A 72,089-nucleotide genomic window follows, 5' to 3' on the forward strand; every position below is an offset into this window, starting at 1 on the left:
GGCAGGAATGTCTTTAAGAGAAAAAAGGGAAAAGCAAGTCATGTGTTTTTATAACAAAAAAGGTAGAAACCAGTGTCGTGGTTTAAACCCAGCTAACAGAACCTGTCTGCTGTATCCATGTAGCTCAAGGGAATCAAAGAAGAGATGGGACTGAACTTGTCCCACACTAGTGAGGAAATCAAATACTGGTGCATTTTCATCAACTGTCAGAAACAGACAGATATTTCTCTGGGGCCAGGCAAGAAATTAGGCTATTAAGTTACAGCTTTTTCACAGAGCCTCTGTCATTCTCTTCTATTCTACAGATGTTCTATCAAAACAAGTCATTGTAACCATTTATCTTTCAAAAGTTAAAATACTTTTTCCAGAACTAATTTTTTTTCCCGCAGTACTTAAGGTCTTTGTACTGTGTGCCTTGCTTCCCTGATCTTGTATGGATCTAAGATTAATTTGCACTAGCAAAGAGTTCAACAACAAAATCAATTTCAATTGGGTCAGGTGAGGTCACTGCCAGCTCAGTAGTGTGAGGAGAGAAATAGATTATTATCATTCTGGAAAAACTACTACTTCAGTATGGAAGAAAAAAAACTAAAATTGTCCATTAAAGACCTTTACAATAATTACCATAACACTGGAAAAGTTTTTTTTTTTTGTGTTATTTTCTTGAAGACTATATACGAATAATTTATGCTACAAAAAACTTTTGTATTTCTTATGAAGAATGGAACTGACTGGTAGCATTTCATTAAAAATGTGACACTGTCAAACTGATACAGCAATACCTCTGATAGATCTTTTTATATCCTTGGCACATAGCAGGTGTAAATTAAACAACATTCCCTCTGTTAGATATTCTATGCACCATAACACAAAAGAGCTGTTATAATGAGAATTTAAGTTAGACCTGTAAAGAGAAAAAAATGTTTAAGTGTTTAAAATTACATTTACAAGGAAAGAAAACCCATCCTATATACAGATTCTATTATTTAGTGTCTAATCTCATAGCTTTGAAGGAAAAATAAAATAAAAAAATAAAGGAAGCAGCAGCAGCTGAAAATGGTTAATAATATTAATAAACCATTAATGTTTAATGTGAAAAGCTTATTTCTTTCTTCCATCAGATACAGAACACTAATGAAGAAAATGCTTGGGGTCTATCAGCAGCATGTGCGTGCCAGTTTGATCATACAAAACTGGATTTTCAGGTGAGTTAACGCTGCATGGTTCCTTTTGCTTCAGAACAGCTGTGCAAACCTGCGCTAGCTGAAGATACTGGCCTATTAGGTGAAGAGGAAGGTGAAGCTTCTTGACTTAAATTGCTGGGCCATGTCTATGTTTCTGCTTGTGCATCTTAAATTTTTGTGTAATCTGAGCTAAAGTGTGACATGTATGAACTTAGTTATATTAAGTTAAAATCTGTATTCTGCTGTCCATGAAATAACATTATTTAAATTAAAGGTTCCATATATTTGTGTTAAATAGAAAATAGGACATGGATATAATTTCAGAAGAACCATTCATGGAAATTCAATTTAAAAAAAAAAAAAAAGAAAGAAAGAAAAGAAAGGAAAACAATTGGAATCATTTCTTTGCTGGTGTAGCAGCCCTGCCTTCAGGTATTGACCTTAATCAGTCTCATTATATGCAAAAAGATTCAGATTTTCTGGGTCAAATTCTCCCCAAGTGTATTTTTCTGAAATCTGTGGAATAACACCAGCAATGAATCTGGCCTAATGATCTCAAATTTCCTCCATTTCTTCTTTCTGTGATCAAAACATGCAAAATGAAATAATGCTGCTAACAATTCATTAGAGAAAAAGATACTAGATATATGCGTCTTTATACACACAGGTTTGAATTGAATCCACCATCAATGTAGACATAATTTTACTCTTTTTTGCAAGTGTGGGTTTAGATGATTAAGTACCTGAACATTGTTTGGAAAAAACAACCTGAAAAAGGCGTATAGCCAAATTTCATTTTACTGCAAAAAAAAAAAAAAAAAAAAAAAATCCTTTCTTCCCTTGGTAAGGGCCAGAGTTCTTAATGAGAGTTAAATTAAGTTTTTGCTGTGTACTGGTAATAGATAAGGTTTCTTGCAACTAAATTTGTCTTCATTGCCATGTATTCAATACAGATACTTCCCTTTCAAAATATCACCCATCGCCGTGCACTGAACAGAACATTGAAAATGTATCCCTAAATGATTTGGTGTTTGGCAGTAATACATTTTGGCCTTTACACTTACATAAGGCTTTTAAAGTTTTAAAGGGCTGAGTGAAGACTCTCTGTTTATTTTCTCACAGCTCTGTGAACTAACAGCGGTTCAGTATTATTCTTTCAATATTATAGATGAAAAAATAGACGCAAATTGTATGAAGGCTGGATTTGTACACATAGCTGCCAGATTGCCCTTGTAGGTCAAAACAGTTACTTCAATGGTTCATAATAGAAGGTATTCCTAATTTTCCACCATAAAATTATATAGGTCCTTAAAGTAAAAAACTTGAGCTTAACCACTGTGGTGTATGCCTGTAAGCATATAAAATTGAGACTAGCGTATAGCACTGCTTCCAGAGAACAGTTGTACATTCTATAGGCAGCTGTGCAGCTGTTACCTAAGGGCTTCCTGGGTTTTAATAAGTCTTATAAGGACTCTTATGAAGTGTAATTTAAATTTTTGTAAATTTTCAATAGCTTTATAATTTATGATTTAAAATAACTTTGATTTATATAATTTTATATAATCTACATAAAATTTAATTGCTATTTTAGGTAGCTAGTATAAAGCTCATTCACTGGACATTGCGTAATATTATCTGTATTAAATCTAGATTATGTGATACCTTGAATTGTGCCATTTTTCCTTCAGGGGTTAATCCAAAGGCCATTTGGTGTTAGCTTTGTCTCAGATGCAGAAGAGGTCATTTCAACTCCCATTATAGTTAACAAAAAGGATTCTCAGATTTTAGTAGCTATTAGTTCATATCTACAAAGAATAAAGTTATAAAACTTAAGGGGTACAGACACTGGCAGCAGAAGAGGTACTAAGGAGTTTTGATGAGAAATTCTTTTAGAGGACTGCTTAGAGCTGAAAATTAATGTTCTGTCTAGGTTCATATCAAACATTTGAAAGTGATCAGACTGGAGTCTGACGAGCATGAAGACAGGAATGCAAAATGAAATTTCTGAACATGTCAGGAAGTGTTTACAATAATCATGACCATTCAAGTGACTGGTACATCAGTGTACCTACCTTTTGAATGCAGATATGTGTGTTAGAGACACTCAAACTTAGTGAGATCTTTGGGACTCACTTAGCTTTACACTGCTGGAATGCAACTGGGTTAAATGAAGTTGTTCTTTCTTTAAATTAGTGATCAGAGTTCAGATCAACCTTGTATTTTCCATTGAGGCACAGAACTGCAGACTTGATTATTTGAGAGCAAAACACACTTCCTAATGGCCTGAACAAAATGGCCTGAACAAATTGGCTAAATAAAAAGAGATAAATTCTACCCTGCTCCCTTAATTCTTGCTGTTTCCTCTGTCTCATCCCATTCTATTACTTTTCTTATTTGTATCACACTACATCACTGAGCAGCTTACACAGCTATCAGTTTCTCCACTTGAAATAAGAACACTGAGGAAGGTGGCTTCTTGGTAATATTAAGTTCATAACCTACATAAAGATCTTTTGCATTAAATGTACTGTAGAGCTACTAATATCTAAATGTTTCAAGATATAGGGTCTACTACAACTCTTGAATGAACCAATCTCTATTATCTCTAGATAATATTAATGAATTAACATGTTTCCACATAGTGAAGAAATTTATGTTTCCATTGGAATACACTGGGAAAATAACACCTATGTCTTTGGGACTAAATTGCTTAACACAATCCACCAATTACTATTTGCAGAAGAAATAACCCATTTATATTCTATTAAAAGATTTCTGCTTCCCAGCAGACATTTGTGTTGCCAGAATATTACTTTACCTTCATAGTATGGCTTTATAAACTACTGACAAAAACTCACAAAAGGGTATGGGGAAGACACATTCAAGGGAATGATATTGTAAAGGGGAACACCTCCTGGGGACAAACGCTTTAGGGATAGTTTTACAAAAATTTGATTTAAAGCACAGCAATAACGCAGACAGATTTATCTGTCTACATTAATATAAGTATACATATATATTATATCATATCATATATACGTTACACAATTACATTAACTACATAAGTAGTCCAATCCATCAGCAATACTGTATATTTCAGAAGTATTAAAAATCTATGGATGTTTTTGGTAATGGGAACTGATATCTATCCAGCTATTAGATTTGAATTCACAGTTTGTTTTTCCAGGATTAACATTTAATGGCTATTTAACAGGTACCATTTATAGTATTTCTTGCTTTATGTTCTTCCTTAGTCTGCATTTTAATTTTCAACATAACTGACAAATTATTACAATTTTTTATCGATGCTTTGCAATATCTTTTTCCCCTCTTAAAAGGCTTTTACTTAGTCTGTAACTGCTGAATTCTGTAATCACAGAGTAAAACAACTAACATAATAGATCTTTTGCTGTTCCTGCTATTGCTCTAGGCCCTGGATTCAGCTCACAGTTTCAGAAGTCTTTAGTAATCCTATAAAGACACCAAAGTTAGAATTTCCATTAGCTATTCTAGAATCCATAGGAAAAGATAAATGCATTCTAGTGAATGTTAAATTCATCGATCTAGGTCACTGAAGTGGAATTTATGTATTTATACAGACAGAATAAGAATGATGGTAAAATGGACATATGCTGGCTATGAATGATATGAGGTAAAAAACTGGGGGGGAAGTAGTTATATAGATTATATGCACAAAAACAATAAACTGTAATTTCAAAGGTAAATAAACTGTAATTTCATAGGTAAAATATTTTTCATTAAATGTATTAATAGTGTAAGTCAATGTGTTTTTAAGACCTTGCATGCTTGTGTTTTCCACATGAAGAGACCAGCATGGGAGTAAGAAGCTGACATAAATTTAATATTTGGATTACTGCTACCTTCAAATGTCTGAAAGGTCAGCTGCAATTTAGATATAGTTGGTAAATGAATACTTTTCCATATACATGACAAATTTTGCATTGAAATTATTTCTAAATTTTTCAAATTAAAAAAAATTGCCTGAAATTAGAGAAATGAGTAGCAATGAGCTTTTAATGCACTTCCTCATTGTTTTATCTTATTGCATCTATATATGATTAAAAAATAGTGATGAGATCAGTAATGTGAAATATGGGCACAAAATATTAGTTTAATATTAGACATAGAAATCATTTGGAAATAATCAAATTATCACTATATATAATTTCCATATAATTTAAATAACTATTGTTGAAGGCAAATTTGGGGCTGTACCCACAAGGGTGATTCACTTCAAAAATGCTTGCTCAACGAGCTCAGACAGATAGCTTCTGTTGATGAGAATGTCAGTTCTTCTAGTTGATATTTATTAGCATTTCCTTTACTGAGCTCTGACTCCAACCTCCTCACTATCTTACGAATTCACCTCCAACTCATCAATTTCATGTCACACCAATGGACTTAGAATGACCTTCTTAGGATTCTTATCCTTCCTAAGCACTTGACGGCCATCTCCTATGTTAATTTCCATCACCTTCCATTTCTACTTTTTTCTGTTATCAGCTTCCATAAGTATTCTTCTCAGCTGATCCATGAAATCAGTGTCAGCCAGACATTTGGTATACTATAAAATATCAGAAACCACCTGAGAGATCAGATCATCATGATAGGCTATGTAAAACATCTTGAAAATAACAATTGTCTAGATGGAACCTTGTTGATATGGTCAAGAGCTTGAAGATGTTGAATTGTGAGTGTTACTTATAGTTTAATTTAAATTTATTACTGTTTTGTTCAAGTTAGCAATGCTGTGAAATCATTATTGTGCACTACTACCTTATTTTGACATTGAAGACATTAGATCCCTTCATCTTTGCATGTTGCTAATGGGAAATAATTTTCTTTTAGATATAAAATTAATGCAAAAGAACAAAATCATGTTGGTTTGGGGTTTTATTTTTTTTTCTTGTGTTGTTTTCTTCTTTGTTTTTTTTTTTCTTAATGTGCCATATAAAGATGGAGCATATAAGCTTATTCACATCTGTTTACCATTTTAAGACTACTCCCATGAGCAGCTTAAAATATAATATTTATTGTTTAGGTTTTGTAATTTTTTTTCTTTTTCACAGTTTCCTCTAATTTGGCAAAGAAAGCTATTACCTGTTTCATTTTAGTGTATTTTGAACATTTGTGGTTTCTGTTTTCCATTTCTAAATATATTTTTTATAACTTTAATCTAATCTCAGAATTGAACTTTCATTGACTCTTGAACCTTAAATGATGAATTATAAGTCTGATATTCATACAGTTTTTTTTACTTTCCCATCTAGCTTGTCCACTCCTGCCAAAAATACATCTCTTTACTCTTGCTGTTGCTGGATGCCATGTGGGTGTACTCAGTTTCCTCCTCCCCTCATTTCATGAAAAACTTCAGGGTCAGGGCCAGTTCCCATCAAAGAATCAGTTAATTCCAAGTTGGATGAGGCCTTGGGTGATATAGTTTAGTGTGAGGTGTCCCTGCCCACGGCAGGGGGATTGAAACTTGATGATCTTAAGGTCCTTTCCAACCCTAACTATTCTATGATTCTATAATTGTGAAATATATGAAAGCAAAGTAAGAATTTACACAAACTACCACTCCTTCCCAACTCTATCTCACATAAAGGAGGTAGGATACAAATACAGTGCTCTTAAATGTTTGAGAAATGTCTGGTGCAAATCTTTCTAAAATTTTGAAGGACTGAGGTTGGAATCAAAGATAGGCCAGAATCTTGCTTCCACCAGAAATTAAAGCAGTACAGCTGTCTTCCACTTAAGAAACTAAGGACTTCCCCTTCAGAAATTTAGGGCAGAATCTTCCTTGCAAACTTTTGTGCTACCTTCAAAAAAGCACAGAAGCACTTGTGCTCTCCTTCAAAAAACTTGGTTTTGTTTAGTGAGGAGCACTGAAACTGAAGGAAAAGGGGCAAAACTATGTTTCTTTGTGGCCATCCTAGGCAGACAGGGTGTTTCTAAAGCTTTATTTCTCCACTACACATTAACTTTAACATATTTACACTACTTGATCTTCAGCTGTCTGTCCCTGAATGTTACTGGGAACTAATGATAAACAATTAGTGCTGTCAGACCCAAAACTTGGGTCAAATATTCTCAAATGTTGAGCAGCCAACTTAAACTTGTCTGCTGGGCAGATCTAGTTCACTTGAAACACACTCAGGGACCTCTACTTAGTATGGTTACATTTACATGCTATTTCATTAAACAGTTCACTCTGGTTTTCCTAACAAAGGCCTAAATTGAGACAGGTCTTTACCACGGCCACGTGAATGACTAAAACAATTAAGAAGAACTTGGACTGTTAGTCTACCAAGGAGGAGAAGAAAAGGCTGCTTATGTGACAGACTTAAATAGATGTTGGAGTACCTGGCTAAATATGCCTCCTAAATATCCACCTTTGCTTCCCAAGGACTTTTACCTCATATGCTTTTGACTGAGGCTTCATTTCTTTTGCTGTGGGAATATTTACTTGTCAAAATCTATCTTTGTCCAGAGTTTATTGACAATATAACAGTATTTTTTCTTTTGCATTCAACCCCTTATGCAGACAAGTTCATCTGCGTATATGAATTCACCATTTTTATAGACAGGAAGCATTTCTGTTAAAATGTTAATCTGTTCAGTGTTATAGAGTTCAACTGAAGGCAAATAATCCAATATATGTATTTTGGGGGAGGAAAGGGGGAGGATAAGGAGGAAGAAACCTATCTTTCCCTGGAAAGGAAATAAAACTAGCAGCAAATGTTATCATTTTCAGAATGTTACTAGCAACAGGGAGAGGTGATCAAAATAACAGGTGAATAACTGCATAGACTGGTGCACGATAAAGACCCCAGACAGGAATTTGATTAAGTATTATTATCAGTCATTGTACGGAGAATGGCAGCCAGCCAGAAGAGCATTCACTTTTCTGTCCCTCTCTGCCTCTGCCTGACTACTTATGCAGGTTGTCATAAAGGTAACATGGAGATAGAACTGCACATTAGATAGCAGTCACAATTTTCTCCATACAGGGTCTTCTTAAATATTACTTTCATTGTTGCAGAGACAAAATTAGACTGGCAGCTTAAACTGTTCTGCTTTTCTGTTGTTTCATATTCTTAAGAGTTTTGATTATCACCATTCCTCTTTCTAAAAATTGAGATTTACAACCCATGTAAAGTTCTTCATATCTACCATGTGACCTTTATGCCATATAAAAGGAAGAACATTGATGTTGGAGTGACAAAATAGAGACACCTCTTCTCCAGTTTCCTTTGACTTTTTTTTGTGATTTGACTTCTTATCTAATTTTGGATTGTGGACAGCAATTTGAATTAGAGATAGATTTTTGCATTCTGATGCACTCTTGGCTCCATGTTTTCTCCACTTTCCAATGCATATATCTGTATATACAGTAAAGGGAAATAAAACAGATAAGAAGGACAGAAGCAAATTGAATTCATCCTGAGTAAAGTGGAAAGAGTAGCCTAGACTTTGTTTAAATAACAATGCTACTATGGTAGATCATTTGGATTGATCCTTCCATCAGAATATTTAGAGGATATTTACAGCAATACCTGTTATCAAAGGTAGCATAAATTCCTATTAATTTGAGATAAGAAAACTAGAAACAGTGAGAATAAACATTATGCAAGCATTTGCTAAGAATATGGCCAGCTCTGGGAATTTTTGTCCACTCTCCATCTTGTTATAAAACATCCTATGGACAACTGTTGGGCAGTGATGCAATGAATGTTATAAACTGAAGTAATGCTATCAACAACCTAGCAATGATAACACATCTTTGACAGAGATGCTTCCACTTGTCTGCTTAATAGGAATCAGTTGTGATGTAGGCAGCTGTAAAAGGAATCAAATTACATAATAAAAATGTAATAATAAAGCGATGTGTCTGAGGTATATATTTCCCAAAGCTTCTAGTTTTACAGCGAAATTTGTGTTGTGCTACCCATGGCTCTTGCTTAAGAAATTCAAATTTAAAAGCTTTTCTTAATTGAGCCATGAACAATTGAAAACAAAAAATGGCAAAAGCAGTTTCAATCATTTCCTATCACAGTCCCAGGTTATTCAGTTGCACTTCTGTTTATAATAGTTGGAAATGTGAAAAGCAAGATGGCATAGATTAATTGATTATTTTAATTTGATGTGTGTTCATGTGAGAGAGGTTAGTTTTGTCTGTGTTTGGCTACTGATTGTTCATTGTACCTCATGATGTTCCCTGCTCTTCTGTGATCTTTCATTCTGCCTTTCCTGTTCAGTATTTCCCAATAGCTGATGATAAGAATATTTCCAAATGAAATGTGTTTATGTTAAGTACATATATATAGTTAGATTATGCCTACCAAAAATGCTTCAAAGCTTCTAACTCCAAAACTGAATTAAGTTTTCATGGTGCTTTGCACACATGCTCTGAGGAGCAAATGCTTAACTTTATTATGCCTGAAAACTGCAATCTTCTAATACATAAAGGGTGACATCTCTAGAAAGTGTCTCAGAAGGAGATGAGATTCTTCAAATACTCTCTCACCCAAGCAAATGCTTCATGACTCTGCAAGAAGTTGGCATAAAGATAATGACTAAAAATATAAGAAACTGATCTCAGATAAACAAACCAAGCAAGGTTTAATACTCTCTGTTACACACAATAGCAAACAACTTAATTTTAGTTTGATTCAAAATATCTCACATTTAAGCTGTGATTGCCTACCTTACATTTGGAGGCATTTCACAAAGCAGCCACTAACATACATGTTTCTACCTCCACAAGGAAAAAGCCAGGTACAGCAGTAAATTGCAAATTTACTCATTACATAATTGATATTTATCCACTCTTTGGGACACAATTAATGAACTATTATCTTATTTTTTTTCTGAACATACTGATTTAAATACGACCAATAAAACGGATGAGAAATTGTAAAATAATATTTCCCCACAAAATGTACCACATTGAACACGCGTATGGATTGAAAATGTTTTTATAGCTTTCATAACACCTTAGGATTGACCTGGTGAAGCACTGAACATTTCAATCTTTCGATCGGTCTCTGGCAAACATCATAAGAATAAAAATGCCTTTATCACCATCTTCGTCCTAAAAACGCACTTTCATGCTTAGTTTCTGGTACTCAAAGTTGTATGATTTGTCTTGAATAGTACATGTGAGATAGACAGCCATAGGAAAATCTAGGAGGAAAGTGGATCTTCTTAGGAAGAGAAAGGAGTAACCAGGATGACGTACAAGGCCAGCTAGTCAGCTCACAGAAAATAAAACAAAGGAACTATGAGAACTATGATGGCTCTGTAGTGTCTTCTAGAATGTCAGAAGAATCAGAACTACAACTACTGTTTTCAATTCATGCTATGTAGAAACTGGAATTTCATTTGGACCATGAACTATGGCCCACCTCCAGATGCCCCTGCTTATGCCAACTAACGCCTTCTGTAGAAATACCCTGTTTCAGGCACTAGGGGAAGTTTCTGAGTAAGATGCTGCTTCTTTTCAGAAATAATCCCACGTCATCTACACACTATGTGCTATTGCTGCATTTTCTTCAATTTTGATACATTAAGAGATGTCAACATGGATTTCATCTGGAAAAGCACAGAGGAAAGCAATTCAGAAATCAGTGATGCATCTCAATAGTTTTTGTTTTCCTTTGGTTTCAGCATAATGGCCACAAGTTTTATTTAAGTGTCTTTATCACTTCTGTCACAACATTTGTAAAAGTTGTAGTATTCTTTGGAGAAATTGTTTTTGTGTAGTTGCTGAAAGCTGTTCTTTTCCCTCACATGAGACCATAACCACCAGCTTCGGGCACACAGGTTCTTCTGCTACTGGTAATGTCTCAGAAGGTTATCCAGTGCTTCTTAAAGAGTCCCCAGCAGTTGGGTTAATTAATGTTGTTCACCAAGTCCAAAAGGTCTCCAGAATGTGTACATTTAGCTGTTTTATCTTGCTATAGGTGCATGCCATTCTGTACTGTGCAACCAGATTCACAAGCTGGGTGGCAGGTATGACACTTGGGAGGTTGATGCACAATGGCCATACATTATTATGTTTTGTGATGTTCTTTTCTTTTTCTTAAAATGTTACCAACCTTGACCCCATGTCAAGTTATTTGACTCCTGTAGAAATAAAAAAAAAAAAGATAATATTATCTACAATGTTTTTACTAAATGTCAAACTAGCTAGATATATTGCACTTTCCTAGAATCCTACTCTATAATTTGTCAGCATTTCCTTCATTGTTCCACAGATTCGTATTGTACTGCTGGAACTTAATAATCCTTATATTTCTCCCCAGGTGACTAAATTCCAGTACTGAAAGGAAAAATCTTCAAAACTGTCTCTCTGTCTCCCTTGGTTTGTGTGTTTCTGTGTATAAATAGATCATAGATTCTGTGTATAAATAGATCATAGATTACCTCTAATCTTGTGTTCAGTTTTGATCCCTCACTACAAGAAAGGCATTCTATAATTTTTAATAGGTATACAATTATTAAGTTCTCATTCTTTTGATTGAGGAAAGGAATTGATAGAACCCTGAAGATCAACAGGACGAAAAGGCAGAAGCTTACTGAAACAGCAAGATCATTTGTGGTGAGTTCTGATAGCAAAGACCACAAAGGAGCTTCATAACACACGGCAATTGTGTTAGGCAAATTGACCTAATTCTCTGTCATATTCTATTTAGGCTAATGAGGTTTCCACCTATCTTCAGGCATAAAATGTAGTCATTCCTTTCAAGCTGATAATCAGCATGTTTATTACTCATTCTAGTTGCTTAAAGACAGTATTTTCAGAAATAGTCCTGCACTGCTAATGTCATCTGTGATACTAGAATAGCAAGGGAATAACCTCAGTGTTTGCTACGGGAGCTGTTAACAAATCTAAAAATGTTAATCATGTTCAGGGCATTGTCACTTTCAGGGAACAGAGATTTCTTTCGGTAATGTGCCCAGAAGCAATCTATTTAGTTTTCCTTTCATATAAAGTTGGGAAATAATGAAGGTTTTATTAAATGAAACTTCATTCACTACAATAGGGACTTCAGATCTACCTGTTCCCACTACCAGGGGATGCAGTATAATTTAATAACAGTCTCTTTAGATTAGCTCTCTCTATCTGCATGTGACATTATTAACTGACTCCATGCTAAAGTGTGTAAAAGATTTCAGACTGCTGTCTCAGCCTTCTTTACAAAAAAAAATTAAAAAAAAAATCCCGTATTGATGTTCTGTAAACTATATTATTACAGTAACAAAACCATAATAAAACCAACTGAAAGTAGTCATGTAAGCTTTCTGGCTGTGGTCCAAAGCACTAAGACTTAATAGATTGCTAATGCTGTCTAGTGATGGTGTCACAGTATGTCACAGCCACAGTGACGGTTGCTGAGAGATTTTCTATTATTATCTTACCATTTTTTTAACCATTAAAGTGTAATGATTTACTAGCCTATAATGTGGTAGCAATGTGTGAATTACTGTAGCTGCATTTATGTGCTCAGCAACATCTGGTTTACAGGTGTGAATATGTGGATTTTGCTAATGAATATTTCGTGGCACTGTTTCTGAGTGAAGGTATAGGGGTGAAAATAAAGAAATGTTCTTATCTACACAATGTTATTTCCGCTCCCTGGGAAATGAAAACCAGATAATTCATACTTGGATGATTTTTTTATTGTTGTTTTTACTGGCTACTTTTTTGGTTTGGTTTATTTTACCACCTTCATAATATCTCCCTGGTACCTAGCCAGGAGACATTTTGCTGAGGAGAATCGTAAAGAGGTAGTTTTAAAAAGTGTTTTAGTCATACGTCTCAGCAAAGCTTTGTGATTTTTAATAAAATTTTCAGGTTACAATCTTAAGCATGTACTTAACTGACAGAACTATGAATGACCGCTTCTCAGCTGAGTCCCTGTCTTGGTCCGTATGCATGTTCTCACTCCGTGTAGCACACAGGGCTTGGTAAGACCAGTTACCCTTGCTGCAGGCCGAGACTGGAGATGGGAACCGTTACCATGGCCCAGCTCCTGCACTGTAACCCAGTCCTACTGCATAATTTTCTGAGTCTGGTTCCTTCATGAAGAGATAATCTCCCCAAGTCTTTTCTTGTTTTAATATTCTATTCCTTTGGTAAACAGTGTTTGACAACTTTTTACAAGAGGATTCACTTTGGAGTTATATGGAAGGATGAGGAAATTGATCACAGAAAATAGACCAAGAAGGAAACATTGTCTTATACCCTTCCCTTGTTCCCTTGTAATTAAACTCCTATATTTTCTCAGAGAAAATAAATTAAAATTTGATTTTTTTGTTTGGTTGTATTTCTTTCTCTTTCTTTTTTTCTTTTTATTTTCATTTTCTTTTTCCTCTGTGTCTGTCCTGTAGAACATAATGGAGTATCAGACTCCAAATGTGCATATTTGTAGAATGATTTGGAAAAGCCATGCAATTCTCTGCTAAGAAAAATCTATGCCTTTTAAGTACACTCCTATTAGTTATATAGGTCTACATTCAATTCTGTGAAGCCATATCCTTCAGTTCAGTAGTTCTGAAGCTATGGACAGTGACCTTACACCATTTATGGGTATATGATTTATTGCAATCTCCATTCACATTCCTCAGTCCTCAGAGAGGCAGCTGATTAAGACCACAGTGGCACAAGCACTGCTGTTGAATTACTGAGCTGTGGTATCACCCAAATGTAGAAGTTTGATGTAGAGCAGGCACGAACACACAGCCGTTAGGTGGTGCATTATCTAAAATACACAGTACATGACTAATTACAGATTTATACTGTCATCTGAGTTTTATAAGCTATTAGAAGTCATATGATGAATGATCTAACACAAAATTTTGTTACAAATGAAAAATACCAGATTTGACATCATCTGGCAGTACAACAATAGTCTAAAATTTTTTCATGGAGACTTGTATAAGAATGAGCTTACAACAGGTATCATATGACTATGGCATTTTTAACCTAGTAATAGCAGCAATAACTCCAGATTTACCACACCATCTGACTATGATTTGAACAGAATTCTCTCTTTGTGTAAGTTACTTCTTCAAGTTCTTCCTTGTGCAAACTTTTTCCATAGTCTGTCTTTCAGCAGTGATAGTAGAAAGTGTTTGATAAAAGAAAGTGTTCAGTATCAGTTAGGCTTAACATTCAAATGCAGTATGAGAGTCTATCTCATAACTCTGGAAAAAGAATGGGTATGTATGAAGTTATTATTAATTCAGCATCCAATTTGGATCAATGGCAATGAAGAGCTACAATGTTTTAAACAGAAAAAAAAATCCCACCCTTTTGACATTGCCGAGATGTTTTTGGCCAAAAAAAGAAAAAAAGGTATGTTTCTTTTCATTTTCTTTTCATTACTGTTGTAATAGATTTAAGAGGAGGGAATGTTAGTCAGAAAGGGAGGAAAGGACTTTTTTTTTTTTTTTTGGTGCATTTGCTTTGAAATAAGATTTGCTTTTTTAGTGTGAGGTGTCCCTGCCCATGGCAGCAGGGTTGGAACTAGATGATCTTAAAAGTCCTTTCCAGCCCTAACTATTCTATTATTCTAGGATTTTACGAAATCAGAAACATTAAATCACAGAACAAAAGAAAATATGCAAACTTTAATGTGTAGAGGCTGAAATACCATATGACTGGTAAAGAAGAGTAAAAAATAACTTGTTGTATCTCCATAGCTGACAAGTGAAAATGATAACCATGTCATGGAAAGTAAATAAAAGACAGAGAGCTGCTAATCGTAAACATGCAAAACTTACATTTCTTCTAATGTAACATGCAAAGGACAAGAATACTGAACAACAATAGCAAAATAACATTCTTAGTTATATATTTTTGACATTTTCTTTGAGGCTGACACTTTTTCATTGTTGTCAGAAAACCGGTGAGAAGGCAACCTTGCAAAATAGTGGATTTCCCCTAAGATATACTAGTACTTATGACCTTTAAGGAAAGCTTGCACAACCTATTAAAATGAGTCTAGAGATAACAATAGGAAAGGGGATGGAGGAAGGCGTTGACTTGCACTTCCCAATTCATCTTATATAGTTGAGATACAACAACTTAATCTAAGCATTGTTTTCTAAGTAAGTCACAAATGAAAACAGGACTTGTTCATTAGAAAGCTCTTCACGCTGAGTTTTTTTAACAACCTCTATCATTATGATATCAGTGCCCCATAATTTGTAATGCATTCATTCTTTATGTTTTGTCCCAGTGAAGGGTAATATTATATCCTTTCTGTGTCCATGGAAAAAGGAAGAGCAAAAAAGATGAAACTGATATCCTCAGTTTTGCTGCCTAAAACTCACATAACTTCTGGCTTCAATAAGAATCTAAACATCTTTGAATAGCTGACCTGAAACTATTTGCCCAGTATCAAAAAGGACATTTATCGTTAAATTGTAAAGACTATATAATCTTAAAAAAGATCACTGACCATAAGGATCTCTATAATCAAAGGCCTACCTAGCTGGTGATCCAGACAGATGTTGTATATCTGTGACTGTAACACAATCGGACTCCACTGCTGCTGTTGAAACAGGCACAAGTCTTTCAGAGAATGAGAAAATTATTGTTCCAGGAAGTCAGGGAGTGAACATGCAAGAAGGAACTTGATTTGCCAACCACATCAAAGCAATTACTTGACTATGGCAGAAGAAGGGATGTGTGACAAACATGTGTTCCAGAGTCTGCTTATACATTTTAAAGTAAAGAAAAAAATAAACATCAGATATGGTGCAAAACCCACCAGAAACACAGATAAGAACCCAGGGCTACTCTTCTTCAAGGGAAGAGTACCACTGCAAACTTAACAGTTTTTCTTGCTATTTCTGTCCTGCCTATACAGTGGTTCAGGCTGCAAAGAACTCTAATTCTAATTTAAATGTCTCAATGAGGATTAGAAACCCCACTTCAGCAGCTAAAAGCTGAGCTTTTGGTTCATGCTGCACTCAGGATTTGTCTACCTGTCTGTGAATTTGGTGCTTGCTGAATTTGGCTAAATTCTCCTCATTCTAACAGTGTCAAGTTCACTGGGTTTTTTTGGGTTGTTTTTTTGGGTTGTTTTTTTGTTTTGTTTTTTTTTTTAATTATCATTTGTCTTTGCTGAAGCAACATCTGGGAATAAATTTACCTTATACATTATTGTAATTACTTCAGGACAGAAAATGCCTGAAGCAAGGAAGCCATAATTTATGTTCTATGGTATATCAGAATGTATGTTCATTCTATGGACATACTCAATATATATTTCAGATGATTAGCACAGCTATTAACTGTTTTCCCTCTTCTGAACAAGCTAAATTTTATCCCAGATTAAGTTCTGCTTTACAGCAGATACGTTATGAAATGCTTCAGAGTTGTACCCCCCTAACTTTTCAGTGCTATTCTTGACAGGAGACAATGCTCAGAAACACTGACTTAGGAAAGAGTTACATGACTGTGAGACTACCTGGGAAGTAGTACAGGACAGAGTCAATAGAGGTGGCATAGTATTTTGGGTCTGTAAGATGAGGGAAAAGTTCCAATGATGGAAAGGCATAAGTATTAAAACACTGAAACCCTCTCTGTGTTATCAATCTTCTTTTAAGGTTTTTATATTCTAGAAAGTCTTAAGGAAGGAATTTTAAAAGTTTGCTTCAATCTTGGATAGAGAGAAAGGAGTAAGGATGGAGAAACTTGTGATCTGGAAAGGGCAAACTGTAACTAACTCAGTCTCATGAGGGAGATGGTTCACTGAGTTATTCATGTCAGTCAATCACTTCATGATCACTACATTCAATATGAAGTAATGGTTTAGGTTAATCCCCCCAAAACTTCGTTAGCACCAAATTATTTATACCTCATCTTCATTTAGTTTGTGTGGATCTTTTGCAGCCAGATGTTAATCATATGGTTCTATGAAGAAGGCATAAAACTAACAATTACCTGCATTGTTGTAGCCTTCTCAGTCTGGACAGATGTGAGTTGCTATGGAGCATAGGGTCATGTTGAGAAAATGGTACCTCATATAGTATCTGCTATAGAGGTTTCCTTAGGGCCTTCTGATACAGTAATATTTAAAGCAAATATTCCTTTGCAATGTGAAAAGCAGTTTTCGTTTTCTGGGTATGAAAATGATGCAGTGATTATCTAAACCTAACAATCTTTCACTTTTTTTTAATTATTTTTTTTTAATCCAGAAAATGTGAGTGAAACTGAGGAGGGGCAGCAGAGAATGAATCCAAACATATATGTCTGTGCAACAAACAATTCCACAAAGACTCAATTCAGAGCAGTAATAGATTGACCTGTTAGATGACCTGGATTCAAAAAAAAAAAAACCAGACAGGCTGTCAGGTACATATAAAATAGGCAGAAATAAGTAGTTCATTCAAAATGGGAAAGTATTTCTAGTTGCAGCTCCTAGATAGTTGCCATCACTAGTAATTTCTGTCCTTTAATTTTTCACAGTCTATTGGAAAGAACTGAAAAAAAGATGAGATACTGAATGTTAAAAGAGGTGATAATAGCTTCAAGACTAGATAAGGCAGCGAAATTTCCATAGGAAAAATACAGAAGTCCACAGGACAATAAGTGAAATCAACAAGAATTTTAAAAATTTAAATTTGTATAATTTTAGTAATTAAATCATATGACAAGACTGAAGTCAAGGACTGCAGAGAAGTCCTTGCATGTATTGCAAAATATTTTGCATGTATTTTCAGATTCAAGAAATCACAGCTGTTCTACAGGTTCCCCCTGATTAAAAGATGAGAAAGAGAATAGACCTCACTTCTCACACATTAAATCTCATGTGGAAGGGGAGAGATAATTTGTAAAGTATTTGTGGTACTAATACCTGTAACCCCTGCCAAGACTAAGACTGAAACTGAGAAGCTGGTAATGTTTTGTAGTTCTCAAAATATATGGCTAGAAGCTCATTTTCAAGCCTATTTAAAGCTAGGTGGAAGAAAGGAAGAAAAAAAATTCTATACTAATGATCACATAGATCTTTTGCACTTTTAATTGTGTGACTTGAAGATTTATCATAATGAAGTAATGATAAATGAGAAGGAAAAGTAGGAAATATAGTAAATAAGTGTCAGCTGCATGGAAAGAGCCCAATAGCTCAGTATGCTAACGATAAAGCTATTTTCATGAGAATTTTAGCTGCTGCCACCAGCATAGCAGTGTTATTTAATAGGTGCTATAAGCAGTGAAAACTCTGTTGATGTTTGAGTTATTGAAAAATTCTGTCTAAGAATCTGACATGAAAAAAAATCACTTCCTTACCCTATGAGGTAGGAGTGCATGTGGACACTATTGCACAGAGATGGTGTTAGTGACCCTTGGTACAGAAGGCTGTTTTTCAGCAGTCAGTATTGTTGCACACAAAGCCACACCAGAGTAATTCAATCCAAATTGCCATGGGATATAGAAAAAGAAGAAAACAAGAATCATGTACAGAGAGACATTGACCTAAATCTGAACAACCTTGTACAGTGGTTCCCTGGATAAGTATGTTTGCATATAAATAACACACATGTTTATGCATATATATATATATATATAAAAACATACAGAATTACCTGGAGGTTTGGCAATATTTTGCAAGTTAATAAATGCTTCAGATTTTTGGCCTTAAGGAAACAGTGTACAAGTCAATATATAGCTAAATTATCCCAATATAATCAGGCTAATATGTAAATAGCTAAATGTCGACATGAGTAACTATTCTGATGTTAGTACTTGCAAAGTATGTATTGATCAAGCAGTTATAAAAATAAGCAAGTTGCTAATTTATTTTTTTCTTTTCTAACATCTTGCTTTTGAGTAGAAAATTACAGCCCTGTTCTTACATTTTACTGAAGAGGAAGAGAATATTATGCCTTGTGGAATAGAGTGATGCTAATGTTGCCTTTAACGGCTTCAAAGTTACACCTTTGTTTATCATGTTTTCAATGCATTTTAAAAGGTGGCTTTATATGATGTTTTAGCAAATGTGTAAAATAAAGAAATTATACAATTTATAGTTTCAATGTAATGACACTGTTAAATTTTCTATGACCAGTTTGGGGAAAATTCATGGTATATTGCAGAAAACCACCACCTAAGAGTACACAGTGGACTTTACCCTTGTTACTTCCAATCTCAGAATGATGCTGGTGGGTTATATATATCTATGATGGACTACTATATTTATAACACAGACTACAGTAACATCTGTATTTCTCAGTCCAGCTTCACTTATTTCTTCCCCAGAGTTGTAAAAAGCAGGAAAAAATAGTTTTGGAACCCCCTTTCCTTTTTCCTTACTCATTCCTTGAGCTCACTTAATATCAGAAGTTGAATGACTGCTGGTGTTTTAATAATCCCAGTATAGGATTTAATAGCAGTAAGCTCTTACAGAAAGCAAAGGATAGCCATTGTTTTATGGCATCTGAGCAGTGATGCCACTTAAGATTAACTTTTTGGAAAGTGGAAAGTCTGTTCAAGAATTCAGTTTATTTGTCAGTTCCACATAAAACACTGTATTTTAGCTGCTGATAAATGTTACATTTTGTGTGGGGACATAGATAACGCAAAATATTGTAGCAGACACTAAAATGAACTCCAGGGGTAGCTTTTCTCTCATGTCTTGTGCCATCATTTATTGAAAAAATTACTGTATTTGGATAAATTGACAAAGGATCTGGCTCTCTGAGGTCAGCTGAAAGATTGAAATTAAATCAGTGTGTTCGCTAATCTTGAACATTGTCGAAAACAATCTTCCTGTGTGATATATACAGAAACTGATAATACTGTATAAGAGACTGAGCTTTTTTTCTTTTGTTTTTTTTGTGCAGACTGAACAGAGATATTCGGATGAGTCCTGCCAGTTGAGGTAAGGACCAGCAGAAGGATGCACAAACAGATGATGTGCTTCTGAAATGCTTTTGAGTGCAGAATGCTATACCCCATGACAAAGCAGAAATAAAAATCACAAGCACCCAATGCAAAAAAAATCCCAAACAAACAGAAAAGCCAGCCTTTTGCCACTGATCCATGAATTAACTAATAATTTTTAAACCTTGAAAATGTGGCAAATTTATTGCAATGCTTTCTATCAAAAACATTATTTGTCTTTTTCTTTCACATCTTATGTCACAACAGTATGAATATAAGCCGGCACATTTAATTGCCCTTGAAGTGTTACCTCTGGTAATAGAAATTATTTCTACCCTGAGATACTTTTCCCTTGACTTCATCTGGGCTAATGCACATATGACAAAGTCCCAGCGTGCCACTCCCTTCAATTTCCCTAACATCTGACCTCACACAACTGTGTATTATTGTGTATTATTGAGAGACATTTGCTGCTGCCTTGCATGTTGCCATACACTGTCTCTGTAGTCAGAGTATTTTTATCCCAAATACTTGAATTTACAAATAAGCTAGAAATATATGCCTTGCATCAGCTTTAATTTTATAACGCAGTGACCCATCCTACCACTGTGTAATAACAGGTCCCAATGTGACAATTAAAACAGATCACCCTACAGCATATGCCATTAGACACATTCATGCCTCATCAGTAACTGAATTGTCTTTTATGATATATTTCAAATAAAGTTATATAACTTTAGTCTGATCTCCCCAAAGCACAAAATGATTTATAACAAGTCTCCTATTTTCTCTATTTACTATGAAAATGAAATACAGATGAAATGAAGTAAAAAATTTAATTAAGAATAAAATAGCTGTTGGTCACTAAATAAAACACAAGTGTGCAAATAATTTTGAATCAATAACAATTGAACTAAAATGCAACTAAGCTCCCAGAAATCACTGCAGCTATTATTTCTTTTTTCTTCTATTTTGAACAAACTAGAGATAGCAAGGAGTAAGTGGAAAAATTAATTCTGCTAGCTCACATTATATGCTAATCATTTTACCTGATATAAGAACCTGTTTTACAATGGATTAGATCTCAGCCCATCTGGTGATGGTACCACTATAGTCAGAATGGTGGACAGTTTTCCCCCGCCTAATCTCTAGGAGTGGTGCTGTGTCTGTAGCAAAAGTGCTACAAGAGTAGCAACTGTACTGCCAACTTGTCAGTGCTTTTTAAGAGGGGTTAAACTATTTCTCTGCCAGATGTTTGTATTCTCACTGCTGGGAGCCCTTGGAATTAAAGAATTGTATGTAAACAATGTTTTCATTTATATATTTTAGTCGGTTGCTTCCAAACTCTTTTTCTGTTCTCCAGTGAGTAGGACACTTATGGTTGGGATTCATCTCATTAACTCTAGACATCTGCAGTGCAGACGTGTACATCTGAACTAGTCACTTGAGACTAACTTTGTAGTCAACAGAGAGATATAAACTTTTTAAAAGGGAGATTCAGCTGACCTGCTTGAATCACTTGGTAGCAGGACCTCCATTAAAATAGCCAGTTCGCGATTAGATGAGTACATTTAGGTGTCTACACTTGGTCAGATGAATCCCACAGAGAGTTCGAGACCTGTATATAGGTGCTTTTGTAAATTGTTCAGTGGAGAGATGTTTTGTTCCCCTGCATCCTGTAACTTGCAAACTCAGATGTGTGCACTGTACATTCTGGCTTTTTCTGTTTGCCCCAAACCCATAGCATTTCAGTAAGTAATTATGTCTTTGTTCACTAGAATGGCTCCTGGACTGAGCCAAGTATAGGTTTGCCTATTGTCTTCACAGGGCAATATTGAAGCCTGACGGAATTTTCCTGGTCTGTTGCATGAGATGGTTCCTAAGAACCATCCCATTTACAAATGAGCAAGTACAGGCTGGAGTCACACCCATAGTTTTTATATTCTGGATGTTCTTGCCTTGAACATACAACATGCAAGCCATGAACTCCTAGGGCATACCCCTTCCAGCTCTTTGTCCTGGCTCCTTTGTGTCATACAGAGCTCACCTGCCAACTGTCCTACAAAAGCGACCTGTCTGGCTCTCACCACTGCTCTCCAATACAGGAGCATTTTCCTCCTAGGAAAAGGAAAACAGCCCAGAACCAAGATAAATATATTAGCTCTTAATTAGAGTTAGCAAATCATATAACCCACAACCAATTTCACTACCTGTTTCCCCAGCAACAACTCTACTGTATATGTCAGGTCTCCTAAAAAAACCCTTCCACTGAAGAAAAACGGCATTACAGTCTTTATCTGTAATTAGCTTTCTCCATCGGTTTGGATTTCCTTGTCTTTCTGCATACAAAACACCACAGACCAAGCTGCTAGGACTGAAAATAAAGTAAGTCAGAACTGTGAGATTTTTCCCCTTTCACAGCTGTAAACCTCTTGCTTTTCCTAAAAAAAGCAAAGTAAAAGGTAGTCTAATGCTGCCAATGACCTAACTAATAGCAGGATTTATATTTCTGTACCTTTGGATGAATTCATTTAATTCTTTTTAAAACTCTGATTTTTACTGCAGATAAGCCATCAGAGTGCTTAACAGGATATTAAAGTATAAAGCAAGTGTAGAATAGCAGGTTCATTAGACAACACTTTTTCCAAAAGTGGAAGCTGAACACCAGATGCTGTTTTGCATAATAAAAGCAGTCAATGGTTAGCCCTTAAAGGTCTGTGATCTCTGAATAATAACCCATTTTTCAACCTTGTCTGTTATTTCTCTCTTACCCTAATTTCAGCTTTAGGACTAGTCCATTTTAGTAATCACATAAACCAAATGTGACTTATAATTCCTAACGCTGTTTTAAAATTAACTATGAATTTTCTGGAATTTATTCAAAGGAGAAAAAGTCCTGCATGAGCTTGGGATACATTAAAAAATAAAAAATAGAAATAAAGTCTCTAAGTGAAAGGAAAACACTTGGATGTTGGGCCACCCCAGCTGGTGTTAAAAATTAAAAATTAAAGCATTGTATGTGAACAGGAGTTAAAAATACACAGTCAGTGTCAGTCTCTCCTGACACAGAATTCTGCTTTTTGAGTCCCAGTGAATAAAAATGGAGCATCCAGTTCTTGATCATGAGGGAAGATGCTATAGTCATTATCCTCCCTGAGCTCAAAAAGAGGAGTTTAGGCATATGGGCTACTGATTTCTTTGAAGAATGGTGGCTTTCTAATCTGTTTCATCAGCTTTGAGTTTGGGAGTGGGGAATAGCAGACATGGCATGATCAAATGTGAATGATTTGGCTTTTAGCCCTTCTATCAGCTTCTGAACATACCCAGGTCCATCTGTTGTTCATGGATGATCCTTCCACAGCAGACCTCTATTTGACTCTTCTGTGCAAGGACAAAAAAATGATGCTCCCACCATAGCTGGGTAAACGGTGCCTGTCTTCAAAAAGAGCAAAGTGGTAAGAGTGCAAGGGAAAATTGTCACAAAGGTTAAAAAAAAAAAAAAAGATAAAAAGTAAGCCAACCTGCAGGACTTGGAAGTTGCTGCTATACCTCTGTGCAGAACTTTGATTTTAAGGTCAAAATGCTATCTTGTTTGTAATTTCTAATGAGCGCTGCTCATTTCAGGCTGATGTCATACAAGATGAATATGGTACAAACAAAGACAGCAGAATGCAAACTCATGGCCCAGGAGGACCTTATTACATTATTCTTTCAGGCTTCTGCAATCACAAGAACTAAAGGTTCAGTGCAAGTTTGGACAAATAGAAACATACTGAAGCAACAGATTCGGTACAATAATTTGAAAGCCAATACAGTTTTTTGTTTTAGTGACAGTTATCTGTAGTCTGTTGTGTCTGCAAGCTGGTGGCAAGACACTAGAACAAACTTCCCAGCCCATCTGGTGCCTGGAATGAAGTATTTCTGTGCTTCATGTTATTACAGCCAAGGCTGAAAGCAGAAAACCTCCTGTGGTTCAGATGATACTTCCATGTGAGGTCAATAGGGTTGTCAAACTAATAGGGGATGTAATAGCGTTTTAATGGCTGATGGTCATTTCTTGAGCATATTTTGTGTATGTGTGTATAAATATATGTACAATGAATATATAAAGGAAATGTAAATCCAGGGTGAGTGACCTGAGAATAAAATCACCTTTGAAAGAGAAAATTTAGCAAAAATATGTTTCATAAAGAAATCATTTATGCCATATTGTTTTGCTATTCGTTTGCTTGGGATGACTTATTCTGAAGGTACTGTAGTAGAATAATTAACTGAAGTCCCATCTTTCAGCTGACATTGCTGGATTTCTTCATACAGTGTTTTCCCTCTAAAACACTTTTCTAGTACCTTTGTTCCAGCAGCACACCAAGTTTTATATTCTTTTGAACCTGTGACTAGATACTAGGCCCTGTGATGAAAATATTTCAGATATATGTAAATGTCATGGTTTAAACAGGTAAATCAGGACAGCAAAACGTAATTTTTAGTTTATTAGCACTGTCTATAAATTGCACAGTTACAGAGATATTTTTGTAACAACTAGCTGATAGCAATTCTCTCCAAGAATCAATTACTATTAAACCTGATCTTGGTGTAAATCGCAGTGAAAAAATATGTAAAAGAAGACAGTAGCAGAGTACAAGGCCTGAAACAATGTATTATTGTGTGCTTAATGTTGCAGAATAGGTTGTTTTCTTTTGTTTGGTTGGGTTTCTTTCATTCCATGTAAAAGCTTTTGTTTTGGCAGGTAGCACCAGGTGGCACTGTTACATAATCATCTAAATTCCGGGTTTGTTTTTTTTTTTTCATCAGGAGAACAAGGATCCAGTGTTGGGGAAATCATGCTTCAAAAGGTGGTGTAGATGCTAGGCTTCATGGGAGTAGAAGTTGAGGTAGGAAGAAGAGAATCTTGCTTTGCACCCATTCATTACAATTTTTATACTCAGTTAATATATTGTGCAGATTTACCCCCGGGCAGTAATAGGAAAGCCAAAATTTCCATGAAGTAGCATTTCCAATATGCTTTTTATAAGTTACCCTGTTCAAGGACTTGTGCATGGCTAAATAAAATGAGATTTACTTAGCATTTACTCAGTCACCTCGTCACGGTATTCTACATTAACAGTCAATTTTTCCAGAGCACTGGGAATTTGATAGTACTTGACAGAAAGATGAAAAATGGAATACAGGTATAGAAAGAACCAGCCACAATGGGATTATGAGATTAATCCTGTCAGCTGGAGTCATGTGAATACCACACTGATTTGTTGTCCTGGGTACTGTGACACTGAGTGCTCTCAGCTTCCCATTTCTGAAGATTGCCACAGTTTTGGTTTTGCCACTTGCACTTAGATCACTTTTAACACAGGACCCAATCAATAAAACTAAGTAAAATGTATTTTTAAAAAGTTCTATGCAAATAACAACTTTCCTAATGTTAGAAAAAAAAAAGGCACAAAGTAAAAATAAAAGATCTCTACTCATATGTACCTCTCCCACAAGTACAGCAAGGAAAGCTGCTCTGACTTTCCATTATCTGTTTCTGACTTAGAGAGGGCCCAGTCTGGAAAAGCAAATCTATCTTTATATTCTGAGGTTTGTGATTGTTGGGATTTTTTTCCACTTCTATTTTTTCCCCCCCTTTTTTGTTGTTCACTACAGGCAGTTGTTTTTTATGTTGTCTTAAGAGATGTTAGTTTCGTCACTACTGTCTACACCCAGTCTTTGACTCCTAACTGCCCAGCTCTATCAGCAAATTATCAAGGTTGAGTAATTATTTAATGTTATGCAGAGTATTTCAAAAACTGTGTTGGGTCTTGGGGTCTTCTCACATGCAGAACTTAGCTTTTCATTTAATACCTACAACTTGGCATTGTAAGTTACGCAGCTGTGGATTTTATCTACGAACTGCTGGCTCTTGAGATCATACATTGCAATATTTATTGTTTTGACTTGGTAATGACTTTGAGGTGCCAAGATCAACTGTGATGTTTGTTAGACTCTGACAAGAACTCTACACCTCAAATGTAGAGAAAGTTATGTTGTCTGCCATATACCCATATACTCTGTATATGCTTTAATAAAGCCTTGTAAAATTTTGGAACATTTGCCTTGCAATTCCCATGTTTTCATTAAATATTAGAATAATGAATAGTGAATATAGGAAGTCAAGTAATACAAGACAAGTAAGCAAATGGAATGACATGTTGCTTGACTCAATTGCTTAACCAAAATGACATCTCAGGAAAGGGGAGGATGGAGGTAGTTTAACTAATTGCAAAGTTGGATACAGGATAACAATGATTAAATGAATAAAATGTAGGAAAAATAGGTTTGCTATAATTTGTCCCCCTTCCTGTATTCCATTAAATTTATCAGTTTTATCGGAAATGATCTAAGAATGAAAGAGCTATTCAAGCCAGGGAAAATACAGTCAACTAGTGGATCAGCATTACTTTTCATTTCCGTCAGTAGAACGGAGGTTTGGCTCTACTGAGCTCCAGATTTACAACCATTCTATCAAAGCCTAGAATTTGAGGTAGTGGGGCATGTCTGAGTATAGATAATCATTGCAAGAAAAAGTGTAATGTTTAAAATACCTTCTAGTTGTTTATAACAGACTCTCTGACTGAGTTTATTGATCTGAAGGCAAAGCCAGTGGAAAAAAAAGTGAGCATTTCTCAGATGCCTTATAATCCACTGGTAAAAACTAGAACTAGGGTTAAGGTTAAATGGAAATCCAAAATAGGATTCATGGCATTCTTGCAGTTGATTTCTTGTGGTGTTCAGGAAATGCTGTTTTTCTTGAAGGAATATAGGACCTGATAATATGTATGGCAGTCAGAAACAGTGATGGAGGCAAATTAGGGAGCACACAAACAAAAAAAATAATGGGGTGGGGAGAGGTAAATCACAGTTAATGATTCTAGGAAGAATCCCAGTCCAAGAAACTGAATACCTCATATTCCTTCCTCTGGCTTCCTACCAAGGTTTCTGAGAACTTGTCTGCTTGTCAAACCTAATCACCCCATTAAAACTTAAACAGACATCGTCACTGTTTGCCACAATGGAGAAATATTGATATCATGAAAAGCATCTTCTCTAATATCCCTCATAGAAACGAAAAAAAAAAAAAGGAGTGAAATAATATTGCAGCTATTCAATCTTCTTTACTTTTGCCTAAAGCTAAAGTTCATTTTATGAACTTCCATTTGTCAATACTTTGATTAATTTGACCAATTTGATCGGGGTGCAGGAAGTTTAGATTTGCACGTAAATTCATTAAAAGTTGTAACAAATAAAAGACCAGATTAATATCAGAATTTTCCCTTTTCAGAGTGAGTGTGTGATACAGAGTTACTCAGCCTGCTTCTGCAGAGTGGAGCAAGTGCATGATGGGACCCATGGGTAGCTGTCCGTGATCACCCTGCTGATTTGTCCTTTCCTGATATATCTCCAGTCAGGCATAATGGCCAAGAAAGTGGGATAACATGATACTTTTTTGATGTTGAGTCTGTCAGCCTACCTCCTGGATCATATCATGGAAGCTATTATATACTATTACTATAATACTCTTGAAAGGATTCAGTCACTGGGAGAGAAAGCTGCACTGGAAGTGGTTGCACTGACAAGTGTCAGTAGTCAAGAGGAAGAATAACCATTTCCTCCAGTACCTGTTATTCCTTAGAGGTCTCTCAACCATGCTTAGCACATAATATCTGACAAGATTAGAACCTCAGGTGGTATGGCTTCAGGCAAAGTCGAAATTCAGTTACCTGTCAGTAATAATAATAAAGAGCTGAGTGAAACCACCACAACACTGTCTCTGTCTTTTCCCTGGATTACCACTCTTTTAAGATGCCCTTATTGAGCAGTTATTCCCTCTATCTACTGATGAAATAAGAAGTTAATGTTGTGCAAAGAAAAAGTAAACGTTAAATCTGTTTTATGGGTTGACTAAGTTTCTTTGAATATTTTTATGACATTTTTACCTTTTTGTTTGCTCTCTTTTAAATGGAGCTATAAAGAAGAAGCCACTTCCAATGTCATTAAAAGGTATGCAATACTCAAATGCACTCCTTACTTTTCTTTTGAGTAGTTTCCATCTTGTGAAGTAAATTAAAGATTTCACCTGAACCATAGAAATGGTTTACTCCAGCTCCCACTGAAATCAGTCTCATTATCTTCAAGTATTCTTACATCAATATCTATTTCCTTTTAATGGAGACTGTAGACTACTAAATTTGTTGCAGTTGTGCTGAAAGGCTACAGCTAAACCCTGTTGCTTAACCTCCTACACTACCATTTTCCAAGAAAACACATATAATGAAAGGAACCTAGATACTTATATTAATACTATACATTTTAAGCTCCATTTGCACTGTGTTTTCAGATTAAATTGTTTTGGGTTTTCCTGGGTAAATCCTTTCAGGATGTTCTGATTTTTGACCAGTTGGCTTCAAAATATATTCTTTTCCATCAAATGGATTGTGTTTTTATCTGAAATAAAAATAATAGAAAACAGATTTTCTCCTGTAGATGGCTCAATTATCTTAAAAAGAAAAATCAGACTCTCCAGTCCTTTAGAATGATAGTTTTTTTCATGTTATAGAGTTTGTTGTAAATTTTTGGTTTTGTTATATGCCTTTGTTGTTATGGTCATATGGCTGTTACAGTACATTTAAAACCCTTTGAAATGAAAGTTGTTTTGCAAAAACAAGGGAGAAATATTTCAAGTCAGAGAACCATTTAACATGTCCCTACAGGAGGTGAAACGATTCCTCCAGGTGGAATTTGACACATATCCAGTCAAGTTTTCAAATGGTAAATCTGGTGACTTGCATAGCAAATACACAAATATAAATAGGGCACATCTTTGATGTAGGCCTTAAGAAAAAAAAAAAAAAAGACAGATTGTGGACCACTTAACCAGATGCCACAGGGTCTATGCAGTGCCTTTGTAATCTTGTTTTTGTAACTGCTGCATCTATTAAAATGGAACAGAGGCCAGAATGCTTGCAAATGAGAACATCATCTTCTCAACACAGCCTTGCTTTTGGAAGCTTTCCACTTGCTTATTAGTGAGCGATATCCCTCAGTCATCAGTACATTAACATTTTATCAAGTTGCTGTTTTTTTTAAATTTCAGTTTAAAAGCTCCTTTTTTTGCTTTCTGGTTGGATCCTAGCTAGATGTTTATTTCTTCTCCCTGCACCATACGTCAAAATTTGTGATTCTGCGACCTTAAATCAGGTGTAAATATGTAAGTCCTTTGTACCGCATTTTGACAGTAAAACTTCTCTTCTAATAGTATTAGATTAATTTATGTAAGCAATCCTGTTGAGATTGAGACTAACATAGCAGTAAGTACTTGTGCTGTGCAAAGCCTTGGCTAAAGCGCATCTTCAAATGTGCTGGATTGTGTCAAAACAGTTTTAAACTGTGTTAAACTGATTTACACAAGCTAGCAGAGTTTTAAAATACACCTGGTTTTGTTGTTGAGCATATGTGTTAATTCTCCATTTCTGCTTGGGATGAGCAATAACCCCTCTCACAGTCAGTACTCATGACTTATAGAGTGCTTCAAAGTCAATAGGAGTACTGAATGCATAGACACTTTCAAATACTAGTAATAAAAATTGCAATGTTAAGTACATCTCTGAATGAGAAGTATAGAATAAGCTATTTTGGGTGCACATGACTTTATATCTATTCACATATTTTGCTTCTGGCCTGCCCTAACCTTCAGATTGTTTCAAGCCCTGTCCTCTGGCTGAGCTCAACATGATGACACTGTATTAATTCGTCAGTTTTCAGGTCTTACCTACTATCAGTGTAAAATATACAGGACAAGAGGTGCTTTATATACATTTTTGCACATACTTTTTTACTTATGTACCCTGGTATATAATCTAAGGCATAACATCTCTCCAGAGATTCTTTCATGCAAGCTGGTATTTTTAAAAATATATGGAAGTTTTGCATTATTCATTTATAGAAATACCTTCTGTGGTGGGTTGACCTTGGCTGGCTGATAGATGCCCACTCAGCCACTCTCTCACTGTGTCTCCTCAACAGTTCAGGGGGAGAAAATAAGGTAGAAAATCTCATGGGTCAAGATGAAGACAGGGAGATCACTGACCAATTACCATCATGGTCAAACGAGACTCAACCTGAGGGAAATTAATTTAATTTATTGTCAATTAAAAGAGATATAGTGAGAGACAAAGATAAATTAAACCACCTTCCTCCCTTTTTTCCCTCAAGGCTCAACCTTATTCCTTCATTCCTGACTCCTTTACTACTGCCCAGAGCAGTGCAGGCAGATGGGGAATGGGAGACTGGATCAGTCCATAACAGCTCCTCTCTGCAGCTCCTTCCCTCTTGCACGTTTCCCCTGCTCTCGTGTAGGCTCTCCATGGGCTGCAGTTCCTTCAGGGCATACCCACTTGATCTGGTGTGGTTCTCTCCATGGGCTGCAGTGTGAATATCTGCTCCACTGTGGTGTCTCCACAGGTTGTGGGGGAATCTCTGTTCTGCACCTAAAGCACCTCCTTCCCTTCCTTATTTCACCTTGGCTTTCCCAGGGTTTTTTTTCTCACTTTTTTTCCCTGCTCCTTTCTGCCAAGCAACATTCTGCCCTGTCTTAAATACATATTCACAGAGATGCCACTGTCTTGTGCAAGAGGGTCAGCCATGCCCTGAAGTGGGTCAATTGAAGGCAGCTGGTAATGGCTATTCGTGACATGAGTGCACCTGCACTCAGTCACCTACAAATATAAAATAGTGGTGTCATTTTTGCTTCTGACATTAAGTCCAGCCCCTCCCAAAAACTTTCTGTGAAATAAGGTTGTTTAAGTACATCTATGTATCTCCTAAAATGTAGTCCATTTAAGTTTGGAAAACCCAACACATACAAAACCTGTGAAAAGGTTGTTAGTTTTGTATGCAGTTTATAGACCCGAGTAAAAGTTTGTCAGATCACAGTGGAGAATTTCCAGCAATTATTTGTAACTTGTAAAATGTTAGTCAGTCTCTATGGCTAAGCAAGGTCTGTCTTTGGCTGTATTCCTTTCATAGGCAAGTTTGTCAGCAATTCTAATTTTTACTAATTCCTATTATTTTCATAAGTTCTGATGGCATAAATACCTCTTTTCAGAAGCCTGATGCAGTGTCTGCATGCATATGATCATAATCAAAAAATGTGATTAAGTAGTAGACACTGGATGTTTCTTCCTCTGCCAATAAAATCAGTTTACTTATATTTAGCTATTTCAAGTTACAAGAAATAAATAAATAAGCACATTCATATATTTATATTTGCCACAGAAAAAAAAATCTTTTCAATAGGATACATGCTAATAAAGATTGACTGTTGAAACACTGGCTGCCTCGCTCAGCTGCTGTAGTATTGTCTTGGCATGGTTTCCACTGTCATTATTCATTAGACATAGCACTAGATTACATCATCCAGAGTGCTGTTTTTTTTTTTTTTTTCCCTAAGCATGACTTAAACTGTAACACCTATCAGTTTTGCCGTTTATTTTTCACCATGGGAATGGAAGGGACTTTTCCAAAGTTGTACAAAAGATTGACTCACTTCACCATTTATGTGTGACAGCTGCTTCTCAAAAGTTTTCCATCACATTTTGTGAAAGCTCAGTCATCAACTAAGAACCACAAATGGTGCTTCAACTTCACTTTGATAAAACTTTCTAGGATATGGGGTAAATTCAATTGCTTACTTGATGGCATCCTGGGTTATGAAGTGCAGCTAAAATTATTGCACTTTTAGTTAATGGATAAAAGTATGCATAAGAATATGTGGGGTTTTTAATATCTGAAGTTTGGCTGATAATATCTTTAAGAAATAAAAAAAAATTATTAAAAAAAGCAAGTGGCAGAAGCAGTGACTACTGACAGTTTGACTTAATTCACAGCTACACAGCTACTTGGACAATTAAAGAAGCCATATGTTCCAGAGATGAGGAGAAAAATTTGTTGCATTTAAATGATATCCAGGGCTGTAGGAGACACCGAGATCAGGACCCAGTGAGTGACATAAGTGCATAACCAGTATGGAAAAATCCATAGACATTAGATAGTCACATTTGAAAAATCTCTGTATAAGTGAAGATGTGTATAAATGCAATTTACAGAAACCAGTGTTCATAGCCAGGAATCACCTGAGCTAACCAGTAAGAAATACTGAAAAAGTATGTCTACATTAACGTCACCTAGAACCTTAATAAGCATAATTTTGAATGATAGCATAATTTTGAAGCTATTTCCCCCATAGCGTCTACCTCTGCACATGCATTTGGTATGCAGTAACTCAATTCTTTTTAGAAAATACTAAACTGGAAACTGCTTGAAGTGCACGCAAAACACATTATGAGTCCTCATAATAGTCTGATCCCCTGTTTGCTTCTCTAGATAGTTTCAAAATCATTTGTGTGATGGAAATGTTAGATTCTGGTCACTAAATTAAACCTTGTGTAGGTAAAAGTGCCAAAACACATTCAGTGTCTTGGACTCAGCACTGATTGGTTCAGTCTACTGGTGTAATCCTGATGCTCAAAAAAACTTTTTATTGCAAACTTAGCTCAAGTCCCCTTGGCTCTTTTGAACTGTGTTGCCATACTAGGATAAAAATTGCATTTGTCAGACTTCATAGGTGGTCTAACTACATTCTCTAAATCCCTTTAATCTAATCCGTAATGACATTCAAGAGGATGCTCCTTACAGACACTGTAAACTGCAGTGATATTCAGTGCATTAGCTAATAAGGTGGGTGTGGAAAAGAGGACATATTCTTTTGTTTGGTTTTTTTTTTCGTACTGAAAAAGGACAAGAAAACACTAGAAACAAACAACCATGAAGCACCTCTTTTTTTTCTTCCTAAATATGGGTTTTCATTTTTTTTGCTGCAAATATTTCACCCATGACTTGAGAAGTACTAAAAAAAAAAAAAAGTTGATGTCTTTTTATGAATTATTTGGTGGATAAAGTGCTTTCCTAAGAAAAGGCAAAAAACCAAGGAATGTCTCATTTTCAGGTACCTTCTAACAAAATCTAAAGAAAAAAAGAAAGAAATCCAGGGGAAAGCTCCTATCTAGCATATCCTTACTTCAGCTTTCCCTATGTTAAAGAATGAGCCATCAAAATCTTAGCTGAAAGATTTCTAAATGCTAAGTAGGTAGAGGTCATTCAAACATTACCTGTATACAGTGTCCTATGTGACATAGCAACTAGAGCAGGAGGACAGCCTGTATCTGTTTCTGACCACTCATTTGGTTGGCATTTGGGAATGCAAATTAGTGCTTATTTTTAACACTAGCTCTTGCAATGTGCATATATGTTTAATTGGTCTGAACTAAGACTATCGTGAATTTTTGGAGACTCTTGAAATATACTTTATACTGCAATAACTTTCAGCCACTTCACATCTGAGCTTTATTCATACCTACACCACTGGTATATTACCAACCACTTAAATTCCTCATTTTTCATTTCAATTAGAAAGATAATAAGACTTTTTATACTTTTAAAACCTCTAAAAATATTTTTAGGTGTTCATATTTTCCTTTTATATATTATTCTTACTGTTTGTTGCTTTCAGACTTTCCTCTGTGCACTGTAATATACAGCAAAAAGACCCTGAAGTGGTATGCTTTGAACAGTTTATACATTACATGGGGTAGAGAAATCAGCGGAGATGGTGCCACAGGAGAATAAACAGCAACAACTTATTTGAATTATTGTGTTAATGCAGAATTTCTCCCCAGGATTGGATTTGACCCTTCTCATGGACAGTTTGCCTATGTTTTCATGGAATCATAGAATCACAGAATCACTTAGGTTGAAAAAGACATTTAAGATTGAGTAAGATCACAAACCTAGCACTACCAAGCTCACCATTAAACCATGAGCCTAAGTGCCACATCTATAGGTCTTTTACATCCCTCCAGAGAGAGTGGCTCAACCACTCCCCTGGGCAGTCTGTTACAATGCCTGACAACTCTTTCTGTGAAGTTTTCCCTCATATTCAGTCTGACTCTCCCCTGACACAACTTGTGGCAGTTTCCTTTTGTCCAATCACATGTTACTTGGGAGAAGAGAATGAAACCCACCTTGCTACAACCTCCTTTCAGGTACTTGTAGTGAGCAATAAGGTCTCCCCTGGGCCTACTTTTCTCCAGACTAAACAACCCCAGTTCCCTCAGACAATTCTCATCACACTTGTGCTCCAGCCCCTTCACCAGCTTTGTTGCCCTTCTATGGACCTGCTCCAGCACCTCAATGTTTCTCTTGTAGTGAGGGGTCCAGAACTGAACACAGGATTCAAGGTGAGACCTCACCAGTGCTGAGTACAGGGGGATGATCACTGCCCTGCCCTTGCTGGCTGTGCTATTTCTGATACAGGCCAGGATGCTGTTGGCCTTCTTGGCTGCCTGGCCATAAGCTGGCTCATGTTCAGCCGCTGTCAATTGGCAGCCCTAGGTCCCTTTCAGCTGAGCAGCTTTCTAGCCACTCTTCCCCCAAACATTTAGTGTTCCCTGGGGTTGTTGTGACTGAAGTGCAGGACCCGGCACTGAGCCTTGTTGAACCTCATAGTGAATCTGCCATTGTGGTTGTAGTCTAAGTTGTGGATCTCTATATAACTTCATCTAACAAAGATTGGCTAGTCCAAATACGTTTATCATCTAGTCACAGGGAAGGTCTTCCTGCTTGTGTCCATTACTAAGGCATTCTCCATTTGTCCTTTTTTTGTTACAGGTGTAAGAAGGACCATTGGAACAAATCATACGGAAAAGCCAGGCTGGCAGGATTGCTTTCAGATTACGACTGGATTTTGGTTGATCTCATGATTTGATGATATTGAGAGAAATACTGTTTCATTTTAACATACTGTACTCCTGAGTCTTGATATGCTTCTTCTGAGATGTGTATTTGGTCTCCCTATCCAGTCTCCTTTATAAAAATCTCCTTCGGGAATACACTTCCCAAACAAATAAAAAATAACAAGCAAACAAATTTAGTTTACTTTCTTTCACATTATCCCATAGCATGTGTATACCATTCATGCCAGTTGCACAACTGGCTTACCAACCTTTACCTATCCTGAGTCTGAACATAGCCCTGTCTTTGCTTCTTTGCTGTTTGGGTCAGAAGGCAGTTAGTGATTTCTCTCAATGCCATTGTAGCCCAGCTGTCTCCTGCCCTTTGGCATACAAGTGCTTTACCTCTCCTCCTCAGAGCTTCCACAGGCTACCATGCCCTGGGCAGTGCTTCTCTTTCAATTGACCATGCTGCTTGGGGAGTCATGTCAGAGCTTCAAAAAACTTCCCACAGCTTTAGCATAGCAACACTAGTGCTTGGCTTGGCTTTCCCCAGCCGGCTGCTTCACAGCTCCATTTCTGCAGCTGTCCATGCCCTACTGAGACACAGCTTGCAGCCTTCTCTTCCTCTAGGTCGTCTGCTTTGTGATACTGCTCCCAGCTGTGTTTTTCTTCTTCTGATGGCTGAAGTCACAGGAAAAAGCATTCTTTTTAGATGTGGTTGCATCTATTTAATGTGACCAACTGAATACACAACCCCTCTGAAAATACGTTGTGCAAGTAATTGAAATTAAATTCAGATCTTTTTGAAATAATTGTGCAAAGGTTTAGTTACAGTGCAGCTTTTCTACTGTTGCGAGGAGGAGCACACCCTGAACAAAATTCTGGCATAAGGCATGAAGTCTGACAGTCGGCAGTGATCCCAGTATAGAATCTAAAAAAAAAGAGGCTTTTTTTCTGCCTTGTATTAAAGATCTAGGCATTATTTAAGATGGCAGGATTTGTGCTGAGATAAGATTTTTAATTTTCCATTGTTCCTGCTGCATGCTTAAAATCATTCTGCATTCAGATCCACTTCTGACCAAGTTAAATTTAATAATTTGAACACTGACCAGTAACAAAATCTGTGTATAAAAGCAACATATTTGTTCTCAAACGTTTGCCATAGGTAGATGAATGTTGCTTTGTAGCATGGAATTTTAAGTTGCTTTTGACCTAGCTAGACTATGGCCCAGTTCATTTTGAGTATAGCTAGACAAAATTTTTGGTTTATTAAAACAAATAGATACAAACAGAATAAAATATGTTAGTTATTTTTACTGAGATTTCCTCTTTATAATGTGACGCATCACTTATGTGCAGCAATATAAATTCATGTACTATGATATGCATTGTGGTAAGTTCACATGGTAGGCATCAACAGTATCACAGTAGGTTAGAGATTGGAAGGGACCTCAAAAGATCATCTAGTCCAATCCCCCTGCCGGAGCAGGAACACCTAGATAAGGTTACACAGGAACGTGTCCAGGCGGGTCTTGAATGTCTCCAAAGAAGGAGATTCCACAACCTCCCTGGGCAGCCTGTTCCAGTGTTCCGTCACCCTCACTGAGAAGAAGTTTCTTCTCAGGTTTAAGTGGAACCTCTTGTGCTCCAATTTGTATCCATTACCCCTTGTCCTTTCATTGTTTGCCACTGAGAAGAGCCTGGCTCCATCCTCGTGACACTCCCCCTTTATATATTTATATACACTAATAAGGTCACCCCTCAATCTCCTCTTCTCCAAACTGTAGAGACCCAGCTCCCTCTCCAAACTGTAGAGACCCAGCTCCCTCAGTCTTTCCTCATAAGGGAGATGCTCCACTCCCTTAATCATCTTAGTTGCCCTGCGCTGGACTCTCTCCAGCAGGTCCCTGTCCTTTTTAAACTGAGGGCCCCAGAACTGGACACAATATTCCAGATGAGGTCTCACCAGGGCAGAGTAGAGGGGAAGGAGGACCTCTCTCGACCTACTAACCACCCCCCTTCTAATACACCCCAGGATGCCATTGGCCTTCTTGGCCACAAGGGCACAGTGTCGGCTCATGGTCACCCTGTCGTCCACCAGGACCCCCAGGTCCCTCTCCCCTACACTGCTCTCTAACAGGTCGTTCCCCAGCCTATACTGGAACCTGGGGTTGTTCCTGCCCAGATGCAGGACTCTACACTTTCCCTTGTTATATTTCATCAAGTTATTCCCCGCCCAGCTCTCCAGCCTGTCCAGGTCCCTCTGGATGGCAGCACAGCCTTCCGGCGTGTCGGCCACCCCTCCCAGCTTAGTGTCATCAGCAAACTTGCTGATAGTACACTCAATTCCCTCATCTAAATCGTTAATGAATATATTAAATAATACTGGTCCCAGTACCGACCCTTGAGGCACTCCACTAGATACAGGCCTCCAACTAGACTCCGCCCCATAGACTACAACTCTCTGGCTTCTCTCCTTCAGCCAGTTCACAGTCCACCTCACTACCCGATCATCCAGACCACACTTCCTCAATTTAGCCGCAAGGATGCTGTGGGAGACCGTGTCAAACGCTTTGCTGAAGTCGAGGTAGACCACATCCACCGCTCTACCATCATCCATCCACCGCGTTATTTCCTCATAAAAGGCTACAAGATTGGTCAAGCACGACTTCCCCTTGGTGAAGCCATGTTGACTGCCCCTCATAACCCTCTTATCCTTGATATGCCTTAAGATGGCACCAAGGATAAGGTGTTCCATCACTTTCCCAGGAACGGAGGTGAGGCTAACCGGTCTATAGTTACCCGGGTCCTCCTTCTTGCCCTTTTTGAAGACAGGAGTGACATTTGCTTTCCTCCAGTCCTCAGGCACCTCTCCCGTTTCCCAAGACTTGGTAAAGATGATGGAGAGCGGTCTAGCAATGACCTCAGCCAGTTCCCTCAGCACCCGCGGGTGCATCCCATCTGGACCCATGGATTTATGGATATCCAGATTGCTCAACTGGTCTTTAACCCATTCCTCATCGACTAAGGCAGACCGCTCCGTTGACCTATCTTCATCCGGGGTCTCAGCGGTACAGGGCTCTTCAGGATTGCCTCCAGCAGAGTAGACAGAGACAAAGAAGTCATTCAGTAACTCTGCCATCTCTGTATCTTCTGTCACCAGGGCACCCGTCCCGTTCATCAGCGGGCCTACATTGCCTCTGGTGTTAGTTTTACCTGCCATGTATTTGAAAAAGCTCTTTCTGCTGTCCTTGACCCCTCTCGCCAGCTTTAATTCCAAGGAGGCCTTAGCCATCCTAGCAGCTTTCCTACATCCTCTAGCAGCAGCCTTATATTCTTCCCAAGTGGCCAGCCCTTCTTTCCATGACCTGTAAACTCTCCTCTTCCACTTGAGCATACCGAGCAATTCCCTATTTAACCACGCAGGTCTCCTGACCCTCTTCCTCGACTTCCTACGTGTCGGGATGCTCCGATCTTGAGCTCGGAAAAAGCAGTCCTTGAACGTCAACCAACTATCTTGGGCCCCTTTCCCTTCAAGCAGCCTAGCCCACTGGATTTCCCCTAGCAATCGCTTGAAGAGGCCAAAGTTTGCCCTGCTAAAGTCCAGGGTTGCGATTCTACTTGCTATTCTACTGACCCTACCACACAAGATCCTGAATTCTACCATCTCGTGGTCGCTGCAACCAAGGCAGCCCTCAACCTTCACTCCTTCAACCAGACCCTCCTTGTTAGTGAGGATGAGATCCAGCAGCGCACCTCTCCTGGTTGGCTCATCCACCATTTGCATGAGGAAGTTATCATCCATACACTGGAGGAACCTCCTGGACTGCGGCTGGGTTGCCGAGTAGTCCTTCCAGCAAACATCAGGGAAGTTAAAATCCCCCACGACGACCACGGCCTGTGACCGTGAGGCCGCTGTCAGCTGCCTGTAGAAGGCCTCGTCAACTTCCTCACCCTGATCCGGTGGCCTGTAACAGACCCCCACAACAGTATCGCCCCTGCCAGCCTGCCCCTTAATTCTCACCCACAGACTCTCGACTCGCTCATCATCTGTCCCCGGACAGAACTCAACGCATTGTAGCTGCTCTCGCACGTAAAGAGCAACCCCACCACCCCGCCTGGCTGGCCTGTCTTTCCTGAAAAGGACATAGCCCTCCATGACTACATTCCAGTCATGTGAGCTGTCCCACCACGTCTCTGTAATTGCCACCAGATCATAATTCTCCCGACTTAACACAGGTTTCCAGCTCCTCCTGCTTATTTCCCATGCTGCGCGCATTGGCGTACAGACATTTCAGGGAGCGAGCCGAGCACACCGATTTCACCCTAGGATTACAGGAGGCATCCCAGTCTTCATCAATTCCAGAGCGCTGTCCCACTGAGGCAAGCCGAGCTACAACCCCATCCCCCCTTCAAATCTAGTTTAAAGCTCTCCAAATGAGCCCTGCTAATTCGTGCCCCAGCATCCTTTTACCTCTGTGCGATAAACCTTTCCCACATGCCAACGTCCAGGCCGGTGCCCTATAAAACCAGCCGTTATCAAAGAATCCAGGCATGGAGTATTACCTTCAATTTCAAATCTAGGATTAGATTTATGTCATTTTCTGGGTTACTGCTAAATAGAACCGTAGCTAAGATCTGTTTTTTAGAATGACAAGTGGTAGTCCTTACTGTTGAATTTTTAGCATCTATCCTGGCATGGCTTTGTCTTCTGCCAACTAGCAAGCTCTCTTGCTGGAAATGCAAGGCATGACTAAGAGTAAGCAATCTGGACAACCTGTCTCCTTTTATCTGATACAGATCGCAGCACCAGCATACTTTGTACCTTTAAACACTCATGACTGTGAATGTGAAATAGTTGTAAAAACACATCTGGATGATCTTTCCATAGCCTTCAAAGCATTTTGGAGACTTTAAAATGAAGAAAAATAAAACCCCAGACCCAACCAAACAAAACCAAACCCACAAAGAATGCTCTCCTCCCATACTAGTAGAAGTTTACTGTTAGTTGCCTGTTCACTGTGGATAAAAGTAATGTGACACAAAGGTATGAATGGTACTATCATGAATAAGTTGTTATAGAGGCAGAATATTATCAAGGAATAAATTAGGAAGTAAACAATTTTACCTTTATTTTTCCTTTTTGAGGATATTTAAGCAAAGATATTGAAAACGGAAGTAATTACCATATAAGAAGGGAGTTTATTTACAAGTAAGGTGAAGACTGAAGGATAAAGTACTACTGTGCAAGTCACAGTAATCCCTCTTGCAACTGGAAACCTGGCCAAAGAAGTTGTGAGCAAGAAACTACTTGTCCTGCGTGCAATGTATATGTTTTGCTACTTGGTTTTATTTAATCTGGCAACAAATCACTTCTCTTGTGAAAGGAAATGTTTGGGATTTATTTATTATTACTGCCTTCTATCTACAATTATTACTATAACAGTCTGAGGACAGCACTTGCCTTACATCTCTTTGGCAAGCCCAGCAATTACAGAAGCTACATTGGGCATCCTACCTAGTTGTCTAAACAAAGCTCATGTCTCCATATCTTCATAATCTATCACCTTGGACAATCATTTACCTCAGTATAAAGTAGAAAATTGTCAGAGGTCCTTCTATACATTTTGTTGTGGCTGAGTTAATGATCTGAGGTGAAAGAAAGCTGCATTTGCTCTACAATAAGAAAGCTTATGGTAGATTATAATTAGTGTGTTTTATTTTAAGACTCTAAACCAAACAACACTCAAAGGCAAAGAAAACAAAGCTAAATTAAATACCTAGCTAAAACACTATGTTGATTTCAAAGATGGACAATTAAAGCAGTAATATATTTAGAAGTGTCTCGTTCATCATTTTTTCTATCCACATATGAAACCACTGCACAAATCACAATTCTATATAGTATTTTTTAATTACCATTTTACCAACCAGGAAATATCACAGAGTGGCAAAAAGGACTTGCTTTTGTTGCAATCTGAGTAACAACCTCTGAGTTATAGTTGTCGGCTACCTCTCCCAGATCTACAGAAATGACAGTTGCTCTACTATTCCCTGTCTTACTTGTGCAGTTATTCCTGCAGAAGTGCAAAGTTTTTCATTTGTACATGTGAAACTTCATCCTGGTTTTTGTACAGTATTTTAGGTTAGATGAAATTCTAACTTGGCAGCCCTTCCTTATTTAACTTACCACATTTCTCATAATGTAATATTTGTAGTCTCTACTCAATCATCTAATGAAAATAATGAATAATACCAGACCTACCTTAAGACTCCATTTGCCACATCTGTCTGGTTAGAAAGGTGGACCACTTATAAGTACTCTCTAAGCATTATTTTTCTAACAACTTTACAGTAGATTATTTTCTAAACTATGTTTTTTTTGTTCTTATGAGTACCATCTGAACAGTGCAAAACCTGAGACACTAATGTATGACATCTGCTGTTTCTCTCCACAAGACTTGCTACCCTCTCGTAAAAGTAAATCAGCTTGCTCTGACATGATATGCTTTCAACAAGACCACCATGGATGCTCTTCACCTCCTTGTGGACTTTTAGTAGCATTTTCTTTCTCTGATGAAAACTTCCTGACTTTTTCCAGGAACTGAAGTTAGGATAACTGATCTACAATTTCCTGGCCTACCTTATTCTGTTTCTCAGAAAAAAATATTACTAATGGCTCTGAAATTAGTTCAGCCAGTCCTCTGAGTATACTAGAATGAATATTCTCAGGTCATCACATTATTAACTGATTCAGTTTATCTAAGATTTGAATTTGTTCTTATTTTACCTTGAACTGTCACCCTACTTTAGCTTAATATGGTGCATTAGAGGCACAGCGTACATGAAAGTATGGATTTCTGAAGACTAGATTATGCTGGTATTAAATAGTTTTTCACCCACGGAACTTTGTTCCTTAATTCAGTATGACTTCTTTCAGAGTAAGAGAAACACTTCAAACCTCACATTCCTCTTGCATATGGCGAGTATCCACTTTTACTCTTAGCTTCAGGGAAGAGGAGGCTAAGGCTTCCTGTTGTGAGCAACTGGTGGACCAGATAGAGGTTAAATTTGTTCCTCCTTCCATAGGAGAGGATTAAAGTTTTTTTCTTTGTTCACTCCAAACATACATAAATACGCCCGCACACACAAATGTGTGTATGCATGCATTTATGCATCCCTCTATATATGTGTATACATATTAATTATATTTGAAAAATTACTTTCCTAATACATGCATACATATACAGTTCTCTTAGCAATGGAGATGAATTCCTCACTTTCCCTTTTTATGTATATGAGCTTCTGCTTCCATCAAGCCTCCTGTCAGCACAACTGAACAGAGTAGATGTAAACCTCAGCTTCAGGAGTCAGAACTATTTTCTTCCACTTTGACTTTTTCACACTGTCAGCATTTTGCACTGTATTTTACATGGATTCAATATCCTTGAAGTTTTGCTTGAGTTTAAAGTTTTCCATTTTTAAACTCAGATCCAGGCTTAGTCAAGTCCCTTCCAAAATAAACATGTTAAACAATCACTTAAATATTTATTTTTTGGGCCCCCCCCAAGATTTGCCTCATCCCCCCCTTCCTGCAATTCCATGATATTCAACCAAAATTTGACTCAGATTAATTTTACAATATCATAGATTTTGATGAAATTTTATACTGGTAACAAACATGATATCTAATAAAATATTCCTAGTATCTTTTCTATTATAGATTTTTGACATAGCTCTTGTAAAATCATATGACTTTGAGATAGATGAAATTCTCTTCTTGCTTCAAGGAAGGTTAAAAATATCAACAAATGCACTTGTTGCTCAAGTCATTAAAAACACTCTGTAAGTCCTATTAAACCATTCAAGGGAAGATATCTCAAATTCAAATAATACCTGCTCTTTAAATTCACTAACAACAGAATTGCAGAGCTTCTCTCACTTTCATCTTTAAGTCTAACATGAAACATCTCTTTAAAAAGGTATTCCTGACACCAATAAAATCTGCTTCATATCAGCATGCTTTTAATAACATTAAGTGAAACCTTCTCCGTGTTCAACTTAAATGCATTAAAATCAAGAATAATGCCACTTTTAATTAAACTAGTTATTGCAAAGGATCTGTCCTCTCATGCATTTATCCTCATAACCTTATTTCATATTTTCCCACTGAAGTATGTTTATTACTAGTGCTACAGAGATTTTGGCAGCTGGGCTTCTCAGATCTTCTAATAACCTTTTGAGCATAAGATTGCTTCTTTTCATACTCAACCAAATCCTCTACCTTTAAGGAATATTTCACTTTATTCAAAGCCTTTCTTTTTTCTTTGACTACCCTTTAATAATTCTTCTGTTAAAAAGTATTCATGAATTGCTTTGCTCCCTACACTACCTAGTAATAAGCAAAATGGGCCACAGACATACACAAAATTTCTTTGTATTGTCAGTAACATCTTCCATAAATTCTTTAAAATAGAAAAAATAAAGAGATCTAGACAACCTTTTGAACTTTATCTTTTCTTTGTCACTGAATCAATTTAGAAGGCAGATGTAGATGAATAAACATTGGAAAATGGTCATGCCGCATCTAATAGATTTTATAATGTAAAGCCAACCTCTAATATTTACTCCCAGCTTTCTTCAAATTTGTATCTTCTCGATGCTTGAGCGTTTAGCATTAAAACTGTTAAAACTACTTTCTACCAAATGGGTCATATTATAATCATACGCTATATTTTCTTCTGAAGACCTTTTTCCTGTGGATAGTTTGCTTACATCCAAGAAGTTGTATATTAACTTTTTATCATAGCTACCATTATGAAATGTTTATATATGTTTGCAGCTGAGTTTATCCTTTGTGTAAGTGACTTTTGGTTGGAAAGATTTTGCACTCTTAACAGACAGCTTCTCAACTGAAGTTAGTTTCAACGTGTTCACACTATAGTCTCAACAATTTTTAATCTTCCATAATAAACAACCTAATCAATAGATATATTTTCAGCAGCTACTGAAAGCATTGACATATCAGTTTCAATTTATTTATAATAGTACATTTGTTTAATATGCTAAAATACTGTTAGAATCCTAGTTACTCATTTCCCACTACAAAAATTATAGGTTGAATTTTCACACCCAGACTCTTCGTTCCCACTTCCATTGCCCAAACCCATCAAGACCAGTTATAATTCTCTTTTTCATTCCCCTGAATTTGTGATGAATACTGATCAGGCTCTCTCTCAGCGCTTCTCTAGACCATGTAAATCCTGCCCCTACCTGTCCCTATGAAGAAACAATGAGAACACCAGTAGTCCAGTATAGAGGGGTCTACTCTGCCCCACCCTCAGGCAATTTATGTCAGGGGGAAAGTTTTACTTGCTTTTTGTACCTGTTAGTCTTCACCCACAAAAGATAAAATATATTACTTCTGTGATTTAGCAGTCCATGATGATACTATTCCAGGAAAGAGAGAACAAGAGAGAGAAACAGAGAAGAAAAGGCAAAGCAAGGCAAGGCAAGACAACTTCTGATTTCATAACTGTCTCTGCTTAGCACTGGTTTGGACTACAATATATTCAAAGGTCCTTTCAACATAAATTATTCTACAGTTCCACAATTCTATAAATTACATGCTCATGTACTACTAAGCAGAGATGTCTTGCACTAACCATAGCTTAGGAACATAATTTCTGGATCTAATATCCTTAAGGAACTATTAAGATATGGCTCATACCTCTACTCTGTTTTGCAGTGACATGATGAATCATTTTTCCTCTTTTTTCAAACCTGTCCTGACAAGGAATGATGACAAGAAAAAGAAAGAAAACCTTTTTCAAAACAAAGCAAACACAACAGTGTGGCAATGAAGTTGGAAACTCTATCTTCACTCTCTGTGGTTTAAAAATATTGGTTTTCTGCTCCTACATAGACAAATTGAGCAAATTTTGTGTTGTCTCAAAATTATTTCTGGGCTCACATGTTATATAAACAAGATCTCAGAATATAGCTAATTTTTGGACATTAAAAAGTACATTTGTTTTTATGTCAGTAATACAAACATATCTTTTACAGGAAATTGCATTCTTGTTTGTTTAAATCTTCTTTACCACTTTACCACCATGATATCCTCATTTTTAGAGTAGCTGTGTTACAGCAGTCTAGAAAGGTACATATACTAACAAGATTTTTAACTGTAACTTCTAAGGAGCAAAATAAGGAACAGAAAATTGTCCTGAAGTATGTTTTAAATGCAAAAAGGTTTTCAAAGATAAGAATGGAAAGTGTAGGAGTCACAAGTATATTTTGTCTGCCACCAGCTGCTCAAATGTCTTAAAATCTCTGGAGGTATCAGCTACATGACTCAGAAAAGCCAGCCTAGACTGAAGTTATTCCTGCTAAATACAGAAAAGCAATATTATCCAGCTTCAGCAGACACAGAGGCAAGGATCAACTCCTAAGGCATTAATCTCAGCATCACTTTCCAGCTTTTTGAGTCTCTATGAAGCTTCCAACCCCTTGACATTTTTACTGCAAGTTTATCAGTGCCAGCATGGTAACCTGCTGTTGCTCTTCCCACTGCCTGGCATAGGAGGATACTGATTTTGGCTGGAATATCTAGGCACCACTGTAGTACAGATGATAGCAATGATGCTTCATGAATATGTTCCATATGCATAGAAATGTCCCTATCCAGCTTGCTGCTGCTGGTATCAGTTGAGCAAGTTCTGAGCAAAAAAGTTGAGGATCACAGGAGAATAAAAGACAACTTGGGAAACAAGCACTGTGCATACCATGTACTATAACTATCATATTATGCTGTCTTAGGAAGAGAGAATGAAGAGCCTAAAATCAGTTCAGGACATTACAGAAGAACCAGAAGATGGGATGTAAGAGTGAATGGATGCAAAAATAAAAGCTTAAAAGGTAAATTATTTTTTTGCAACAAAGTATAATGACAACTTTCCATGCACATACCACTGATAAATGCCAAGGCACAGCATGTAGCATTAACTAAACAAAGAAACTTTGTTTAGCCTTAATCATAGAATCATAGAATAGTCAGGGTTGGAAGAACTGTAAGATCATCTAGTTCCAACCCCCTTGCTATGGGCAGGGACTCCTCACACTAGACCATGTCGCTCAAGGCTCTGTCCAACCTGGCCTTCAACACTGCCAGGGAGGGAGCATTCAAACCTCCCTGGGCAACCTATTCCAGTGCCTCACCACCCTAACAGGAAAGAATTTCTTCCTTATATCCAATCTAAACTTTTAACCCATTACCCCTTGTCCTATCACTACAGTCCCTAATGAAGAGTCCCTCCCTAGCAGCCCTATAGGCCCCCTTCAGGTACTGGAAGGCTGCTATGAGGTTTCCACGCAGCCTTCTCTTCTCCAAGATGAACAGCCCTAACTTTCTCAGCCTAACTTCATATGAGAGGTGCTCCAGTCCCCTGATCATCCTCATGGCCCTCCCTCCTCTGGACTTGTTCCAACAGATCCATGTCCTTTTTATGTTGAGAACACCAGAACTGCACCCAAGTGAGGTCTCACGAGAGCAGAGTAAAGGGGCAGGATTAACTGCTTCAACCTGCTGGTCACGCTCCTTTTGATGCAGCCCAGGATATGTTTGGCTTTCTGGGCTGCGAGCGCACACTGAAGCAGTCTCATGTTCATTTTCTCATCGACCAGCACCCCCAAGTCCTCAGCAGGGCTGCTCTGAATCCCTTCTCTGCCCAGCCTGTAGCTGTGCCTAGGATTGCTCCGACCCAGGTATAGGACCTTGCACTTGGCCTTGCTAAAATTCATGAGGCTGGCATCAGCCCATCTGACAAGCGTGTCAAGGTCCCTCTGGTTGGCATTCCTTCCCTCAAGCATATCAACTGAACCACACAGCTTGGTGTCGTTGGCAAACTTCCTGGGGGTTCACTCAGTCCCAATGTCCGTGTCACTGCCAAAGATGTTAAACAGGATCGGTCCCAACACTGACCTCTGAGGGGCACCACTTTTTACATGTCTCCAACTGGAATCTGAGCCACTGATCGCAACTGTTTGCTTGCAGCCTTTCAGACAATTCTTAATCCACTGATTGCTCTATCTATCAAATTGATATCTCTCCACTTTAGAGACAAGTATGTCATGTGAGACAGTGTAGAATGCTTTGCATAAGTCCAGGTATAATATCCATACTGTGTAAGTAAGAAATACTAGACAATTTTCTGATAGTGTGAGAAAACTCCAAGAAGGAAAAAAGTGGTTGCATTTCTGGATTCCTCCTCTTTTTAATACACTTTATATTCCATGTGAAACAATGAACAAGCAAATTTGATTATTCGTACAATAGTTGAGTGGATTTAACAGTAACATGACACCAACATTACAGTCTTTAAACCTTTAATGTGTGACTTCACAGTATAATAAGCCTGTGAATTAACGAATCATACTTACTTTTAATTTCTGCAGTGAGGGCAACTGAGAAGAACTTCTACAAATTACTGTTATCTTGTCAGCCTGTCAGGACTGGTTTACAGGGGAAATTACTTCTCAGGAGCTCCAGATGATAATTTACTGGAAACTAGCTACGCTACAGTCTCTGTGCCTGTGCCTGGGTACCTGTGCAGTGTGCAACATGTAAACTGTATCTGCTTTTAAAGAAAGATAACATATTTCACAGAAAAGTCCATCATATTATGCTAGTTTAGAAGATGGGAATGGAAAGATACAGTAAACTAGCCAGAAAGAGTGAGCTATAGTCAGGAAGCCAGGAAATTGTTGCAGAGATAAAGTGCATCCATTTACTAGGAAAGCTTTTTAGCATGGTCGTAATCTGTACTAACGTCTCTGTTTAAGATTTTGAATGGAATTGGCTTGTTTGTAGCCAGTTCAGATTATGGGCAAAACAATAGATCTTCATCTGCATCATATCTTGCAGGTTTACACTCAGAATTCAGTAAGGGCAATCACAGGAGAAACAGAAAATGAAAGGCAACAAGACAAAGTAGCTAAAATACTGTAAATTCATACCTAGTTGTATAGACAAATCCAAATTCATTCTTAAATGTAGCAAAGTTCATAGTCTATGCTTACTGTTGGAGCTGTTGTTATAGTAATGAAGGATTTAAATGCCACTTTATCGTTGTTACACAGTATGAATTCATAAACTGTTTAGCCAGAGGAATCAGTGCATCCAGCAGTCTAATAATATTAAATCATTGTATTTAACTTTTCTGATAAATTAGAGATTTAAAAAAAAAAAAACAAAAAAAACACAATCAAACCAACAAGTTCTTTTGTTTAAACTATGAGGAAACCAGTTAAAGACATCTGTGGACTAAAACCTGTGAATGATTTCATAGTGCATACTTAGGATCGAAGTTTAACTCAGTGAAAACACTGCTGTTTTGATGTCCTGTTGTCTTTGATACTTGGGAAATGACATTCAGAATACAAAGAATGGAGACACCTGCACTGACTGAAAAAATGGCAGAAACTGCAAAACCAGAATAAAACACAGGCAACTGGAAGAATCTGAATGACAAGCACAAAAGATGAAAATGCAAACATGAGATCTAATCAGCTCCTTTATAAAGCCCTGTGTAGAAGGGATTTATTTTAATAGTATACGCTTATGTGCAAAGAAGTTATATGCTGGTTAATAGAAAATTGCTCTATTTAATTCCAAGACTATCAGCATTTCTGACACACAAGCAATGGATCACTGCCAATTTATATATGTGCCTTCATAAATTCTGTATTTGAAAGTTTTTCCTCCACTAAGCAGGTAGCAATATTGTATTACTTCATTGCATATCATACATAGGTACACACAGAAATGCAATAGAGTTGTAATTAAGAGAGATATGTCTAGATCATGGAAAAAAAAAAGGACGAAATTTTTGTTCTATAAAGAAATCTAAAATAATATTTTACTGAATATTATTTTAAAAATTGGAGTGGGAGGGCAATAGGAATTTTTATTTAATTTAGAATGTTTATAGCATCTTTGAAAGTAGTATTTCAAGTTATAAATTGAGACTTTTATTCCAAATGCTGAAATATAAATTTTTTCTATTTCATAAAATAGAAAAATAGAAAATTATTTTAAGTTCCTCTTGCAGCAAATATATTTAAATGGCATTTTCACAGTAAAAATTATTTTAACTTAAAAAAAAAATTGTATTCTGGTACACTCAAGTATAATAGAATTGCTGAAGATGAAGTTGTGAACTTTAGCTAGATTGTGTTCATTTTCAGGGCCCATTATGCTGTCTTCATAATGCTTGTTATTGTGTATCTGGTATCAGGAATATAATTTCCAGCCAACTGATTTTGATGCAAGACAGAATTTCAAAAATTATTAGTGCCATTCCTTATACTTCAGTAAATATCTCTAAGGTATCTCACTTTCCTCTTATTTAAATTTTACAAATTACCTTCACACTTCAGTGGCATGTCAAAGCAATATTGCTCCTTACCTTCCTCATATGTGCATGTGCTGAATTTCTGACACTATAATCACTGTAATTGAATATAATTAATTATAACTGTTGTAAATACCAATATGAAATAACCTAAATTTGCCATGGTCATTTGCCAAGGTGAGTAACTCCAGAGAGGAGCCTTCAACACCAGTGGGAGGGGAAACTCCACACTCAGGAGCCTCAGTTATGAGTGGCGGGAGCCACTGAGGGAGCCTCAAGCCCTTGACAGGCCTTGCTCAGGAGCCAGCATCTCCGCTGATGTGAGCATCTGACCCTCAAGGCCAGGCTGTAAGGAGTCTTGGGCTACATGGTCTAGTGTGAGGTGTCCCTGCCCATGGTAGGCTGTTAGAACTAGATAACTTAAGGTGCTTTCCAACCCTAACCATTCTATGATTCCATGAAATTAAGATGATAATAACAATCTGGTGCTGGGTAATTCAATGTTACATTTGTTGACAACTTTATAAATGGATGAAAACCAGAATATCAGATCTTCTACTAATTCAGGATCACTCAGGCTCACACCTAGAAAAAAACCCTCCCCAAACCAAAATCAAATGCAACATCATGAATACTGTTAATCTCTTGGATCAAAAACTGGCAGAGAGGAAAGAGGTAAAACTCTTCATATCTTGTGAGTTGCAGTTACAGATATGGAGGGAATACAAGGAATGTCCATAGTGATGATTATTTCATAGTGTTTGCATTTCTGGTCTAAGTAAAGAGATTCCTACATAGTGGGTATACGTTTGCACACACAATCAAGGAAAATATATATAGATATATATATAGATATATATATAGAAATATATGCATCTTGACTAGCATGTCATTAGTACAAGTGTACTGCAGGCTGGCTGTGCCTCAAGTACCAGGCATCCCACTGAATCAAATACACATCTTTCCTGTGATATGACTAACTGCTGGAATCAGGTAGTTATTTTCCCTCCTTATTTGTCTTTTTCTGATAACCCATCAAATTCATAAATTATACTAAGAGAACAACAAAACACTTGGCTTCCCTAAAAGTGTGGATCAGTGGTTTAAGTAACTATGGTTGGCTTATATTTTTTTAATTATTCAGAGTTGCCTAATAAACATGTAAGATAGCAGGATATTACCCTTCCTATGGTAAATTGTACAGCATTGTTTTTCTACTGTCTTAGTCCTGTAGACGCTAACCACGTGAAAAAAAAAAGATTATTAATTTAGTCTATATTACTATTCTGTTCCTTTAGAGAAACTTGCCTGTGTTTGCCATACCTTCTTTATTTGAAAACTGTTGTAATGCATTTAGTGAAGTCCATTTAGAGGGAGGCAGTGAAAATTATTATCTATATGTGTAGGCGTGAATCTGTGTGTACACAGTGTTTCCAAAATTAAAAAACATATTTGTGCAAAATGATTGCTCAGTTGGTGCTGAGTACTGGTGTGTGTTCAAACTGTAGTAGGAAAAATCTCTTTTACCTCATTGTAAAATACTCCAATTTTCTAGCTCTGTGAAGTTTTCTAGCACATCTAATTTTAGACTGATTTTTGCTCTGAAGCGCTCAGGTTTCTATCTTATCTAAAAATCATTTGACTCTCATCATCTATTTAACTACTGAAAGCAATTTAAAGCCTGCAATGCTTCTGGCCTCAGAAATTTAAAACCATAACATAATTAAGGAGAAGTTACTCACTTTCTTTGAAATCATTGATCAGCTGGGTATTCCTTCAGTTTGATAGGTTATATAGAGGCAATATTTCCCATTTTTTGCACTCAGATGGCAATGTTTTGCTGGTAATTATACTCTAAATCTGTAGTTCATTATTGAATTTCTTTACTTACTTTTGATATATTATCAAATATACGGGCTGATGCCAACCTCATGAAGTTTAACCATGACAAGTGCAGGGTCCTACACCTGGGTCGGAGCAATCCCAGGCACAGCTACAGGCTGGGCAGAGAAGAGATTCAAAGCAGCCCTGAGGAGGAGGACTTGGGGGTGCTGGTTGATGAGAAAATGAACATGAGCCTGCTTCAGTGTGCGTTTGCAGCCCAGAAAGCCAACCGTATCCTGGGATGCATGAAAAGGAGAGTGACCAGCAGGTCCAAGGAGGTGGTTCTGCCCCTCTACTCTGCTCTCGTGGGACCTCACTTGGAGTATTGTTTGCAGTTCTGGTGTCCTCAACATAAAAAGGACATGGATCTGTTGGAACAAGTCCAGAGGAGGGAGGGCCACGAGGATGATCAAGGGACTGGAGCACCTCCCATATGAAGATCAGCTGAGAAAGTTGGGGCTGTTCAGCCTGGAGAAGGCTGCGTGGAGACATCCTAGCAGCCTTCCAGTATCTGAAGGGGGCCTATAGGGATGCTGGGGAGGGACTCTTCATTTGGGACTGTAGTGGTAGGATAAGGGGTAACGGGTTAAAACTTAAAGAGGGGAAGTTTAGATTGGATATAAGGAAGAAATTCTTTCCTGTTAGGGTGGTGAGGCACTGGAATGGGTTGCCCAGGGAGGTTGTGAATGCTCCTTCCCTGGCAGTGCTCAAGGCCAGGTTGGACGAGGCCTTGAGTGAGATGGTTTAGTGTGAGGTGTCACTGTCCATGGCAGAAGGGTTGGAACTTGATGATCTTAAGGTCCTTTCTAACCCTAACTATTCTATGATTCTATGATTTTTACTCCAGTGTACTTTTATCTGTTCAGATTTTTTCATTCATTATTTATTCTTATATAGTAGTATTGTTATAATTACATTAATTAAATTCTATGGTTCTTATAATAAATTCAAAGTTTTATCACAGGAAGAAGCAACACATAGCAGTAAAGAACTTTTAGACTAGGAGAGTTAAAATTAAACTGAAAGCACATTGTTCCTTGATGTCTAATCTGCTAAATCTTTAATGTTTTTTCAGACAGCTTTGTTAAAACTTAATCCATTAAAAACCAGTGTCATTCAGAAACTTACAATTAGACAGACTAATAGTGTTACTATACTCATTAAGCTTATTTCTTGCAGCTGCTCTGTTTGAAGTTGCATTTACTTCTAGAACATAATCTAGGATAAGAATGAAAAAATCAATAACTGATAGATTTACAATTTGCAACAATAATTGATTGGAAAAGAAGAATATAAATAGATTTATGCTGCTGTTAAATACTGCCAAAATATTAATAAAATCAATCACAACTTCACAGCTCCCAATTCCTTTCCATAATTAAACCTTTCAAGACACAGGCTCTCTCTCTCAGTGAGCACAGAAGAAAAATCTGGAGAAAGATCTTGTTTTGACTTCTTATCTAAATGACTGCTTCATTCACTGCAGGAATGTGGTTTCAGAGCCAGGTGAAGAAGTGATGCACTGGGAATTGCTTTCTAAGTTTCTCCTCCCGCAGAAACCCTGCTTCAGTAAGTTCTTTCACAGGAATTTCTCCCCATTACATTTGGTTCAGCGATTGGTGTTCTTGTGTCTGAAAATGGGTGAAAGCTTATGTGCAAAACCAAGGTATGACTGTGTAATATCCTGAATGGAAGTACAGTGTCAAAGCAGCTTTAGCAGCATAAAACCATGTCTATGCCTTTGGTCAGCATTCAAGGACCGCTTCTTCCAAGCTCAGGATCTGAGCGTCCCAATGGTCAGGAAATCAAGTAAGGGAGCTAGGAGACCAGTGTGGTTAAACAAGGAGCTGCTGGGCAAACTGAAGTGAAAAAGGAGAATCTATGGATTATGGAAAGAGGGGCTGGCCACTTGGGACGAATATAGGACAATTGTTAGAGGATGTAGGGAGGCAATTAGGACAGCTAAGGCCTCCTTGGAACTTAATCTTGCTAGTCGGGTTAAGGACAATAGAAAGGGCTTCTTCAAATACATAGCAAATAAAACTAACACAAGAGGCAATATAGGCCCACTGCTGAACGAGGTGGGTGCCCTGGAGACAGAGGATATAAAGAAGGCAAAGGTGCTGAATGCCTTCTTTGCCTCTGTCTTTACTCCTGCAGACTCTCCCCAGGGGCCCCAGATTCCTATTGCCCCAGAAGGAGTCAGGACAAACGAGGAGTTTGCTTTGGTAGATGAGGATTGGGTTAGGGATCAGCTATGCAATCTGGACATCTATAAATCGATGGGTCCGGATGGAATGCACCCACGGGTGCTGAGGGAGCTGGCGGAGGTCATTGCTAGGCCACTCTCCATCATCTTTGATAAGTCGTGGGAAACGGGAGAGGTGCCTGAGTATTGGAGGATGGCAAATGTCACACTAGTCTATAAGAAGGGCAAGAAGGAGGACCCGGGTAATTATAGACCGGTCAGCCTTAACTCCGTCCCTAGAAAGGTGATGGAACAACTTATTCTTGACTCCATTTCTAGGCATACCAAGGATGAGGGGGTTATTAAAAACAGCCAACATGGTTTTACGAGGGTAAGTCATGTTTGACCAACCTTATAGCCTTCTATGAGGAAGTGACTAGGTGGAGGGATGATGGTAGAGCAGTAGATGTGGTTTTTCTTGATTTCAGTAAGGCATTTGATACTGTCTCCCACAGCATTCTCATAGAGAAGCTAAGGAAGTGTGGGCTTGACGATCAGGTAGTGAGGTGGATCAAGAACTGGTTGGAAGGAAGAAGGCAGAGAGTTGTGGGCAGTGGTGCAGAATCTAGCTGGAGGTCTGTGACTAGTGGAGCCCCTCAGGGGTTGGTGCTGGGACCAGTGCTGTTTAATATTTTCATCAACAACCTGGATGAGGGAACCGAGTGTACTCTCAGCAAGTTTGCTGATGACACTAAACTGGGAGGAATGGCTGACATACCAGAAGGCTGTGTTGCCATTCAGCAAGACCTGGACAGGCTGGAGAGTTGGTCGGGGAGAAACTTGATGAAATTCAACAAGGGCAAGTGTAGAGTCTTGCATCTGGGGAAGAACAGCCCCATGTACCAATACAGGTTGGGGGTTGACCTGCTGGAAAGTAGCAAAGGGGAAAGGGACCTGGGGGTGCTGGTGGATAGGAGGATGAACATGAGCCAGCAATGTGCCCTTATGGCCAAGAAGACAAATGGCATCCTGGGGTGCATTAGAAAGGGTGTGGTCAGTAGGTCAAGAGAGGTTCTCCTCCCCCTCTATTCTGCCTTGGTTAGGCCACATCTGGAATATTGCATCCAGTTCTGTGCCCCTCAGTTCAAGAAGGACAGGGAACTGCTTGAAAGAGTCCAGCACAGAGCCACAAAGATGATTAAGGGAGTGGAACACCACCCTTATGAGGAGAGGCTGAAGGAGCTGGGTCTCTTCAGCTTGGAGAAGAGGAGACTGAGGGGTGACCTCATCAGTGTTTACAAATATGTAACGGGTGGGTGTCAGGATGATGGAGCTAGGCTTTTTTCAGTGATATCCAGTGATAGGACAAGGGGCAATGGGTGTAAACTGGAGCATAGAAGGTTCCACGTTAACATCAGGAAGAAGTTCTTTACTGTGAGAGTGACAGAGCACTGGAACAGGTTGCCCAGGGGGGTTGTGGAGTCTCCCACAGTGGAGATATTCAAGGCCTGCCTGGACAAGTTCCTGTGTGATGTACTCTAGGTTACCCTGCTCTTGCAGGGGGGTTGGACCAGATGATCTCTTGAGGTCCCTTCCAACCCTTGGGATTCTGGATTCTGGATTCTTCTACAAAGCAGAGTAAATCATGCAGTTACTAAATCAAGAAACAGCAGCAGTAATGTGGCTCTGCTAATACAAGTGGTGAGGGTAAATAGCTCCCTTACCTGCTGTTGGAGCTACCATGAATGCATTTTTAAATTTTCCAGCCAGTGTAGCCAGTGTGAATTTGTGTCTCCCCTGCAAAAAATGTCCTGATAGATATAACTTTGAACTTACTGAAAGCTTTTGGCCTATAGGGACTGTGGAGATTACATCAACTTTCTAAATAAGATATATGGTCCTGCATTATCTGAATATTTTGGAATAGATTTGTGACCTTGTTAGTACCACTTGAGTTCCAATCGAGTAATGTGATGGAAAGATGTTGTTTGCAATGGCTATGTCTGGTTTAGTTTGATATTTGACTGTAAGCTTATTTTAGGAACCTCAATTAACTAGCTTATAGTAAAAATATTTTTCTCTCCTCAAGTGTGACTACAAGGCACAATGAATGCAACTGTGTAATTCCAAAGAAGAATATATGTTTACATGTTGTGAAATCAATGGTTATTGTCAAAAGCATGACTGGCATATTTCTAGTTAATACTGACATAACTACAAGTAGTGTCTGTACTCAGTAGGGACTAATGTCTCTTGAATTAAGACCATGCTACACCTGAAAACTAGATGCTTGTTATCAAAAGTATGCTTGATAGTTTGAATAATAGAGATAGTTAACAAATTTTGCAGACCTAAACTCTGTAAGAACATAAAGTACAAGATTTTGGAAATTAGTTTGTAAGACCACTTTGGAAAAATTTCACTGAGCTGAGAAGACTTCAGTGGTTGGATCTCAGTGCATAAACACATGTACATAAGATGGGAAACAAAGGTCTGTCAATTTGATGGGGGTATTTGAAAGGACAGGTTTCTTTTAAAATATTTTTCTCCTTCTAATGATTCTTCATTTCTGCAAGGTTATATTTTGTGTTGTTGATATAATATGCAATATTACTAGCTTAAACCAGAGATTTTATAGTCACCTGTAATGATTCATTATATCAAATTTTCTTCTTGGAAAATTAGGAATTTTGGATTTAAGGAATTTCCTAACTGGAAAAAAAAAAAATTTAAAACTCGAATTTTACCTCTCTATACCATTATCTAAGTCTGTCAGTTCATAATGGCTGACTACTTCCAGCGGAAAATCTGTTGTGATGCTTACTATGAAAAGAGATAGTAGATACCAGATCCCAAAATGAGCTGTCATGTTTCATTTCAGCATGTCATGCTAAAACACTGTCCACAAAAAAACAGGGTGCAGTGTTAAACACAATCAAGTGAGAGCTAGAACTAAGTGTTTTTCCCACCTCTCCTTACATTAGATTTCCATTAGATTTATGGTACTGTTGCAGTTAGATCAACTTCAGGATTGATCTGTTTCAATCCTTTCCTGAGTGATAGACACAAAGCAGACAGCAAGCTGCCTGTTTGCAGTGCCTGTTATGTGCTCACATTATGGTGACTATGCACTACGAAAAGTCCAGCAGTCCCCTGGTGTATGCTGTACACTCAGCAGTCTCACTTCTCGTGGTCACCCATTTTGCAGTACAAGGTAACATAGGCACACTTAGTGTCTAGACAAAGACACCTCTGAATTAGAGAGGCATACACATCTTTTACTAAAAACATCTCCTCTGCAAAAATAGATTACACCTGACAACAACATCTGATTCTGATGTGGTCTTAGATCATTAGACTTTTGAGTGTTCTTAAAAAGGCTCCTTGTTCTTTGCAGTTCATAATCTGATTCAGGAAACTAGCAGGATTTTTATACAAAATCAATTTGGATTCCATTTGATAGAGTAAATAGAGAGAGAACTCTGCTGTGAGTTGAAATTTATAAAGTTTATTTTTAAAGCTTGCTTTAACAGGAAGAAAAAAAAACTTTTCTCTTCTGCCTTCTATTGCTAAAATGAGAGTATGGGAATGGACAGCAGAAAAGTGTATTTGACTGGGGCAGTTTATGGGATTGGATTATCTGTTTAAACCCGGCACTTTCTTTTATACCTTTATCTGCTAGTCTTGATTTTTCATTTTGTATAAATTTTTGTAGATGAAAAGGTTTTGTAGAGATAATGAAGGAGTCTCAGACATGCGCTTCTGAAGAGACATAACCAGAGAAGGACCGGTGTAAACCGCTAAAGCTGTTACAAAGAATATGCACCAAAGCTTGAACCCGGACGACAGCTGAGTTCTCTATTGTATGTATTAAGCTCCTTAGAACAAGATAAAGAAGGTTCCTGTTAGCAGAGGACAAAATATAGCATAAACTCAGAATAAATTTTATGCTTCTAAGCAGATCAAAACTTTGGAGCTTATAATTTATATTTACTGATCTTCATTGTGACAGTTACAGATAGCTGGGCCTGATACATGTGAGGCTCTTGACTGGGGACTTCATTTATAAAATCATAGAATCATAGAATAGTTAGGGTTGGAAAGGACCTTAAGATCATTAAGTTCCAACCACCCTGCCATAGGCAGGAATGCCTCTTGTTAGACCATGTTGCCCAAGGCTCTGTTCAACCTGGCCTTGAACACTGCCAGGGATGAAGCATTTACCACTTCATTGGATAACCTATTCCAGAGCCTCACCACCTACACAGTAAACAACTTTTTCCTTATATCTAACCTGAACTTGCCCTGCTTAAGTTGAAACCCATTACATCTTGTCCTATCACAACAGTCCCTGAAGAAGATTCCCTCCCCAGCATCCTTGTAGGCTTCCTTCAGATACTTGGAGGTCTCCACACAGCTTCTCTTCTCCAAGATGAACAGCCCCAACTTTCTCATCCTGTCTTCATGCAGGAGGTGCTCCAGCTCCCGATCATCCTCGTGGCCCTCCTTTGGACCTGCTCCAACATCTCCATGTCCTTATGTTGAGGACACCAGAATTGCACCCAGTACACCAAGTGAGGTGTCATGAGAGCAGAGTAGAGGGGCAGGGTCACCTCCTTCAACCTGCTGGTCATGCTCCTTTTGAAGCAACCCAGTATATGGTTGGCTTTCTGGGCTGCGAGCACACACTTAAGCCAGCTCATGTTCGTTTTCTCATCAACCTACACCCCTAAGTCCTTCCCCACAGGGCTGCTCTGCATCTCTTCACTGCCCAGCCTGTAGCTGTGCCTGGGAGTGCCCTGACCCAAGTATAGGACCTCGCACTTCATTTTGTTGATATTCATGAGGTTGCCATTGGCCCAACTCTTGAGCATGTCAAGGTCCCTCTGTATTGAACCCCTTCCATCCAGCATATCAACTGAACCACACAGCTTGGTGTCATTGGCAAACTTGCTGATGGTGCAATCAATCCCACTGTCCATGTCACTGACAAAGATGTTGAACAGGATCAGCCCCAACACCGACTCCTGAGGGACACCACTTATTACCTATCTCCACATGGATATTGAGCCTTTGCTTATGGTCATCCAGCAAGCATCCACTGGGTGGGCTTTGCATCAGATTTATGTCTCTCCAATTTAGAGACAAGGATGTCATGCAGGACAGTGTTCAACACTTTGCATGAGTAGATGACGTCAACTGCCGTACCCCTATCCATCAGTTCTGTAGCCCCATCATAGAAGCACACCAAATAGGTCAGGCATGATCTACACTTAGTAAAACCATGTTGGCTGTCACCAGCCACCTCATTATTTTTCATGTGCCCCTGCATGGTTTCCAGAAAAATCTGTGCCACAGCCCTTCTAGGCACAGGGGATGAGACTGACTGGTCTGTAGTTCCATGGGTATCAAAAGTCACATCCAGTCCTGTGTTCATGTTATAGACCTGAGTTACAGTATTGTCACCTGTCATTTAGAAAGCCAAGAAAATATGTCTGTAGTTTACCCTTTATCTCTAAGTCTTCACACTTAGAGAGGTGAGGAGGCAGATCTGTGAAATTAAATAGTGGGGAAACCTTATACTAGTCAATATGAACTGCATCTTTTAACAGCCCTCTAATTTTTATTCTTGGGTCTTCTAATTTTTAAGTTTGATATCCTGGGTTGTTTTCAAACATTGCAAAAAACTCCTGTTCATTGCTCTGAAATTATCAGATATAATGGCTATAACACAACAGACAAAAGGTCCATCTGACTCAGTGCTTGTCCTTTGGTGCCAGAGCTCTCTTTAAATATTTTAGGAAAGTATAGATACTAAAATCTAGTGTCAAAGAATTCTAAAGACTTTTTTTGCTTGGCTGATAATTGAAATTATTTGGTTTTGCTTTATTGTTTATTCTTATATACAGGAGAACTTTGATCTAAGCCACATATCTCAAATGTTTTCTTAAGTCTTCCGTAAAAAGAAGTTTAAGTTACAGTGAGACATAAAATTCTAAGAGATTCAGGATTTTGAATTTGTGTAGAGAAGCAGCAGCCATAGAATACACCTACACTCAAAGTGCTGGAAGACAGTAGCTGGAAGAGATGTTAGAACCTTCTCTCCAGAGATGAATTTTTGACACCTTAAAAAAAAAATTTGTACACACAGCCTTAGGCTATTGCCATGTGATGCAATGACTTAATCTATAAATCTATGTTGAAAGATTAAACTGATTTCTATTTATGTTCAGGGGACTGACAAGAAAGCTAATGTCATATAAAGCATTAATCAAGGAGATCCATAAGCAAAAGTGAGGATAAATGACCAAAGGATGAACACCTTGTGGGATTTTAAAGACATGGTTTCACAAAGTTAAGTAAACCAGACCATTGTCTTGGAGGACTTCATCATTCAAGATAGGAGATGATCAGATTGCACTTTTTCCTAGAACAAATCAAACACAACAATTATATAAGTCTGCTGCTAAGGCATTTAGAAGGAATTCAGCTTTGTTTTCTGCTATGAAGGGAGAAAACCCTCGCTAGTTAACTATGTTTATAGTCTTTATATTAAGAAAAACACTTCTCATATCCTTCAAATATATAATTTTTTACTTAAACCCCATATTTTTATTTTCTACTTATTGTGGAGGAAACTCACATTATCAATTGGTGTAGCCATTTAGAGAGAGGAAAATTAAACAGACATTCAGACAATGCAAATATTTTTTTTAGAAGTGTCCCATTGCAGCAAAGAGGATGTTCCTCAGCAATTTAATGATATTCAGTAGAATATCATCATTCTTAATAATATTCTTCAGAGGTAACATTTTAAATATATGAATCTGAATAGTGCAAAAAAGATCTGAGGAAGAATTCATGGATTGTTATGCTGTTTTATGGAACTGCATATACCACAGAAAGGAAGTTTCAACTCTAAGTCAGAGGCAGCCTATTAGATAACTCCAGTGATAAAAACATTTTACCTGCAGTTTTTATCCTGTAGGATAATAAATTTTACAGGGTTTATAAACTACCAAATAATATAATAGGAAATAACATGTTATCCTTCTTATTCTATAGTTTATTGTCTTCGCAAGATAAGCATCACCTTTATGTAAGCTTATTGCAGGAGTTACATATTGAGATGCATACCAGTGAGATGGTGAAAGTTCCACCAGCATAAGACAGTCAGAGAAACAATGAACATTATTACATTATGCATCTTTTTTTGGCAACTCCTCCTATTAATGGGAATCACTTGACAAGCAAAACAACAGTATGTGAGTATAGGGTCATCTCTGACAAAAGTGACTTCTATGTTACAAAGTTTGGCTAGTCGTTAGAAGTGACCTGAACGTATATGCAATAACTGATATTTTTGGCTTGTCTGAATAGAACCTTTGACAAAATAATTTGACCTTTTTGGCATGAAGGACCATCTACTGTATATGCTTTATATACATATATAAATCTTGAAGAGCATTCACAGTCATAGGCCACCAATAATAGTTTGCATTGCTGGTTTTTTCTAACTTGAAAAAAAAGAAAAAATCTAGAAGAGATTTTGAGGTTTGTTTGTTGTTTATTTTTTTTGCTTTCAAACTATGGGATACAGTTGTTCATTGGTGTGATATAAGGTCAGTACCTAGGGAGTGAGAAGCCAAGACCTGCACTCTATCTGTTTAATCACAGATGTGCTCCTACATCTTGTGTTCCTGCCTATTGGAGAGGGTCTCTGCTGGCTAACCTATAGTTTCTCTGCCACAGCTAAAGCCAGCAAAAGGCTGCACTTCTTGACAGTAAAGATACTCATCAGGTCTAAGGCAGCTTATTTTCTTCTGGCTGAGAAAAAGGGAATATGTAGATACATCTTTTAACTGCTTTGGGATGATGGTGGTGGTAGCATTTTGGGGTATTTTCTCTTTTCCTCTTTTTTTCTTTCCCCTTCTGGCTTTTTCAACATTTTTTGGTTGTTTTTTCTTTTGTGTTGTCATTTTCTAGGGGTCCCTGTTAGTCATCAGACTTCAGAGTGCTCAGCAGTGCTAGTTTCTCTACTGACCACCCTTCTTACTTAGCATCTCACTGGTCTGTGTGTGGAGTATTCATTAAAGATCTGATGTTGCCTTTACCTCTGTATCTTGCAGATGACAGACATCACCACATCCCACAATAGATTTGAAAGGTATATAGCAGCATTACTGTGCTGTTAGAGGGCAGGTAGAAAACAATCTCACTATCTCACTTTCTCAGTCCTTTCTCAGTCTAGGGATCTCCTACAACAAAACAAGGTGGTGTACAAAGGTCAGACCTTAAAAGCACTGGTAGAGGGCTGAGTAATCATCACTTTCACTTACAGAAAAAAAAGCTGGATTTATATCAGATCCAAAAGTGCTGTGGTGATAGTTTTATGGAATGATATAGATCATTTAGTTTTGTAACAAGCTGAGCTTCTGCGCTCAGTCTCTGTAGTTCTAAATATGGCAGGAGAGATGTGTTCATATGATGGTTGATTGTATAGCTACAACTTATCACAGGCTTTGCAAATTTAGAACTGTCTGTAAGTGAACTAAAAACACTACTACAGAATAATCCCACATGTAAAGTTCTGATAATTAAACCCCTCTGACAATTGCATCATACATTATCAGGAGTAGCCAGATCCGTTACTCATCACTGGTGCCTTGAGCAAAACAAAGCTGGTACACTAGGGACTGTCAGTTGAGCAGATGCTCCTATGGAAGAAAGGAGCCAAGCACTGTTTATGTAATGCGAGCACCAGCATGCTTGAGAAAGATACTGCTTCAGTTTGCACAGTGTTCCTGGAGTTTAGAAACTAGGAAAGGCAGAAATCTGAAAGCACCATATTGAGTATACCATATTTGAATACCAATCTATTTCATGTTCTGCTTTTCTGCTGTAATTATGCTTTGCTGAAACCATTTCGTATGCATATGAAGCACACAGCTTTTCAGTTCTGTTTTTGAAAATTAGACAATAACCCACAGAGCACAGAAGAAAAAAGGGAAGAGAGTTATTATGAAGCAATAGTACATTAACTGTAGGAGTTTATATTAAAGACTGGGGTTTAAAATAAAACGTAGAGAGACATTTTTGCTAGTACTTTAGTGCTGTGGGGGTTTGTTGGTGGTGGGGTTTGGGAGGTTTTAGGGGTTTTATTGTTGGGTTATTGGGTGGTTTTGTTTGTTTGTTTGGTTTTTTTTTTTTTTTCTTTTTTTTCCTAAACTGAAAAATAATTGGAAAATCTAGTAATACGAGGAGCATAGTATTTCATATTGCTGTTTCCTCATACTGCAGAGCAAACTTTCTAAAAAGGAGGTTTCTGAGGACAGAAACTTTTTCCTTATCCAGCTCTCACTACCAGTTTCCTGTCCATGTAAATGTATGGAAAGCAAAAGTCTGTGTGTAACAGAAATGTCCTCTTTCCACAGTGTTTCACCCATGCAGAAACTTTCCGACCAGCTTTTCATTTTCTGAAGCAAAATATTTTCATTTGAGTGCTTGGTGAGGACTGTGGTAAAGCAGGTAATTCTAGGGGAACTGACCAAGTTGGGACTGCTCTTCAGGATCTAATACAGATTAAGGATCCATATTTCAGAGATTATGCCTTATTCAGACCCAGCCTGATGAGACTATGAAACTCTCTTCACAGAGTAATTGAGTGCTCCACATGAAAATGTGTGTGTGACCCCTTCTTTTTTGTTGGTGTTTTTCTTTGGCCTTAAGACAGTTTTCAAGTAACCATAGTCATAGAATCATAGAATCATAGAATAATTTGAGTTGAAAAGGACCTTAAGATCATCAAGTTCCAACCTCCCTGCCATGGGCAGGGACACCTCACACTAAACCATCTCAACCAAGGCCTCATCCAACCTGGCCTTGAACACTGCCAGGGATGGAGCATTCACAACTTCCCTGGGCAACCCATTCCAGTGCCTCACCACCCTAACAGGAAACAATTTCCTCCTTATATCCAATCTAAACTTCCCCTCTTTAAGTTTTAACCAGTTACCCTTTGTCCTGTCATTACAGTCCCTAATGAAGAGTCCATCCCCAGCATCCCTATAGGCCCCCTTCAGATACTGGAAGGCTGCTAGGAGGTCTCCACGCAGCCTTCTCTTCTCCAGGCTGAACAGTCCCAACTTTCTCAGCCTACCGTCATACAGGAGGTGCTCCAGTCCCCTGATCATCCTTGTGGCCCTCCTCTGGACTTGTTCCAACAGATCCATGTCCTTTTTATGTTGAGGACACCAGAACTGCAAACAATACTCCAAGTGAGGTCCCACGAGAGCAGAGGGGCAGAATCACCTCCTTGGACCTGCTGGTCACGTTCCTTTTGATGCATCCCAGGATATGGTTGGCTTTTCTGGGCTTCAAGCGCACACTGAAGCAGGCTCATGTTCATTTTCTCATTGACCAGCACCCCCAAGTCCTCCTCCTCAGGGCTGCTCTGAATCTCTTCTCTGCCCAGCCTGTAGTTGTGCCTGGGATTTTTCCTACCCATGTGTAGGTCCTTGCACTTGTCATGGTTAAACTTCATAAGGTTGACATCAGCCCACCTCTCAAACGTGTCAAGGTCCCTCTGGATGGCATTCCTTCCCTCCAGTGTATCAACCTACCTGCACAGCTTGGTGTCATTGGCAAACGTGCTGAAGGTGCACTCAATCCCACTGTGACACTGGGAGATATATGATACATTCCCTCTTAAAAACTTGGTGATTTTTCAGTTGAAAACTTTTCAAGAAAAGTGTGTCCAGCCTTATAAGGGATGAAGCTTTTATTTTTTATTAACATTTTCATTTAAATATTTATTCTTTTGTTTGCTTTGGTATGCTGGTAGCTCCTTATTGCCACTGGCGTGGGCCTTAGGAGTCACAAAAAAAAGGTACATCTGAGAAGTTTGGAACGTAGGATTTGGTAAATCATAGAATCATAGAATGCTTGGGGTTGGAAAAGACCTTAAGATTGTTTAGTTCCAACCCCCCTGTCATGGGCAAGGACACCTCACACTAGACCAGGTTGCTTAAGGCCCTGTCCACCTTGGCCTTAAAGCCTCTATGTCCTGTGCCAGAACAGGGCTGGGAAAATCTGAGATGCTGCAGTTGTCATACTGGTGTCTTTAATGTAAAGCCATCTTCATCTGTAGGTTAAACTGACAGGCTGTGAACTGTGTTGCTTGGAGTGCATCTCATGCTTTATTTCATACTCACTTCTGTGAGGGTGATAATAAATGGTAGAAAAATAGGATGAAGAAATGAGCATAATTTTGCCATTAACCATTGTACTTGGAGAAATGTAGATGCATTTATAACACCTCAAATCTTGTATGACTGAAACAGTATTTTTCAGTCATCCTTGTGCTTCATTTATTATGGAACCTTCTCCCTGTTTACAGATGAATTCATCATGCTATTAATAAAGAGGTAAGGTAAGAATGAGGCAGAAATTTATCAAATACTCTTCTAAGTAGGAATAACATTTTGTATTAATGATTGCAGAGTCTTTACTAATTTTATAAACCATATCCATATTGTACAACGATGTGCTCATGTTGCTTTTTGTTTAAGTACTGGATTAATATGGAGAAAAAAAAAAAGAAGGAAATTCATTTGTCACTCCATAATGGGTCATGTTATATGTTTGGCAGTTTTTTTGTGGAAATTTGGATTATACTAATTTGGGTGTGAAATAGATTCTCAGGATTATAATCAAGCATGATCTGATCAAGTATGAGTGCTTGTAACCAGAATTTTAAAATTCATTTTTTGTTATTTAGCTTTCTTTTTCTTAGCTAAAGCCATTGTTGTCAATTTTTCACCCATACGTGGTGCACTGTGCATCTATTTGTGTTTGGGGATCTGGATATATGCCTTGGATTCAGTTATGTTCACTTATATTAAATGTTGCACGAGATCCTACTGTACACATTTGCTCTGCTATCTTATGCTCTTTTTTTGTTTTCCTGGTGATAAACCCCAAATATACAGAAACTGTAGAAGGATCATTTGTCATGTGGTTTATTTATAACCTCAAATGATTGCACACATGATTTTCAGTTTAGAAGTTGCAAACATCGAGGAGAGAAATCACAGACTAATTTCAGCTCCTTTAAGCAAGGTTCACCAGCTAAGTTTGATATCTGCACTTTTTCTAACCAATGGTTAGAGGAAAACCTCTTGAGTGATTCTGCTATTCTAGGGTAGGTATTTCAGACAAAATAAGCCACTTGGATATGGCTCTCTCACTTCACTGGCCACAGATTAGTCTGGATGATGAATTTAAATCAGGCAACTAACTTTCAAACTGCTGTTAGATGACGTGAATCTCACCTGCAAATTATTGCACAGTTACAGAAAAGTAACACAGTAGAAACCAGGAACACTTCTGAATGGTTGGTGACAGACATAGTTAATGAGATTTAAGTTAAGGCCTGATTTAAAAAGTGAAGCAATACTTAAACTAGTTAATATTACAGGGCTGGCTGCCCTGAGCTCCCTGCCTCACTCTGGGAAGCGGCACATCACAGTGTGTACCAAGGGCAGGCTGCAAGCTCAGGGATGTCTAGAGAAGTAAAACCCTTCCCTTGCTTCCTCAGCTTGTTCCACCACTTCCTCTGTGTTTTCTAGCTTGATAGAAAGCAGGCTTTTAAAAAGGCAAATATAGTTCATATAGAAGTTAAATTTCCTGGGGCTTCTTTCCATTCAAGCATGACAGCTGTGCTGTGTGTTCACATGTAATACGATTTTATAGTCTCATTGCTTGGTGCAAGCTATGAATAATGTACAGCTTAGCCGATAGTTGTGGGAAAAAATGCAGTTTAAACCTTTGCTCTTACTATGGTGGCATCTCCTGAGGAAAAGTCGAATGTTGCATTTTTTGGAAGAAAAAAGACAGAGTGCATACATTCCCCATTCACCAGCACGATGCTCCTGGAGAGAGTCTCTCTGTTCTCTGCATCTCACCTCACTTCTGTCTGTGCTTATGAGATGCAGTTAAGCCCAATTAAAAACATGACTGGAGGGTGTTGCCAGAAAGAGCAGCTTAGTGCCTGCAATTAAACTGGTTGCTAATTATGTGGTAGGATTTCTTTTTTTCTTCAGTGTTTAATTTGTTTCACACAATGCAGTTTGTGCACACACGTGCAAGTGCTTCAGTGTGTGCAGAGGAAATGCTGCTCTAAAAATCCTTTTTTTTTTTTTTCTCTTTTAGCTATTTTCTTTTCCTCTTTGCTTCCCCTACTTATTAAACTGTAAGTTATACTTATTCAGCAAATGTATCATAATTCAAATTTACACCAGCATCATTCGCAGAATTTTTACTTTCTTGTACCAGGGCTGCTTTAATCTCCTGGTGCTCCTCTGTGGAGGTCACTGTGGGCCTCTAGTCATTTAGCAGCATGCTAATCTTGAATCCTGCAGCAGACTCTGGACCGTTATGGACAATTTTCTTCTTATTGTTGTTCTTTAATTAAACAGAAAATGATAAATTGTTTATGTCTATTGTGCAGTCTACAAATACTCACTTCCTGGTTCATTACCATTATTATATGACATGTGAAAAGAATGGAAAGGGATAGATTAATGGTGCTGCATGCTGATCACAGCTTTGCTTGAAATCACAGATACCTGCACTCTGACAGCCCTTCAGAGACTGCTGTCTGGCCTGGTCAGATGTCTGAGCTTCAATCAAATCCCACCAGCTTATTTTTTTTAACAATACACCTTCCAAAATTATTTGAGATTATTGATCATTGTTGTAAGAAATATAGTTAAGACAAAACTACTTAATTTCAATAATGTCAAAAATATAATAAAATACAGGATGAAATCTTTAGACAAAATAAAAGCAAAACTGCCTTCTACAAAGGACATTAAACAGTCAGAAGAACCGTAGCCACAGCAAAAAAATTCTGCTTTCTCTGACATAGATTGTGGAGAACAAGAGTGATTGCAGAATATTTAGGGCTTTTTGAAGGTGCTTTTGACAGTCAGAAAACTGGGCTCTGTCCACTTAACTAACTTTTATTCTGCTTTTGGCTTTTTCCTTTCCATTCTCCTCAAGCACCATTTAGCCTCTGTTCTGCGGTTGGATGAACTTCTGCTGGTTAGTTTGCTCTTACGTGTTATTCTATTGAATGCTATGGATGTGAGTTTCCACTGCAAAAGTGTTTACGTCAGTGCAAAGGGAGTATAAAACTTTACTGTTTTGCCATGGTCATATTTGTGTAAAGGAAGAACGTAGGAAAAGAAATCCAACAGTTACAAAATTAGGATTTTTAAAGGGGATTAGCAGTGATACATGTTTTTCTAACTTGTGGTCAGTGACCTGCTTTTCCTTCCTCCTTTCCCTCTTTTGTAAAAGTATTTCCATCACTAATGTGCCTCTGTTTCTGGGCCTGCCAGTGGCAAATTCAAATGGTCCATTAGCTGTGAAGTCAGTTGTCAGTTCTCTCCTGCCTCTAGTTTGGCACACTTCTAAGTAACTTGTTTGATTGACTGCACAGTGATTCGACACTGCACAAATGAACCTTGGAACACATCTTGAGGTTAATTCAAGCTATATAGTATTTTCTGTCAGAGAAGTTGGCATATTTTTTCAATAGAAGCAGACCAGTACTGTATGCCAAATTATAATTTGCTATAATAGCAAATGTCCAAGTTTATTTTTAAACTAAGACAGGCAAAATAAAGGGCAGGATTTTGCTGGAGGGAATATGCATTCAAACTTTCTGAGCTTAAGGGACTGCAGCTGTTGGATAAGCGTGTGATTTTGTTGTGCAACTTGAAGATATATGTGTTTGGTTACATTTAGTGGTTACTTCATGTTTATGGGAAAGATGAGAATAAAATGCAATTTCAATTCCTTCCCTTACTATCTCATATCTTATCTACACAGTTCCATGGTGCAGAGTAAGGTTGTTTCTTACATTTAAAGTAGATCACCAGAGTGCACTGAGTTATACTTTAGAACTGATAGAGAAATAAGTGTCTTCCTATCAGTGAATTTCAAAGTGACTTTGTTCCCTTAGATGGCAGCTCATTGAACTGATTTTGTGATGCTTTTAAGTTTCTTGCCTTTCCCCACATCCGGTAAGTTCATCTGTTTAGGATGGATCTTTTTTTCTCAAAATGGTTTGTAATGTTATTGCACACATCCCAGTGCAGCAGGGAAGTGACTGAAAAAATGATTCCCTTGTATACTTTGATCCTGCAGTTCATGGTTCCATTGTCAGTTTGGTTTGGTTTTCACTCTAGGCCACTGTTTTCTTGATTGCGTCAAGCTTGCAAAGTGCTCTGTGCCCAGGGTCTACTGTAAGGTGATCAAAAAGAGACAGACAACAGAGACAGAAGTCAGATCTAGCACAAGAACTGTGTAACAAGACTTTCTCCCTGGCATGGACAGCAGCAATACTTTTTAAATAATTCTATCAGGACTTGATATTGTCTGAATGGTCTATAAATCAGGCTGTATTGACTAATTTTCTGAAAATATTTCAACTTTAAAATAAAATACTGAACTTCAAATGTTGTGGTCTTTTCCCAACATGTGTGGGAAAACGTATGGAAAACTTTGAATGCATAATTTTTTGTATTTATGGCTTTCATGATAAGTGCAGAGGAGGTAGATATTATGGAGAAAAAATACCCACATTAGAGCAAACAAACAAGAATACTTTCCCCCTAATAGCTGGTTTTACTTCACTTCCAAATGCCTGTATAAACACAAAGAAATAAGTAATCTCTTCCATTTGTAATTAGATATTTTAAATATTGTTATTATGATTATGTATTTTATATGCAACAACAAGAGTAGCAGCTTATTGAAATTGTTGATCTTTTCTTCTCATGTTCAGCTCTCTTAGGAAAATGTACTTTAATTGAGTTGGAAAAAAAACCTCTTTTCCCACTGATGATAGCAAGATTTTGGAAGCTGTCAAATGGCTAAGAAGAGAAAATTCCTCCATGAAAAGTATTTTGCTCAAAAGATTGTTTCAGTCCTAGCCCACGGTCTTTCCTGCTCCTCCCACTCTGACTTCCCGCAGGATATTCCTGTCTCAAAGACTTTCATAAATAAGCAACATTGCAAGTCTTAATTTGAAAAACAATTCATGGAATACAAGAATGCATATTTATGTAACAAGACTCAGCAGTACACTCAGATTATTTTGCTCCTGCATAGAACTTTTTCATTAGCAGGGACATTTAGATCACAAATGTGTCATTTCACTGTTCTGCACGTTATTATCTGCTGCCTGTTGAAAGTTAATACAGTTTGTCTAAACATTGCTCAATGATGTACAGACGAAATTGCTATAGTTTCAAAATAATCCACCTCCTAATAAAGAAAATTATATTTCTGGGTTGTTTTGCACTGAATTTTTGTCTGCTTTAGAAAGGTTGTTATGACCCATGGTATTGATGGATAACATAGGCACCCAAAGGTGCAACTCCAAAGGGTTTCATCCTTAGGTGCTATTCCATTTTCATTTCAAGTAAATTGTTATATAGTTAATCCAGGATTTAACTAATAGTTTATTAATGGTGGGGAGAAATAAGGACTTCTACTTCTTAGCTGAGGATGTGTTTTAACACTTCTCTGACATGCAGTGTAGTTTACAGGAGAAATGATAGCTTTTTTTTTTTTAACTTTATAATTAAAGAGCTAGGAATACATGTACACTAAGAAAAACCCTCTCCTAGTCATTGCTATTTAATACAAATGTAAATTTCCCTTTCCAGATGCCTTCAAAACTGGGGTTATAAAGTCCTTGCTGAAGATAGATGTATATCTGGAAAACAGTAGTTCTGTGGAGTATAAGGGTGTCTTCATCTTTTTTGTGAAGGTAAGAGCTTGCACCCTTTTTGTTCCCCATGGCCCCCTATTTTATTCAAACTTAAGCACCTTGTTCCTGGGGTCAGTATTTTTGTGGGATTACACTGAAAATGCTAACTGTAGCTCTGATGGGTTTTTTTAGCATGACACTCAAACCAGTACTTTTCTCCAGAGTTTTGAAAAAACCTTTTGTTTCTTTTTCTTCCTTAAACAACTTGGTTATTTCACTGTGCTATTATTCTATTCATAATGTGTTTCTCCTTCTCTAAAACTGATTCACCAACTAAGAAGAAAACAATCTCAGACCTCTACAGGAGCATATAATGCAAATGGACAGTTTTTCAGTCTCTTGTTAAAACAGTCTTAGCATATTTGGTTTTGGTAATGCAGCAAAATTGTGGAATATGAGTTAATCATACAATACATATTGTGTGAATGCTATCCATATTCTACATTTTCTAAGCAACAATACAATTGAATTTAGTTGTGAGTTTGAGTCAGATAGATAGACTCAAAATAGTGCTATCAGTGAACATGTCTATGACTGCATCTTCATGAACTTTCAGAAAATGACATTAGGATGACATTTATTCTTATCTGATAGAGCAGAACTGGGGTTGATATCTAGTTTATTTACATTTACAATTTATTTTGTATAGATGTGTTGTTAGGTTATGATAATATATGCAAAAGTACTTCTAATTAGTTAGATACGAAGATGTAGTGTTCATATGTGATGACTGTAGGGTCATATTCCGATCTCCCTTACACTTGTTGACATATTAAATTTAACACGGATGACCAGGTATAACTGAGGATAGAAGGGTGTTTTTTTTTGGTTTTTTTTTTTTTTACACTTCCTTTTCAAACTCTATATAAGGTATCTGTTAAATTTAGCTGAGCTTATTAGTCTGAGGCAAGATGCAAGGTACTGCAGAGGAGGACTGGAGGGAGATGCAAGAGAACAAATGACCATTTTTTCAACACATGATGTGGGATATGCAGGTGAAAGGGTTAAGAATGGAAGGAGCTCTCTCTTCTAGCAAATTTTTGTTTCAAACCTGGTTTAAAAACATTTCGTACACAAAGATTTATGTGTAGGTCCACTGCTTCACCTAGTCTGATATTGTCTATAATAAAGAATCCATGAATTAATTTCCCTTCTGTCTGAAGAATTTCTTTCAAAAAACAAGTCAAACATGTCTAGCTTCAAACTCATTGTGTTTTTACAGGTTCAGAAGACTTTTTAAACTTCTGCTCTACATGGGCAGCAGAAATTTAATAAGTTATACATAATGTGATCAAGTAATACTTTGTCATTCAGTTAAGTCAGACTGATCATCTTTTAACTTTTACAGTGACATTTTTTCATTTTTTGGTATGTCCTTGAAACTTTGCTATGAGGTGTTTGCATTCTATAACATCCCCAAAATGTGCTCAGACGAAAGGAGTTAGCATTCCAGTGTTAACTGCTGCCAATTGTAGATGCAATCTGACCTCCCTGCTGCTGCTTCACCTTCTGTAATTATACACCCAAGGATCACCTTTTTGACCCTACCATTGCAATTGACTCTGCCATCAGCAATTCCTTTTCAAAGGCCGCATCTAAGCTTACCTGCAAGAGAACACCAGGAGACACCCCAGATTCTGCTTGCTCCTTGGATAATGAGATTGTGTGTTTAGATTTCACCTATGTGGAGACAGGGATGTGAGAAATGGCTGGTGAATATCTAGATAACATGCTAATGGGAAGTCGGGATGCAGCAGGGGCCAGCACCTGCATCTGGGAATTCAGAAACACTCCTGGACTTCAGGTTA

Source organism: Neopsephotus bourkii, unplaced genomic scaffold (genome assembly GCF_033783945.1).
Source record: "Neopsephotus bourkii isolate Nb327-2 ecotype Australia unplaced genomic scaffold, CSIRO-AGI_Nbou_v1 NB_908, whole genome shotgun sequence".
Lineage (NCBI taxonomy): Eukaryota > Metazoa > Chordata > Aves > Psittaciformes > Psittacidae > Neopsephotus > Neopsephotus bourkii.